Source organism: Tinamus guttatus, unplaced genomic scaffold (genome assembly GCF_059628265.1).
Source record: "Tinamus guttatus ecotype Peru unplaced genomic scaffold, ASM5962826v1 Tinamus_guttatus_pri_ptg000027l, whole genome shotgun sequence".
Lineage (NCBI taxonomy): Eukaryota > Metazoa > Chordata > Aves > Tinamiformes > Tinamidae > Tinamus > Tinamus guttatus.
In genome coordinates this window covers 1,264,164-1,336,252 of record NW_028288561.1, presented here as the reverse complement: position 1 = coordinate 1,336,252, position 72,089 = coordinate 1,264,164, and the positions used below count along the sequence as shown (strand labels likewise).

The 72,089-nt window shown below is 39.0% G+C and overlaps 2 protein-coding genes across 2 annotated transcripts; both read right to left on the bottom strand.

Moving 5' to 3' along the window:
- Window positions 1-23,251: 23,251 nt before the first annotated feature.
- Window positions 23,252-29,185, bottom strand: CBLN4 (cerebellin 4 precursor). Its single transcript, XM_088528227.1, has 3 exons — window positions 28,895-29,185; window positions 27,219-27,335; window positions 23,252-24,335 (listed from the first exon to the last, which is right to left on the bottom strand). Exons 1-3 carry the CDS (start codon window positions 29,183-29,185, stop codon window positions 24,138-24,140), a joined length of 606 nt encoding a protein of 201 aa, XP_088384353.1. The 3' UTR covers window positions 23,252-24,137.
- Window positions 29,186-40,350: 11,165 nt separating this feature from the next.
- On the bottom strand, window positions 40,351-71,665 carry LOC104569478 (uncharacterized). The gene is made up of 17 exons (XM_088527827.1): window positions 71,630-71,665; window positions 61,715-61,819; window positions 59,817-59,903; window positions 58,837-59,010; window positions 57,375-57,523; window positions 54,981-55,157; window positions 54,189-54,606; window positions 53,849-54,011; window positions 50,057-50,168; window positions 48,688-48,778; window positions 48,065-48,151; window positions 46,626-46,778; window positions 44,654-44,783; window positions 44,495-44,527; window positions 43,516-43,619; window positions 42,337-42,420; window positions 40,351-40,455 (listed from the first exon to the last, which is right to left on the bottom strand). The coding sequence occupies exons 1-17, from the start codon at window positions 71,663-71,665 to the stop codon at window positions 40,351-40,353; spliced, it is 2,208 nt and encodes a 735-aa protein (XP_088383953.1).
- Window positions 71,666-72,089: the final 424 nt, after the last annotated feature.

Sequence of the window (72,089 nt, the reverse complement as noted above, 5' to 3'; positions counted from 1 at the left end):
GTGGGTTAGCAGTTGAGTTCTGAGGTAACATATGGATAATTAATGACTAGTTCAGGAAAAAGGGGTAAAGCTGACAAAAAGTTCAGTAGAGAAGGAGGTTGTCAACAAACGAATGAAAAAACAGGAAAGTTTTTCCCATAGAATTTCCCACAGAACTACTCAATTTTTCTCACAAACTATACAGTTTTACTAGTACAGTGGTGAACAACAGCTAATCAGGTGAATTCTTCTCCTTTCAGCTATATTAATTAGAGTGAAGATTTACTTTAATACCCCTCAAGAAGCAGACAGTTTTATTATTTCATTTTACATTGAGATATTCCTGTTACCATCTTGAGTGAAAAATGGCCAACCCCTGCTTTAAATGCAGCACTGTGAAATCATAGAAGTTAGACAAGGAAAAGACCTAGAGGTTGGATCTCACGGTGTTAGGATGTAAAATAGTGTTCTTAATTTGCTTGGACTGTAACTGCACGTGCTGGTTCGATAAAAGGAAGTGCACAAATGGTTATTTAGGCCTATAATTACCTGATTGGGATGCGCAGACATGGCGATTGCTTAATCAGTTTAGGAAAGCAATTACACATGCAGTCTAGGTAATTCATGGCTAAACTTCATGGAGATCAGTCTCGTTATCTTATCCATGGATATGGAGTGATTGGTCTGCAGTATATGTAATATGGGTGCATACCTTTAAGATTCCTGTCCTTTTTTCCCTATATCTCTTATAATCTTTTATTCTCAAGCAGATTCCAGCTGTGCGCTTTTAGGAAAAGAAAAAAAAAAAAGCCATAAAATCATATTATTCTTGTCTTTATAAATTTGAATACCTGCTTGTAAAGTGGCTGAAGGAAAAGCCTTTTGGGGTCATGTATTGAGACAGTCAGAGCCAGGACACAGCTCCAGGAGGATCCAGGAGGAGGAGGAGCAGCAGATGTTCACCAGCCACAGACCAGCCATTCTCTCTAAATAGGCTATTTTGGTTCTCTGAGTTCAAATCCTGCTTTTTCTATGAGACTGGAGGGATCATGTGAACAGCACTGTTTACATTAATTCAGGTGATAGAATTTCATAATACACCGAAGTATTTATGTTAATAAATTATCAATACAGGGGCAGACCATTTCTCTTCACAGGACAGCATTTTTTTTTCTTTTTCCAGAAGCCTCCAAAGATGTAGGAGTTAAAGAAATTTCTCTTATGTTCCATTTTCAGATGTGACTCAAGTCAAGGACCCACCGACTCCTGCCTGCTTACATCCTGCCTATTTAAATTTCAGCTGGGAATATTTTATATGTGCTGCTAGAATGAGATTACTGTGTTTACTAATATGGCAGTGAGGAATATCTGGATGCTGCTGTGCCTTTCTGAATATTGATGCTATATAATAACTGCATATATTTTCCAGGTGTAAAAGGAATGTATTTCTGGTTACCAGCTGTTAATTACTCGGTAGCTGAGTTTTTGTAATGTTTTGCATTCAGTCAAAGTTGTTAATCACACACAGACCAAGCTGCAGGAGAAATTTCATCTCTTTATTTATAGTCTTTTGTTTTCAGAATATTTGCAAGATTGGATATACTATGTTTGAAAGTGTTGCCATTGAATCATTATGGTTATGAATTACTTAGTACTAATTAATGACTAAGTGTAAATATATATAAAAACTGGGTGGGAAGTTTTACTTCTCAGGTGTGTATATTGTTCACTGTGGCTGATCTTCCCCAGCTTAGTGTGTTCGTAAGTTCATTTCATCCCTATACAGGCAAATATATTCAATGTATAGCATTTAATTCAAAACTTAGAGATTTGTTCTGCTGTTTACCCTGGTGGAACTTGAGCAACTCCAGTTTCTGGTGGAATTCCCTGAATCACAGAATAGCTGAGGTGGGAAGGGATCTCTGGAGACCATCTAGTCCAAAGCCCTCCTCAAGCAGCATCACCTGGTACGCGTTGCCCCAGAACGTGTCCAGACACTTCTCAATATCTGCAAGGAAGGAGACTCCACAGTCTCTCTGGAGACCTGTCTCAGTGTTCACTTACACCCACAGTAAAGTTTTTCCCTCCCTTCGGACAGAACTTCCTGTGTCTCAGGTTGTATCTGCTGTCCTTCATCCTACCATTGGACAACATCAGTCCTCTTTGCATCCTCCCATCTTGCCCCAAACCAGACAGAGCAGGGGCAATCCCAGACCAGTCATAGGAAGTCAAAGGTTGTATTCTGTCTGGGTTCAGGAGAACCAGGCATTTCATTTCTTGAATTTCAGAAAATAATAGAACTGCGTATGTCACCATCACGATTAAATCTTGCCAAAGCAGAACTATGGTTCTATAAAAACACACTCTGAATTTTTTGCTGGTACTTCAGAAGATGAGCTCTCTGCTGCTCTCCAAAAATACCAGAATAGATCAACCACTGAGTTTTTGTAAGTTCATCTTCTCTGTGGACTCTAACAATTTAATAAGTTTTCTAGTGCTGGCCTGAACTCTCCTTCCAGCTATGACTGTTACAGCACTGAGCACTCTTATTTTTTTTTAATGGCTGAAGCAATTTCTTTTAGTCTTTGCAGTGCTGTTATATCACTCTGCATGACAGTTGAGAGCAGAAAAACTGAAGAGCACTGAGTCCCATGGAAACCCAATCCATCTTCGCTGCCGCTCTGCACTTGCAAATATAATTGATTTGGCAACAGTTGTGTTCACACATTAAGTGGGTCTTCCCACAGAAGTGAGGAAGTGCCTGGGAGTCCTGCCAGCATCACTGCGCATGCAAGCTCAAGGAAGCTTCTCCATAACCGAGTGCAGCCCAGGTTCCCTCCTGGAGGAATGTTATCCTGGCAGAGCCTCAAGCTCTGAAATGAAACGTGAAGACCTTTTCTACGCATTGTTTTGGTTACGTTCAATAGCAGAGCATCATCGGTAACGCTTCCCACAAAGCAACATCCATCTGCACATCCTGGAGGAGCAGGTGCTAAACTCGTGAGCTAGGTTGACTTTGTCCTCCCTGAGAGGTGGACATCTATTACCATTCCAGAAGTTAGGTGACAGATCCTCCAATAACATAGGTGGCCCTGGTTGCTCTGCACCACTTGGGACACGTATGAAATCAAGATTATTTATTCCATTTCTGCACTGCCCTTAATGGAGGGATTTCCCTCTGCTCATTTGGGTTAGGAATTTAAGTGAAAAGTAGGCCCACGGATGGGATCAATCCCTGGTGTATTTATATTTACTTCTTAAGTCAAATGATTAGTGGGGAAAAATAAACAGACAACTAAAATAACTAAAATTTTCCTGCTCATCTGTCTGCAGGCAACAAAGAAAAAGAGAAACTTTTCTGTCAATATTTATTTTGTCAAATATATAACCATGAATTCTTTGAAACTGGCATGTAAAACAGGAGTGTTTTATCTTAAATCAAAGTTTATATAATGCAAGTGAAATGTGCAAATTGCAAAAATATGATTAAATAACAGAAAAAAAATGTGTAGCAATTGCCATATAATGATGAAGTTCAATAGCAGATAGTTGCATATAAAGTACCTTAATGCTAACTGCCTGCTTTAAAAAAAAATCATTGCAAAAATTGGGTTTATAATTAAGTTATAATTATAAGCAAACGTGATACCGTGATTATTCCCAAAGAAGTCTGTGTGTTTTATTTTCAAAGTTCTGCAGCTTTTCTTCGCTTTGTGACTCTCTCTATTATGGTTACTCCTTCTTGTTTTGTATGAAGGATGCTTCCTCTTATACTCCTTTGTATTCTGTTCCTTGTATAAAATATTATACATTTCTACTGAGTGTGGGCATTTTAGCTGCACATAGTTTGTAAGCAAAAAAAGTCAATGATCTTTAATTAGTACAACTGGGTTTAGCTATTCCAGTGCTGCAAAGCTTCATGGCTATTGCAGGTGCTTAGCCTGGCAATGCAAACTGCTGCCTAGGTGCAATACTAATAGTCAGTCCTGGTGCGCCAATTCCAGAGATACAGAGAGCTGAGTGCTTTGCGTGGAGTAGAAAGGGGACAATACTGCCAAGATTTCAGCAGGAAAAGTCTGTTTCTTCCTTGGCTTTGTTCTCTTTGCTCACCTATAGAGCTAACAGGGCACGTCATTCCCAAAAAGGCGCAGAAGTCCAAGGCTCGTGTGAGAAGCTTTACATTTTCTTGCTTTATTTGTTTTCCTCCAATAGGCTCCAGCACTTTTACTGAGGGTAAATGAACCTCAGTTTCTGAGCCATGTTCAGCATAAATCAAAGCCATCATATTAATGTCCATAGGAGTTATTCGTGCCCATGAAGAGACAAATAACCCTTTCAGCTCCTTTCATGCACACAGAAATCCTGAAGTATTATTTTTAACACTGCAATTTAATGATATATCTCATTTAAATTGTCAGACCTGTTTCTCCTCCCTCCTTTTTCAGACTATACAAAAATGACCCTGTTTGTTTTTTGAAATAGCTGTATGACCAGCAATATGTTACTAGAACTAGATGGGTCCTTTTTCTTTTTCCTTCTCTCCTTTTTATTTTTATGAACAAATACAATGTCGCAGCAATTCCACCCACTGTGAAAATAGCACATTCCTCTTCTTAATATTATTTGGGGAGTAAGCTGTAATTTGGCTACCTTTGCTAACAGCTGCAGCTGCAGGACTGATGCCAAAAGGTACCAGACTTGGTTTTGGCAAGGCTGGCGGAGCAGAGAAGCTTTTCCTGGGGAATGGGGGAGACCAGATCTGCAATAAGGTACATGGGTCACGAGAAGAGGGGGTCAATCTGACCTCCTGGACTCTGCCTCTGCCCCCAAACTAGAGCAGAGGATTCAGCCTCATCGTTAATACTTGCACTTTACAGATGCCATGAGTCCTTCTGGCTTATGCAGCATCATGAATCATTTTAGGGCTCCAGATACCCCAGATACAGGGAAAGAGAGAGGCAACAGCCTAGAGGACACTCTGTCTTGTTGGGGAGAGGGTAAGTTCCCTGCACGGGAAGTCAGTGACTTTAAGCTGCTCTGCCCAAACTTTCTGATTTTGATGGTCAGAGATGTTGGCATTTTGCTATTGCAGCCCCTCAAAGCAGAACCGAGTTTATATAGCCAGCCGTGGTGTGAAAGCTCTCTCCCCTACAGCTCCTCATATATAGAAGATAATGCATGTAGCCTAACTCCAGTAACTAGAATTAATACCATCTTTCTCCTATTGAATGCAACTGGTATGCTTAGAGGAATGTGTTGGCACTATCTATTGCTTCGGAAAATCTTGGGTGCTTTGTGCAAACTCTGTCCATCAGTGTGCAGGATCCTTTATTGAGCCCTGCAAAACATTAGTTGTCGCCTGTGAAAATGCTGTTAAAAGTGCTCATTTCATTCTTGCAGCCCCTGATATTCTTGTAAAGGGTCCACTTCTGCCATAAAATTGGAAATAGTTAATAATCTGTTTTTAATTCAAAAATCTTAGTTTTATTTATAGATAATCTGTCTTATTTACATATTATCTGTGGTTTTGACACCTAGACAGCTCTTTTCTGTGAAAGAGAATGAACATATTCTCTTGTGAAAGGCACTACGCATAAAAACATGAGTCAGTGTGCAAGTAAAGCATCCTTTGGCTGGATGTTCTTTTATTTGCATCCTTGAGAGATGAATCTTTGTCTTTCTGCTGTGATGAAAAAAGCATTTCATCCTCTCTCACTCTCTTTCCCCTTTCCTCCTGCGTCACTCTCCATTAGCACCATCCAAATCCCTCACATTGTATTAGAGGCTTGTTTTATTTATAATTAAGCAGTGATGCAGTCATATCTATTGTTGCATTTGAAAAATGCTTTCAGCTATGTTGGAAAGCTGGAGATTCTGGGTAGGGTGCATTAAGGTTAATTACCTTATAATTTACAGTATAAAATGCAGCTGCAGGCACTTTGATTTTCACTAATTGTGGCACTCAACAAAGTAAATATGAGTTTGCTCATATTCCAGCACCATGATACTGTCAAAAAAATTCCTTTATGGGATTTGTGATGTCCTTTCTTTGTCCTTGACTTCAGTGGCACAGGAGCAGCCTTCAGCAGGGCATCAACTGGAGCACTGGAATCTCACCATATTCATTTTATAATGATTTTTTTTAATAAAATTCCCATGTCAAATGTGGACCAGCTGACTTTTATTGCATTACAAAATATCAAAGATGTTGTGCTACAGAAGCAATACTAATAGAGTTTGATGATGCTGAGAGAGAATTCTGAGGGACAAAGTGGAAAGATACAAATATGAGCATGAACTAAGAAAGAGCTGGAGATATTCCTGAGCTACAGCATTTTGCTTTATTTTCCCTAGGATTGTACCACGGCGTATGCTCCAGCTCTCCGGGCGGTATAAATCAGTGTAGCTTCACTGATCTCATTCAAACGGGCAGAACATTAATGTGAAAGGAGATATGCTTAATTGTGCTGGTACATATATGCCATTAGCCTGCAAGTCTGCTCTTATCACAGTTTATGATATGCAATAACTGCTGCTCTGTCGGGAAGACCTCAAGGGCCCCAACCTGCAGCCTTTGCTCGCAGCCACCCTCTTGGAGATGTCCTCAAACCAAGATGAGATGTCCTCAAACCAAGATGAGATGTCCTCAAACCAAGCGCTGGCATTTCCCCTCCCGAGTTCATCCCTTCCTGACAGCTCCCTAGCGAGTCTCCAAGGATGGAATCAGCTCCAGGGCCTCGAGGGCAAAACGGAGCAAAGGGATTGCAGGAAAATGTGAGAAGCGGAACCAGGAGCTCCATAGAGCGCACCCCCACTTTGCACAGCAGTGGGGGCCAGCCAAGAACTTTACCTTTTCAGCCTTTCTTACATCTTTTTGTCCTGGTGTTCTCTACGTAGAATGAAGAATTTAGGATACAAGATTTGGATACAATATATAAAAGCATTTCACACATTTTGGCAGATCTTTTCTATTAGGCGTAAACAGCATGCAAAAGCATTAATTGTATTTAATAAATATTAATGGCTTGAGGATTTTTTCCCCACCAGCTTCCCAGATGTCTGAAGTCAGGTGAAAGCAGCACAGAGGAAAGAGACAGTGAAGAGCAGACTGAGAAACACCCGTCCTTAAGAGACATCAGTCATTCTTTACAAGAAGGATAAAAGATCCAGCTGAAACATTTCACGCTAGAGCTGGTCACATGCTTCACTTTCTTTTTCCAATTACTGTTTCTAGTGTTCAAAGTCCATTCAAAAATTTCCCATTAAAATGTCTAAAAGTTTCTCAAAAGTTTAAATCATAATGAGACAGTGATTCTTCTCTCAGCTTGAGTCCAGTCTAATCTGAATTAAAAACTTAGAGTCATTTCAATTTCTTACATTGAAAAATGGGAGTTATTTGGGGATTGGATTCCCCTAGCACCAGCGCTGTCTACCTAATATTTCTTAAATCCTTTTGGAGAAAGTCATAACACAGTAAAACAGGAGGAGGGTAAAGACATTTTTCTGTTCTATTTTATTCTTTTACTGAAAAAAATGCTGAAAAGCAAATAAGAAGGATGAGGAACTGGAGATGCTAAGACTGTGTTTTTGCTTTTAAATATTTTTATACATTTCAAATGAAAACACTTGACACATAAGAGAATGGGGCTTTTGGTAGGATGTGCTTGCTTGCTTTTGACCTTTTCCTTCAGCATTTTTGATGGGAAAGACTTAAGAAAGTGAGACAAGAAGGACACTACTGCAACAGCTTCATGCTTCATGGTTCCTCCAGAAAAAGAGGGAAGGAGGAAATATTTAAGATAGGAATAGGAGAACAAATCCAGTTTGGTTCCCGAGCCCTCGGTCCCACTAAGCAGCTCTCGCACCCCATGCAGCCCCTGCTAGCGCTGGCACTGGTGCCACTCGGGACAAGGGCGAGGACAGAAAATCAAGCAGATGCAGCAGTGTTTTCCTGAAATAAAAGCTAATTAGGAAAAATAACACAGGATGTACATAGGGAGCCTTGAAAACTGATAAGCCCTTCCTTTTATCACCTAATAAAGCTTTCACTATTAAAAATCAAACCCCACTAATTTATGAGGATCCATTCGAAACAGTATTGCTGAACCACGAGTGATTTATTGAGGAGAAGACTTTAACAAACCAGGCAGTCACTTCATCTTTAAAATACTGTTGTTGCATCCAGTGTGGAACTGCGCAATCTTTATATTTAAAGGGAAATCAATATCATTGATTACACAAAATAAAAGCTGCCCTGTAAGAAGCTATTACTAAATCTGGCTGCTGGAAAAAAATATATTGTTTTTAAATCAAACTGATAAAAATCAGTTTGAGTGTCTTATAGCTAGACATGATAGCTAAAATGCACAATGAGAAGCAGAGAATTACACATTTTATCAAGAAAACATATGCCAAGAGTTTGAAAAAGCTTCTTATGCCCTTGCCTCTTTCTCATGCAAACATCTCTCTGCAGCAAGCAATTTGCTGGGGGCTTTTATTTAAGTGTAACATTTTAATGGATTTTTTTTTTTCTTCTTCCAGAGGATGCATACAGCAGTCAATAAAATTAGTGTCAAAATCCAAACCGCAATAAAGTAGCCAGCTTAGTATGGTTCTTGAAGGCACAGCCCTCAGATTTAGCTTTGTATATCTTCATAATATGGTCATGGGCTTCCATTCAGCAATACTTAAGCAGAACACCTTTTATATTGGAAGGAAATTTAGTAGTGCCAGTAATGCTGACAGAACTAAAGGTCTATTTTTCAATTTTAGGAGCACCATTCCACTCCAGCACTGAATTTCTGCTTTAATAGTTTTATCAGTCATACAGAAGCTGACACTGGATAATTAAAATAGCATCCAGATCACCAATGTAAATGTACAATGGTGTATTTAAAGGCACAGAATAAAGTAAATTATAACCGAGCCTACCATAAAACAAAATTTTCTATGCAAAATAGTTTCTCATAAATTTGTTTAAGGAGGTTCTTTTTTAAAGCAACACTTCCCTAGAAAAAAACAACCTGTCTGTCAAAGATACTTCAATTATCTTTATTTTACATTGTTTTTCTTCTATAAATCATAATAAAGAAGATGCTCTGAATGCTTTTATCCAAAGTAATAAGCCTTCAGCATATTCAAGCATAATTAATTGTGTTGCTTAAAAATAAGGGTTTCTAGTGGAATATATGGGCCTTGACATTTTTGTTATGGATAAATTCTGTTTGGCTTATCTCATAATTAAACATCAGGATTATTTTTTCATTACATTCCTAAAATTTTCATTAAGTCTAGAATAAGGAAAAATTACAACAAAAGCTAACGTTTGAATAAAAGTGATGACACATTCCAAGACTGAAGTGTGCAAGAACTGAGATGACAATTTTATAAATACATTTCTTTTATATTTGCAAAAAGAGCTATTAACTTGAATTTTTCAAGACAATAAACGCTTTTTTTAAAAAAAAAAAAAGGTAAGGTTTTGCACTTTGCAAAGAAATAACAGCAAAAACCTTCTTTTATACCATAGTTAAATCAACTCATTTTGCTTCTGATTTATAAAGCAATTAAATGGCGTTAGGCAGCTGCATAGATGGACTCAGTTATGGCCTAGTTTACAGCAGCCTGTGAGGCAAAAAAGGATCTTGTCAGGTTTCCACCTGAGATACTATGTGTTAACGAACTCACAGCGTGCAGAGGGGTGAAACTGCACCATGGAAAAAGCTGCTACCTAACACAGGCCTGGGTCTGCGGGATAAAAGCCACTGAGATGTGGTTTATTTTTACCAGAATCAAGAAAGGCTTGAACAGGGGCAAAAGCCTAACATGCACAGGTGCTGCTGAGGACAGGAAGAAAATGCATGAGAACTCTAGTGTTTACCTGAAGGAACATCTTCCAAATACCTCAGATTTCCGGGTTCTCACTACCTGGCATTTTCCAAACGTTGTCTTGAAGATTTCTCGAATTTGGATTTCACCAGCTTTTTATAGAAACCACCTACAACCTTGAGCTGTTCTTATTAATAAAAAGCTTTGGCTGCTTACCCTGAAATGTTCTTTTTCTGCTTTTAGTCTTTTATTTTGACCTTTCATCTTGCTGTTTAGATCCTGACTCCATGCCAGTTAAGATCCAACTTTGCAATTCCAGTCAGCAGTAGGGCTTTTTTTCCTAGTAATATTATACCACATTGTCACATGAGGTTTCTCACATTTCAGAGCTCTTACCAGCACTTACAAGGCACTCCCTCTCAAATACAGGAAAAAAATATCTATAGCCATAAGTAAATAGAGTCATTCCTAACTGACCTTAACCTCAGTTTTTAATGGGCGGACACGCAGTGGTTATTAGGGCTCCATTGCCTAAAATCAAATGTGTAGTAATGCAGTTACCTACGTTTTTGCATTGGCCAGTGAAGACACTGAGCTGTGTGCTCATGCAAATAGAGAAACGAGCAGGATTTTTAATTGGCCTGAATTCCCTTCTCCTGCTTCTCCCAGCTCCATCCCACTGAGTGGGAATCCCCAGGAGGGCATCCTCAGCGTAGGCTCTGGAGATCATTGCAGTGATCCGCTCTGCATTTAAGATAGGGTTTTCTGTGCATGTTCAGAACCTCAGACAGCGGCGAGTGGCGCTTTACGAAAGCAGCCAGCAGGATGCAATGGGAATGCGGAGCTCATCAGCGACTCAATATATCTTTGATAACAATCAGAACAAATTTGAAGCTACTGAACTTTTCTTCAAGCTGGAGACTGAAGAGTTACCAATGGATTTCCTCGAACCAAGCAGCTCTTCTAAGCTGTGGCCACTGGCTGAACACGAGAAGAATCCAGAAAACACAAGGCAACTCTCCACCCTAGATGGAAAATGCCAGGTTAAACTTCCTATGTCCTTGTTTTCAAGCTAGTTAATATCTGAGTTCTGTTGTGCAGGCTTTTCACTATCTATCAAGAAAGAATCTTATCCAAAAGACTGAAATGCCACCAAATCTAGGTTTGGAGAAAGGAAGCACAGTTCTGTTAGAGTTTAAGCTATGTGTCTATTGGAATATAGTAGACCCAAGCTGAATATAGCTCATACTCTTCTTGAGAAATTGCAGTCCTGGTAAAGATTTTAGCCATGTCAAATGGGAAGCAGCAATAAGCAGAGCTGGCCCAGTTCATAGATCAGCAGGTTGGATTGCAGTGAGTCAGCCTCTGTATTTGCAAGTGTTTCCTGCACTTTGGAGTGCAGAACAGCTAGCACAAGCACACAAACTGTTTGCCTGGAAAGCAGCCAAATCCCTGATTCGGTCGGAGTGTTCATGCTTTACTACATGGGCTGTTTTCCCTCTGCCCCAGTTGCTGCTCCCTGGATCTGCACATCTGGAGACAGGAGACCTTGCAAATGTCTGATGCAAATGGCACGCGGCTGTCCAAGGCATTGCTGCAGCTTGCTCATGGGTCTCTCCTGCATGGAAACTTTCTGAAAAGAGAATCAGCCATGGTATAAAGTGTATAAATTAGACTGGACTTACTTATAAAGTTTGAAAGCACTTGCTTGGGAGAAGAGTGCTTCAAGTATAGGACCGTGTAAACTCCCCTTGAGACTCCTCTGATATTCAGCTATGCTGATCTAAGATATTTTACCCCTAAACAGCATATTCGCAAGGAAGTTTTAACATGCTGCTATACAACAAAGCTCTGGGACACACAAGACAACATAGGAATAGCATAGGACATCCCCATCAATGTCTCAAATACAAACCGTTGTTGACAAATCGCACATATTTCCTGACAAATTATCCATCCCATCTTAAGAGCTTTAAGCAGTTGTACATATGCAGAGACTGAAATAAGAATGAATCAGATTGTAGTCCTAGCATGAAATATGCATGATTTTTTCTCTCAATTTCTTTAGAAGTAATCCCATTTTGACTTTGGATATGGCTTTTACTGAAACCACAGGGGTGAATTAGGACTCTGTGAGTTGAATCCAGCTCCCTTGCCTAGAAATTTGAAATTCAAGATTGAATCTTAGAGCATTTCCTCATGCTTTAGTCAGTAATATTGCTTCTCTTTCTGGGGAGCATTTCCTGGCTCAGGAATGAATGCTGTGTTTGGAGTGTCTGCACTGAGTAGGTCATCTAATCATTAGATCATCAGATCATCAACAGAGCATCTATCAAGTATATCAGCTCTGGCTAGACCACTGCAGTAAGGTGTAGGGCTGCCTGTCTTTTTTTTGTACTTCAGGTCATATTGTAAAAAACAACAGTGGAAGTTCCTGTCACCTCTCTTACACACTTCTTTAGCTTTCCTTACTTCCAATCCCAGACTCAGCAGTCAGTCTTGCTCCTTTCATAGCCCCCAGAACCTCAAGATCTGCAAATTAATGAAGCCAGGCAATCCTGGGTGCACCCTGTGGCCTGGGCACAGCTCTTGTACTGCCCCTTCTCTCGCCCCCTGCCTCCAAAGGCTGCTGTGGTCACGGTCACCGACCTGGGTGCTCATTTGGACTGAAGGAGACAACTACACCCCATCTCACACACTTTAATCTCTGACCCTCACTTCCTTCATTAATGTATTTATGTGGCTTACAGGCATTTCTGTAGCCTACAGAATCACGATAATGAGCACAGAACTGAGAAGAACTCTGCATTGGTGGATTCTGCCATATTCCTGTAAAAGAGTCGCTGGAAAGAAAGCTGGGAGCAAAGAATTACAGCGTCCCTGTCCTGCCTGGTTCTTGCGCTCTCTGTGACCCATTCCAAAATTCTACAGCTTCAACCGGAAAATGAAATGTTAGTATGCTGATATTGATGCTGGCTTGGAACACAAAACAACATGTAAAGGGCAGGCAGCATTTCATGACAACTTGCACAGGTAGAGATCTGAATTTAGAGTCTGTCATAAATTAAAATGATTTAATCTTGTTTGATATCAGGTCCTCATTTTCCTAAAGGCAGATTATAGTTAGACACTCTCCTTCTCACATCCATGAATGGCCACAGGGCAGTGCTTCTCCTTTCCCCTTCGTTGAGTTAAATTCACAAATTTGGGAATTTCTCCTGTTCGCCATAGCCACATAACTTCTAATTTTTACTTATGCAATTAGCCAGCCTCTTTCCATAGAAATCTCATATTACAAGTTCTTAAGTGCAGCCATACGACCAGTACTGAAAGTCATTCTTAATTATTGCTAAAGTGCTGCTCAAACTACATTTTGACCGCAGTGGTACGATCAAGACCAATGACCCAGCAGTTCATTGTCACATAAATTATTTTCCCTTACAAAACAGTTCCTAGCAGCACAGTCATATTCGGCATTTCTACAGCTTCGTCCAGATTTACATTTATAAGTCTAAACTGGAGCTCCTTATCTGTTGGTTACGAATAAGCATCTAGCAACCATGATGCATAAATACATAAATAATCCACTTCCTAACCATTTCAAAGATAAATGCCAACCACTTTCCTCAGTTCATATAGACAACATCAGACAGAATGCCAAAGGGAGTCTGTGTATTCCAAAAGCGAGTATGAATTTTGAGAAAGCCTTTTTAATACATTAAAGGACAATATATTTTGTAACCCATTCCATGCCAGTGCTTCTGCACTGGCAGAAATCTTGATTATCTGAGAGAGCAAAAAAAAAAAAAATCTGTGAAATGCATAGATATCAGAGAACAGGTACAAGTTTCCAAAATCCAGGTAGGGATTCAGAGGTAAAATTCTGGCCTGTCTCTATCTGAAATGCAGACTGTGCAAGAAGGATTGATGTACACAATCCCATGGCTTTGAAGTCCAGTCAACCTGGCTAATGCACTACCAGCAAAAGATCTTAAATTTCATCTGCAGGAATCTGCAGGAGGTTGGACACAACCGATCCCATGTAGCCTGTGCTCCTGTTTCTCTCGATACTTTTTGGCATGACCATATGTGATATTACATATGTTTCTTTTCAAGCTGTAACCCAGCTCAGCTCCCAGTTTCATCTTTGCACCTGTGTAACTGTTGATGTTTGTAGGTTTTCCATTCTTTAAGCCGAACATTGTGAGATCACAGTGTCATAAAATGTGTAATTACTAGATGAAGAAGAATTGGTTAGACCTGGAGAGCAGGTATCAGGAACCTGAATTCAGAGCCTCTCCCTTCCCTGGTGCCCAGGACAGCAGAGCTGGAGAGGTTGTGGCTACAGCACGGGGAGCAAAAAAACCACCTGCATTAAAGTTTTATAAAAAATTATATTTATAAATAAATTTCTTGTCATATCTTTTCCTTTGCTATAAGACTGCAAGTGCTGTGCGAATCTCGTTGTGGGTCGTCTTGACTATGGCCCTCTCCAAAGGTGGGGTCTGGTACCCAAATGCACCCAGGAGGGTCAGGGTTTAGTCAGAACTCCTGACACATGGGAGGAGATTTCACCTTGAGCAGTGCCCACTGTTTAGCACAGCCATAGGAAGTTGGTTGGTTGGTTGCACATCAAATTAATTTTTAAAGCACTAACTTTCCCTGTAAAATCTCGTCTGTTACTGCAACAAAGAATTAAGCAGACACATAACTTTAAACATGGAAATAGGTTAATTAAAGTCAATGAAGCAGCTTCAACTTTTAGCATTATACTTTTGCTTAACTGTCTGCTGCATCTTGGCCTGCTTGCATATTTAAAGATTATTAGAGATGACTCTTCAAAATCTGACTTACAATTATAAATAATTAGAGAGTCTTTTTTAGATTTTTATTTTTCCACCACTGAAGAGATTATGATACTCAGAAATTTCTCCAGTAGATTTGTTTGCCTTTCACAATTCAGAAGACATAAATAATGCTTATACTTTTCAAGTTAATTTAAGTTGGATTTGGTATGCCATCAGTTTAAATCTCACTCCCAAATTGAATCAATCTTTATTCAGCTTTAAAATGTGCTAAATTGTTCAGATATTCTAAAACTCTTCTTCCTGAAGACTTCTGAGTGAAATTCTACATTTATTTAATAAAGCAGCCAGGATTTACTACACCAGTAGTGGTAAGCACTTTTTGCTTTCCTCAAGATAGATTGGAGTTGACTGTATACTTTTTTTGCTACAACTGCACAAGTTTACAAGTCACAATTGAATTACCAAACTGAGGAAAAGAAAGATTATTCCTGTGGGTGCAATGCAGGTTGCAGACTTGTTTTCTTTTAAAGAAGGGTTTAAAGAATTAGCAATAAATGTTATCAACTGCAGCTAGAAAATGATGCTGACTTATTACTTTGTGTGGGCCCTAAGGGGCATCATGAAAACCAAATTCTTTAGCTGAGCTTTCCAGAATAGAACAGGAAAAACCTAACAAAGGCTTTTGGACCTCTCAAACTCAGATTTACAGTACAGAAAAGAAAGACTAGTCTTATAGATATCCCTAGCTTGGCCCTGGCATTATACAACATTTCAGTGTATAAATGGTTACTGATTTATTTACTTCTGAAGCATTGTATTTCCACTGTCACTAACAATGTGTTGGATGAGGACTTCTCCTTTCTATGAGCAATTATCCATAGCACTGGACAGAGGCAACTTTCACACTGTTAGTGGAAAACCTCACGTAACATCTCTGCCTCTAACAGCCATCAAGAGCAACTTGATTTTATACCACAGTGGGGTGAAAGCTGAGATGATCTAGATGGGAAATACCTCACTGCAGATTTTTCCCTTTTTCACCTTCCACCAAACAGCCGCGCTTTAAGGATGCCTTTGAGGTCTGGAAGACAAAAACCAAGGCAAAGTGGAAAGTATGACCTGAGTTTCCAAATTTTGGGTAGGTGGCCCTGGCTTTAGGCACTATCATGAATCTGCCAATAGGCAGAAGATTTTCTTTTGTTTGTTTGAAAGTTTTTTTGCAGGTGTTGCAAGTGCTGTTACAGATGAGGTGTTGTTCCTGTATCTGACAAAGAATCAATATTTTTGCTCCATAAAATGTACTTGCTACATTATGCCCAGCTCTAGTAAACAGCCTCTCATCTTAAAATCTTGAGACTCTACGTTCGGTAAAATTTATCCTATCAGACTGAGTTTTTGAGAAATCATTAATCCAAGGTTAAGATGCTTAGTACCTGACATGCCATCATCACTGGACACCCTTCTGAGCCCAACTCTATGTCTTAGCCAATAATAGAACTGATATGCACAAAATCCCAGTCTTCTGCACCAAATATATGTATGTAGTATTCGATACAATTTATATAAATTGAGGACTGACTTAGATTAGAGTTTGGAAATCAGTCTTCTAATCTCAACAGTCTATTTCTAACACTGCCATTCAGCCAAGTTATATGCCCTGAGCTATTTCCCAGGGACCTAAAGAAAAGCATCTTCCATACTCTTTCGGTTAAGTAATTCCTGTAGAGAAAGTACATGACAGCTGAATCATGCCAAGTGAATCACTGTTTGCAGCAGACTAAATCTAAACTATCTTACTTAACCTCTATTGAATTCAAGACAACTAAGATAGATGCTCTTGCACTTATTTTTCTTCAGAAGCTTTTATTATTTTAGTAGGAATCGATATGGAGAGCCCACAAAACAAAATGCATGATGCCATTCCAGAATTCATTTCTCTTATACAGCAGTGACTGCTCTAACATGCTTGTGTTTTAGGTAATCTTTCTTCAAGCCTTTTCATTATTTGAACCACAGTTCTGCTTTCTAGAAATGAAGCAAAGCTGATTTCTTCCAAAGAACCTGGAGAGGAGGTGTCCCTACCCATGTACATCAGGTTGTTTTGACTCTAGCTATAAATCTCCACTGCAGGCAGCAGCCCCAGCTGTGTGCTGAGCATGAGAAGAGCTACTGCAAACCGCTCCATTTTTGCAATTGCCAAGTAGAACCCAACCTGCCTGGTGCTGGATGACCTTTAGGACGGTTTATTACTTTCTTCATTGTTCTCAGTGCCACAAAGAGTGGAGGGAAACATAGAAGGAAGCAGTTGTGCTTTGGCTGCTAAAAATCATAAAAATAGTGCAGTTTGTGCTGAAATGCTCATGGTCATTAGCTCCCTCTATTCCATGGGCTGCTGCAGCAGCAGCAGAGCTGCAGGGAACACATCTCCAGGCCTACAGACCTGCGCTTTCCTGTAAGGAGAGGTTGCATTTCTGGATAAAACTCAGTGAGCATAATAGAAAAATATTTTTCAGCCTCAGCTATGCAGCTCTGTGCTCTAGAGTGAAACATCTGGGAATGCTGAGCTGTGCACAATTCTTATGCAAAACCATAGATCAGCCTGGACGCTCCAGAAATGAAGCCATTTTTGGCACAAATGCCAACCAACCTTTCAGCCATCATTTAGCATACCTCTGTAGCCATGGTCAAGCTGTAAATACTCCCTGGTAAAACTGTGATTGGCACAGATTGGGATGAAGGGGCAGCCTTGCTCATCGCTGTTCTCTGCAGAAAAGGTTTCTGTAGCCTTAGCATGGGACCATGGGCTAATAGGAACTGAGCACGAAGGTAGATCCGAGTTGTGGGTGCAAAGGAGACCAAAGAGTGTGAGACCCGGCCCCCATCCTGCTATGCCCAAGGTCCTCAGGAACTATTCCCTGTGCTTGAATACTAATTTGAGTCCCTAGGAAAACCCTTAAACCAGGTGCTCGTAACACGATGCAAGTTTTCTCAACAGAGAAAATGTGTGTGTTTGATCCGCTATGCCCCAAAGAGGAGAGCAGATAAAAGAGAAGGCATGTTCTGAAATCACAGCCACAGTCTGGAAAATCTTTGCAGACTTTTCAGGAGACTGTAATCAACCACTTCTGTATGCTTTAGTAAATCGATTAATGGCATGAAAAGAAAGATTGTTGGAAAACCTGTTGGAAAGCTTTCAGATTAAAAAAATAAAATTTTGGAAATAAACTCCTCCAAACCATACTCCAAAATTGCATCTTTTTTTTTAGCCAAATAGAATTCTGATGACAAAAATCATTTCTGACCAGTCAAAATGTCTTATTTCAAAAGTTCAGTTGCTTTACTTTGGTTCTAACTCTTTCCTACTTCTTCCCATCAATTTCCTAAAACATTTCTGCTTCTTGTAAATAATAATCAAAATCAAATGGCATTTCCTGATAGTAAATGGTTTCGAGTGAGTTTTGCAGCCTGCTGTGAGGGCATCACACGAGCTGGCCAAGGCTGTCGGGCTCCTCCAAAGGATCGGCACTGATCCCTGTGCTTCCCAAGAGTGCTCAGGCTCCGGAGCTCAGCTTCTCCTGCAGAAATGCTCCCCATCAGCAGGAGCCACCTCATCATTGTGCGAGGCTGCCCCGTGGCAGCTTCTCCTGCCGCACAGTGGGAATAACCCACCAACAGAGCTGCTGTTCTGTGCACAGAGCTCGGCAGGTCTATGGGACGGGCGCCTGAAGAGATTTTACTCCTTTATGTTTAGTTATATGGTAGAGCACAGATGTGTCCTTATTTTAATCTGCTTTTTCTACTTAATTGCATACCTTCAATTTAAGGGAAATTTAGCCTCCCTATATGCTTTGAAGACCTTTTTCTTAAATTTATTTTCAGACAGTGATCATTTTAAAGATTACCTTCATTTGAGAATCCCATATGGTCCTTGTAAATAGACCTTCATTTACAAAGAAAAGAGGTAAAATAAAACCCCTAGGACTGCTAAAGACGTGCCTGACTCCCAACTCTGATGCAAAAGCTCTAAAGAAACTCCAGTTGTGGGGTCAATATAGACTCTCCTTCTGTAGTCAGATCTCATGCGTTTCCCATAGCAGCTGCAAATTAGAAATACCCACACACTTGGCTTGTTTTCAAATGTGTGACTATTTGTACACATGTCCTTTACACCAAAAATGCCCCAGGAATGAGAGAGACCTGCTTTGTAGGAGTAAATCCAGGCACACGTGTAAATACAGAGATAAAGCTATTTTATTTGCCAAATTCCAGTGCTCTGCACTATGCTTCTACATCTAGTTTCCTCCAGTAGGAATAAAAACCATCAGATTACAGTATGGTGGCCTTAACAGAATGGGTATCATGCAGCATAGAAAAATGTTACGCACATAAGCAGAACACACTCAGGCAAATCCACTAGACTGGACAACAGGTCAAGAACATATTTAGGTTAAGTTGTATGGAAATGAACTCTGCCATTTTCCTCCCCTCTTGGTCCCCTGGCAGAATTGATGATTTTTTTTTTAAGCTAAGCTAAACCACAAAGCAAAAGGAAAAAAAAAAAGAAAAAAGACAAGAAAGAAAAGAATCTTTTAAAAATGATGCAGCTAGCTTTTTCTCCCTTCCCCCAAACTGTGAAGATTAAAATAGTGATTGCATCCATCAAATGCTTTAGATCACAGCTTTCACTAAACAGACTATTCAAGCCACATTTCCATTATTCTCATCATCACTTATATAACAGTGACTGATTTTATCGTTACTCTTTGTATGCATTCCCCTTAGTGCTCTAGAATAGGGATGACTTTTTTCCTCCATTGCTAACCAGCAACAGATAAATAACTTCTCAGCTCAGTGTCTAAGACAATGTATTTTCTCAAAGGAGCCTTTTCCGTCTGGACAATAATACAAAATATATGTTGTTGGGGCATGTGACAACCAATGAGTTCTGTCACTGGGGATCTTCATTTATTTACCCGGAGCCTTCTGGTTAATATTGTCTTTAAAAAACAAAAAGTCTGAATGTTATAAACTGATGTTACTATAAGAAGGGGAACTGAAGTGCTAAGGTAAAGCATGTTACTAACTCAGAAACACAGTGGGACAAATCTTCTCTGTTTCTCCACTTCAGCCCATATTTCATATTAGCAGTTCAGCTTCCTTGTTGTGATTGCAACATAGTGCTTCTTGCATTCATCTTCACTATCCTATATCCAGCTTGTGAAAATACTGCTTGCACTAAAGATGTGTTCTTTTGGGGTTTAAAAAAAGAGAGTTAATGACTAATTTTGAATTTCTCAAAGTGCTTAAAACTGGCCCATTTCACTGTACCTACATTTTTAGAAACAGAGATCTAAATAATACAGAAAAGGAAATAAAGCACCATGCCATCGTTCATCCTGAAAACATCCTTTCCCAGAAAATGCACCATATCAGAAAAAGGAGCAACCCAGCAAACTGAAGAGGGAAGAGCCCTGATAGGGGATGGATTTGCGTTCAGGTTACAGTAATTCCTGGGTTCCTTCCCCATTCACTCATTACTAGCAAAGAGGTTGTAACAATTGCTCTGGAAGGACATGGGAAAGGTAATTTAATTAACACTCAGCAAATGGTTTAATAGTATTGGAAAATGACCTACTGCTCGCAAATATAAAATTCTGTATGAGATAAACCAATTTGAAATGTTACTTTTTCCTTATCTGTACTTCAAAGTCAGTTTTTCCTTTTCTTAAAAGAAAACTGCTTGCGAAATTTTCAAAGGTACCTCAGTGTCTTTTCCCAAAAGGTTTAAGTTACCAAAGTCCTTTAACGAGATGTCATTTTCGCCTCCAGAATTATTTGACATGTCCTAAATTCTTCCTACTAAATAGGATACTACAAGAAAGAGTAGCTTAGTACACAGGATGTGTTTGGGATTCCACCACATTCCTGGCTTTACCAAAGACACTTCAATCACCTAAGCAGGGCAATATGGTTCTACTTTTTCCTCATTTGTATACTAAAATAGGGATAAACTAGAAATATAGATAAAATACAGGTTAAAATGCTGATTTCTTTTGTAAACAGACCTGCCTGTGATGCTGATATATGAGATGCTTATTCTCAGAAAGTAACCTTTCTTTTTCTGCTGCACACAGCCAAAAAGCTTTCTCGAGTGCTTGACTGTCCTGTCAAAGCTGTTGGCAATAAAGAGAATATATGTTGAAGGATATGGGCCGAGATTCTCATCACCTTCTGCAGCATGGCTACCCAGAGAGGGAGGGATTTTGCCCTCATCAAAATCAGTAGGGCTATCATCAAATTGGACAGGATCAGAAATTCAGCTCTAACCTTTACAGTGCTGTTCAGCACAGCAGCCACGAAGGAATTATCAGTGTTAACTTCTGCCAGAATTTAACATTTTCGTTTAATAATAATTAAAAAAAAAAAAAAATCAAAGCTATAAATACCCACTGACATTTTAGGTGTCTCTTGACCTACTGCTTCAGGACAAGAAAACTCTTGTAGCATTAACATGGGAGGAGAGAAGGAAAAGGAATGGGAAAAGAGAGGGAGAAGAACAGTCAGCTCCAACCACAGCTCCAGCTAACCCAGGCTCTGTTCCACCTGCTTTTTCCAGGAGAAACTCTACCAAAATAATGGACGTGTGAGACAATACCATGAAGATAAGCTTAGGATCTGGAAGATAGCCCAAGCTTTAGTCTGGAGACAAGAGTTCTTTCTTATTAAAATATTTAAATGTAGGTTAAGGGAGCCGGTGTCCACTTGCTCATCTCCAGATGCCACCTTTGAGTTGAGTCAGTTCCTAACATCAGCTAAAGACCAATCACAAGCTGTTACACTTATCTGCATATTTTTGTTCCTTTCATTAGCATGATAATTAGTAATTCTCAATTTAGAGGTATCTCCTTAATTGAATAACTTCCTAGACTCTCTAGTTCAAGTTTAAATAACTGTTAATGACTGATGCAATCAGTAATGTTTTGTCAAGGGGAAATCAACAGTATATCAAGATATTTTGGTATTCTTGCTGAATGCTAACTGCAGCTATAGGAGATTACATGTTTACAAACTGAAGAAATCAGATACATTTGGTCATTCTCAAAAGCACACTGACATTTTTAATAGCATTTTTCTTTCTTCTGTTTAGAAACAATATTTCTTTCACATTACGTGTGTCTGTGTATATATATATATCAATATATAGCTCAAAGGATAACATGAGCTTTCAGGTTTTAATGATTTTCTAGAAAAAAATAATATCCCCCTCTGAAATCAACTCCTATGACAAATAACCTTTCTTTCTTAATATTATACATAATACACTGCAGTTACTTTTATTATTATTATTAATAATAATAATTTATATATACATACACACTTTTTCAAGGGGGTATGTTGCTCAAATATAGATTAATTGTAATGGGAGACTTGTTTATATTTTTCCAAAATGTAGCTCATTCACCCTGGGGCCATGCCTTCCTTTCCAGTACTCCGCACAGCACAGCACCCTGTACAGAAATGATGCTCTGTCCAGCAATTGACCTTCTCTTCCCCTGGCTTCTTCTACCAGAGCACAAACACACACATATCAGCCTGAAATTCTTCTTCTTTTTTTTTTTTTAAATAACCCCACATGTTGGCTCTAGTTCTGAAAAAATAAGGCATTTGGGCGTAATTCTTGCCCTTGATTCCATGACGGTTTTATTGGGAGCATCAACTAGCTGTGTCCTCAGCTCTTTATGAGTGAAATATCAATTTACAGGAGTAGAGCAACCTAATACATTGCACCTGGCTAGCATGCAGTGAAGCTGGCAAGAGATTACCCAAAAGGGCAAATCCAAGCCTAATACTAATCAAGAAGAGATTTTATTTTTTAACAGGTTTTAGAGAAGGTTCTGGTTTGCTGAATATGCTGCCATCCAAAATTTCTCTCAAATATATATTTTCTAGTTTAGAAATGCATGCTTCACAATATGCAAAATAGATTTTCATCAAAGTCAGCGTCTGTTCTGGGCATGAGGAAAGCAGGTTTCATTAGCACTGCCTGTGAAAATCATTTTCAGTTGGCATTCAATTTGATTGCACCGGAGTTTAATGCTGATGGCAAAACCTAAAGCATAAAATCTCCTCCAAAATTCTTAGGAATCAATGTGATTCTTAACAGACTCCAGTGTATCCAGGATATCTGTCTAAATGTTTTCATATAAAATGCATAGATTATTTCTAGATCATGCAGATTACCTCTAGGATTCTGCCAGAGTGAATGATGACAGTTTGCCTGCCTCCCCGGAGTTTCCGTGAATCCCAAAAGCTTACACTTTGCATATAATAATTACATCCAATAGAAAAACAACATAAAGTGACTTCCAAATTCCAAAGGTCAAAAATTCAGCTAACATATATTCATCTTTATTATGTAATCATGACATAATAAATAAATTTATGAATTCATATGATCTGTACAAAAAGCCCAAAGATATTGCACCAAGTTAAGTACCGGCTATTTGGATTTAGTATTTATTAAACATATGATCTAAAATTATATACATTTGTGGAATTAAGGCAAAATCAGATGATAACTTTAATACAACAGAAGGTTTCAAAAATAGACGTAACTACAAACAAGGGGAATCTCATCTCCAGCTAATAAAATGTTGTGTCTAAGGAAGGAATCCCTAAAGTTTTTAATAGAGTGGTTATTATCAATCATGTTAATTAAAGCTGAAGAACAAGTGTGAGATTTCCTGCAGGGCAAAGCTGTTTTGCAAAGCTGTGCCTGAATGACCACCTTTAACCCTGGTAAGAGTGTTTCTTTTTTTAATGACTATAATCTGTTCTTGTTATTAGAAAACACCATGTGGAAAATAGGAATACCTTACGTAGCCAATTAAAATACAGCCATGACCCCTCAGCTTTACGTAGGCTAGACTTCTTTGTGACCAATGACAGAGCATAAATATATGAGTGAACCATCAGACAGACTACACACAAAGGAGAATTAAAGTCAATCACTTATCAATAATAATTACCTTTCTCAAGACAATGGAATAAATCATGTCAGTTAAGTCCCAGTGAACAAAAACATGTATAACCAATATATCAATATACAGTTCTTTGGCAGCAACACACTAACTCTTGATTGAAGTCTGAACTCAAACTCTTCTAAATTATAGACCTGGTTGCCAGTCTTTGCCGAATTAAAGAAAATCCATTTCTCCCACGAATCCAGTAAGTCCAATAAATGAAATCTGAATAAATCTTGCAGGCAGCTTTAGACTGTAACATTAAGCATAGATACTTATTGTCTGCTTTAGTCTTAATCCAAATATGTTGCATTTAAACACACAAGATTCTGTGAAACTTCTGAGTAGTTCAGATGGGGCCAAAATCCATAAAGAGAATCCAGATTCACCCATGAAAAACCAATAAAGAAACATCAATCCCATGATGACAAAAATGATCTTCATATAACAGAGGCAATGATCAGTCCACATCTGGATGGATGTCACAGGAAAATTGACTTTACAGGGGAAAGACCAGAAAGCCAGAAAATGTAGAATATTGCCATCCGCCGACCAGATTACCTTTCTCCAGTTTCAGGTAAACCTTATCCTCCTTGTCTAGATAGAGCAGGACTCCATTAGTGGCAGCTTCACGTGTGACGTCCTTGTCTCCAGCAAAAGCAGAAATGACCGGTTTTCCATTTAGCATCAAATTAACCTGCAAGAGAAAAAGACATTGAAAAGCTCTAATTATCTAAAAAGCATCATCTGGTATCACTGAACATTACCCACAGTGTAAGAGGTCTGATTAAAGTCCTATTATTTATCGCTTTTAAAAAACTAATAATTAAATTTATTAGGGATGGATAAGTACATTGTTGTTTTCATGGGCTTGATCTGCAGCTTTACGAAGTCCGTGGGACACTATCCATTGACTGCAGCTTTTTGGGCTCAGATGATGTGAAAAATAATGTTGTGCTTCCTTTCACAGATGTGTGTGTCTTTAATTGCTGATAAAACAGCCCTGTCCATGCTGACACTCGGGCAATACAGGGCAGGGAGTTACCTCCCTTGGCATTGCTTCGCTTTGCCTCCTTCACAGGTTGTTTAGACAGATATTAGCCAAAAAAAAACACGAATATATATATATATATTTAATAGAATAAAGTCTTATAGAACCCAAGTTTGCCAAATAGGCACTTAATGAGATTTCAGAGCTCCCCCAGCATGCTGGGAGCTTAAAAAATTTTGCTCATGGAGAGCAAAATATATGTCCCATCCTTAGTTTTAGTCTGTCACAGACCCTCATCTCCCTGAGCTCCTGCATTGTGCATCGTTACTGAATCCATTTTTCTGTAAGATACTTCTGGAAGGCAGCATAGCTCTGCTCTGAAAACAACCCCACACAGAGAGACACGGTGTAAATAAAGATGGGCAGGGACCGGGGGAATGGTCAGAACCAGGCATTTTCATTTCCCCAAAGACAAACTATTAGTTTCTTCTTTTCTTTCCTTTTTTAAGCAGCTGTAATGCAGTCACAGATAGGTGAATTATGAAATGCTTATTCATACTGAGTATTCTGGCCTTGCATATGCTCCCATTAATTTTAATGGGAGTTGCAGTGGAATAAATTACTGTTCAGCATAAGTCGGGGCAGCAGAATCTGGCCCTTATTTGGGATTCGCTTATCTGGGAAATCCACTTAATCAGCTGTCTCCAGGGAACCAATTTCAGTTTAATGATATGTAATGGCACTAACAGATGTTTCAGGGGCATGGTAATATCACTTATGTGGGAAGCCTACAGGTGATTTAGTGATGTTCAGGTGTGCGTGTGGCTGAGACTCAAGCTGGTTTGCTCTGTTTGCTCCCCTGCAAAGGGCTTTCAGCCCTCCCCTCCCCACACACACAAACACCTTAGCTATGACACATGCAAAAAAAGCCCAAAAAACAAAAAAAGGCAGGGAGGAGAGGGGAGGCATCACGCGGTTTCTCATTGCTTCTTTTGGTTTGTATCATTCTTTCTGTACCATCTCTCTAGGTCAGGTTTCCTTGCAGATCAGTTTATAACCTCATAGCTATTTTATTACAGCAGCAGCCACATCACAGGTATACCCTGGATGGTCTCAGGTTAACAATGCCAAAATGGAGCCAACCAAATCTCTTCATCACTTTTTAAAGCCTATGAAATATTCCAGGTTATGTCGCAGGTTGTCACATTCACTGTTTCAAGCCCCGAGTTCCCCTGTTTGAGTCCTGGTGCCTGAGCCACCAGCACCTCTATTGGGTTTCCATCCAAGCCTTGATGTGTTTCTTACAAATAGATATTTTAGATAGATATTAGATAGATTTAGATAGATATTAGATATACAATAGATATTGTATAGATAGATATTAGATATACAATTATTCTAGGCCATTTCAACCCTTGTCATGTAAGAGAGTGAAAGGAATCAAGCCTGAGCATATTAAGGTCAGTATTTCATCAGAGGCTTTTCTCTTTGACCTGAATGAAACCAAGATTTCTCACTGTAAGCTGAAGGTAAATTTCACCAGAGATATGAATATGTCTCACATCCACTCTCTCTACCACTTGTACTTCTCTCAGGAGCTTTACTGCCAACCAAAGGCACAGGGTTTGGGTTAGAGCCACTTAGAAATGACTGATCACTCCTCTTATAGCAACTGCTTTCATCTCAGCTCTGTACGCTGAAGGCTACACGCAGGAGCAAGATAGAACCACTTGTCCCACAGGTGGGTGCAGGGGGAGCGTTGATCCAGATCTAAAAAGCCAGTATGTCGTAGAGGATGTACAGACTAGTCTGATGTGAGACAAATATGAAGGAAATTACTTTAAGGAACTTACTGCTGGCTCAGGGGGGCAATGTTCAGGAACTTGGAGGTTTTCCTCTAATGTGGTACATACTGATATTTAATTAAGCAGTTCAGCTGCTATTAAACTGCAGAATGAAGCTCTGGATCACACATTTTCTGTGTATTAGATGTTTATGATGTGATGCAACAAGCTTGAACTACTAGAAGGCTTCCCCATAAGACAACTAAAGAGATGCACCATCTCCATGCTATTGCAGAGCAAATGGGCTGCCTTAGCTAATCTTGGACCATGGCAAAGAGGCTTCCTCAGCAGACACCTGGCATCAGGATTTGACAGCCAAGTCACCAAAAGACACCAAAGTAAGAAAATATGGCATGTGCCCCCAGAACTCTTACGCTCAAGACAGTGAGCTTACTCTGCAAGAAAACACAGTTTTTCAAAGGTATTTATAACTGAAATTTAGAAATGTGTTTTATCCTTTGATGATTCAATCTATGTAATACTTTACATTATCCAAAATATTCAGCTTTTATGGTATAGTGAAGTGATGCGTGACAGTTTATCTCAGGTGACGATCCTGCCTCTCTCTCTGTTCAGTTTAAATGGGTTCACTCTACTGATAAGGACTGTACACAAGCTGATCACAGTAAAGAGCTGAGCTATTTTTCCTTTGAAGTATGTTAAATAATATTGTGTTCAGGCAAAATTTTCTTCTATAAAAAAACCATTTCTTACGTAAAACATTTTTGATTCTTCATCAACGTACCTGGATTGTTTGACTCTGGTAGACTTTAATTACATGAAAGCTGAAACTGTAAATTCCTTTTCTTGGTGCTACAAAGACAGACTCCAACGTAAAAAAATTGCCCACATTTACTAGGATCTACAAACAAAAAAAATAGAGCATGGGAATTAGTACAGGTGTTCAATGCTAAATGTAAAATACACCATTAATTTTAGAAACCATTCACCCAAGTAATTTTTATCATCTATATCTATGCTTCTTGTTTATAGTTCTGTTCAATTAAGTTGTAATATTTCTCATAAATTGGGCATTTAGTTGTATTTATAATACAATTTTACTATAAATAAACTAGAATGAGGAGTCTTTCTTACACTGCTGCTACACTATGCCTCAAAGAATTTTCTAATATACACATTTAATGAATATCAAGAGAAAGCATGCTTGCTTATCATTCAAAATCTGAAATCTCATCAAGTCACTAAAAAAAAATCTGTGAGTGACATATAGATTTAGCTAAAAAGTAACAGTCAACTAAATGCTGTCTTCCTAAAAGTATCAAACTGTGAGGAAGGACGTACAAGAATGAGGTAATTTGCTCACCAGGTTATAGTAAGGCTGAGTTACTGAAATACCTAGAATATCTGAGCAAGAACTGGCTGTGTGTCTTGGTTGCTTTGTTTGTTTTAAAAAGCACTAATAGTGCTTTAGATCTGATTAAACAGAGACAAGTAACAGAGGTGAACATATTAACTGGGCACATCCTCTATATGTTAAATATCTTCTGTAATGACTATATTTTTCTTACTTCCCACTTAGTTGTGCCTCATTTTTTATTTACATTTTCAGGCTCCTTTATGCCACACACAACCTAGAAAAGCATAAGGAATATCCACAAAGTTAGGGAAACTGAGATTGCTGGCATTAAGCTCTGTGGCATATCTGGCTTCAGTTGTCATGACAATTTACCGTTCACTACAACATGACATAGGAAGCAAAATAACCATCAGTCTCAATTACTTTGGACCTGCTCTAGGACAGAAGCTAGTACGTGAAACGCACGCTGCCATCTGTGCTTTAGTGAAGGTGACGGGGCTGAGCAGCGACGTACCACGGAGCAGGGAATTTTGTGGAAAAGTTTCATTCCTCTTTTTTTTTCCCCTAAAATTATTTCCCTCCTCTCCAAGGCTGCTCGAGCCGCCGAGCGGCTGCGAGCCCCGGGAGCGGCGGTCCCCGCGGGCAGCCCGCGCCGCTCCGCTCCGCTCCGCTCCGCGCTGCGCTGCCCGGGCCGCCCGCGCGGAGCGGGGCGCGCGCGGAGCCGCTGGAGCGCGCGGGTCCCGCGGCGGCCGCTCCCCGACGGCGCCGCCCGCGCTCCGCGCTCCGCGCTCCGCTCCGCGCTCCGCTGCTCGCCCCAAGGCCGGGCTCGGGGGGCGCGGAGGAAACTACCCCTGGGGCGCGACGGGGGCTCCCGGGGCGCCCGAGCTGCTCCCCGCGGGGGGCACCGGGGGACACCGAGGACACGGAGGGTCCCGGCTCCCCGCGGGGGCTCCTCGGCCGCCCCCGCGCCCCAACTTTCGGGCGGCCCCGGGGCGCGGCGGGGGCGCCGGGACGGGCGGCAGCGCCGGGGACACCTGTGGCTCGCGCCGCGGGGGCGCCCCCAGCCCCGCCGCGACGGTGACGGCCCCCGCAGCGCCGCTCACCTGGTCGAAGTAGATGATGCGCGTCTTGTTGCTCATCTCGGAGGGCTCGTGGTTGGTGCTGCGCACGGCCGAGAAGGCGACCTTGGAGTTGGCCGCCCGCACGGAGATGCCCAGCGGCGAGGAGGACGAGCCCTTGGCGTCGGTGGCCGGGTTGGAGTCGCAGACCACCAGGCACTTGCCCTCCAGCACGATGGGCTCCGTGTCGTTCTGCGCCCGCGCCGCGGGGCCGCGCAGCGCCAGCGCCAGCAGCAGCGCGGGCAGCAGCGCGGCCGCCCGGCGCCGCGAGCCCATGGTCGGCAGCCGCGGCCGCCCGCGCAGCCGCTCCGCGCCCCGCTCCGGCCACCGCGCCGCCCGCGCCGCCGCCGCGCCCCCGCGCGCGCACACGCGCACGCCCCGCGCCGCTCCTACCCCCCGGCTCCTTCACCGCGCTCTCCCTTTCCTCTTATTCTATTTTTTTCCGGTTATTCTCTCTCCGCACTTTTTTTTTTTCTTTCTTTAGTCCTTTCACGAGGTCTTTAAAACATGCCGCAAAAAGCAACCCGGCAAAATAGATGCTTTCTGGTGCCCCCTCTTCTCCTCTCTCTCGACATCTGAAAAGAGAGAGAGGAGGAGGAGGAGGATGAGTGAAGAAAAAAAAAAAAAAAACCCTCAGGTGAATTATTGATGAGAGAGAGGAGACAAGAGAGGTCACGAAGAAATAAAACCGTTTGGTGTTGCCGTGATTGCCTCCACCAGCTCACTCTCCGCTTCTGGCCGGAGCCTCCAGGATGCTCCGAGTGGCGAGCGGAGAGGTGGGAGCCTATCCCAAAGCTGCCGAGATGCTGGCTCTGATATCACTGCCAGAGTGTGCAGATTGCAGACTGCTCTCCCCCCTCTCCCTCCTTCTCCCTCTCCTTCTTCCCAACAGTTATGGCACAACAAGCCTGCTCAGCTCTCACTGAGCTGGGCAGATGCAGGAACCTCACCTTGGATTTGCCCCCTGCGCTGACACATGCGCTTGTCCCAGCCAACTCTTTGAGCAGCTACAAAGCCAATGGGAAACCAAGAACCTGTTGTAACAGGGCTCTTGTTTTCCAAAGCGGGGAGGAATCTCAGGCTCTTTGAAAGAGAGCGTCCAAATCTGGAGGAGGGTGCACGCACACACACCTCTCCCTACAGCTGCGCGTGCATCTCCTGCGCGCGTTGCGGCACGGCACCCGGGTCTTGTGTGTGCTGCCATCCAGTCCCCATTGTGCAGCAAGGAGGGAAGCAGCCCTCCCAAAAGCCACTCGTTTAGACCCTTGAAAGGACTTTATGGAGTTCTGTTGAGGATCAGTGCTGCCTCATGGTGCTGCCAAACGGTTGCTCTTGGTAGTGTTTTGATTAAGCATCTCAAGCAACCTAGTAGTAGCTTCTCTTTTTGATGGGTGCCAAAAAGGGTTGGAAAAGTGAGCACGTAGCAATGCTTAGTAAGCTCACATATCTCCAGATGCTTAAAAGCATGGCTAGTTTGGCTCTGCTTCTAGAGCAGAGCTTTCCTGCATCACCATGAGCTGTTGAAATAGAATCTCCCTGCAAACCTATCCCCTCTCCTGGGACTGGGGAAAGACACAGTGCTCCCAGAAGCAGAATAACCTGAACAGACTTTCCCCCACAGCAGCGCACACTGTTCCTAAGAAATGGAGAGCTGTATTTTTTACAGATAATCTCAGTACAGTGAATTTCCCTGCACATAATGGCTTGGCAACAAATACGTCCCACATCAACTGTGAGTCACCAGCTCTTCTTGTCCATCTCTACCTGGCCTTCTCTCTCCCATCTTTCCAGCACAGCCAGGAAAGGTGCTGCTGTGTTCTGGAGCTGGAGCACATGCAGGGCTTGGTCGCTGCCTTCTGGAGGGGAAGAGGCTTGGGAAGCAGCTCACACAGTGTCTAACTTCATGTACTAACAAACACTGGCTGTAAATTTTGAGACTAACAGACCAAAGGAATTAAAGAAGCAACAGGAAAGTAAGAGCAGTAATAAAAAGCACTGAAGCTCGCTGTGTGCTGAATGCAAAAGCTTTCTGTGGGCAAATGTGAGCTGGGTTTGGTTTTCAGCTGCTCTGGAAAACAGAGTGGAGCACAAAGTTCTCAGAATTCAGCAAAGTCTCCGTGAAGTTATAACATAGCTAAAAAGTCCTCTTAGCTCACCACAACAAATACAATAGTCTATGAAATTCAGAAACTTATTGGTCAGGCAAGTGAGAATAAGAAATGTTACTATTTTCTAAGAGCGCATCGATATCCTCTTACCATAGCAATGCTAGCAAAGATGAATGAAAAAGTCACATTGAGAAGAAGCACTTGGTGTAAGCAAAGGGAGAGAAGGAGAAATGAAACCCAGCATCACAACACTGGTCCTTCCATAGGAACTGATCTGCAGATTTAAAAAATTGCAGCGATGTTGAGGAGCACCTGTCTAGAGGGCTCCTGAAAAACAAAGTGGTTATGACAGCAGGAAAGTATAGTTCTGCACTATTTTGTAAGTAAGTACAAATGTATAAATAATTCCTCACTGTTTCAACATCTCTCCCACCTCTCCTACTGCACTGCCTCTGAACATATCCACATGTGCGTGAATTTAGATTGAAATTTGAAATTGCTGCTTTCATGATTTATTAGAGACTTAGAATTTTATAATAATTTCATGCAATTGTAAAAATCTCATCATCAATTCTCTTTATAGTGCAAAAGCAAACAAACAAAAAACACACATCCTGCACCTATGTGCTTTTCTCCTAGAGCTGTGCATTTTTGTACCTGCAGGTTACTTTATGTATGTAACTGAGTTACTAATTAAGTATGCAGCTAATTAGAGTAATTTGTGAATACAACTATTTAATTTCAGAGCTCAGTCATGATAAAGTTAAGTGCAGGTTAGTTACAAATTTGCACACGCTTTTTGCGTGATTAGAACTGGAATGTGCTAAGTTCCAGTAAAGTATTCTTTATCCCTAACTGGCAATTAGTACTGAGATTTCAGATAACTTTAATTAACAATATGAATTCAAGAGTGAATAAGATTATTGAAACTTTAAAAAAAAAAAAAAAGCCATTTGCAGGATAGAGAGAAAGCAGCAGAATAAAAGGACAAGGACAATTCTACAGCAGCAATCACCTCAACAGCCCAGTCCTATAAGCAAGAAGGAAATTACAAGTCTAATAAATTTCTTCTGTTCCAGGAAAAGCAAGGAAAAATAGATGCCATCAACCAAAGTGTATTTTGAGGTAGAAATTGCTGAAATAAAAATTGGCACAAACTGCATCAATGCATTCAGCAATGTTGCAGATAAATTCTGTAAACATTCAGACATGGTACCAAATCACAGTTCAGAAGACAAAGGTGATCATTAAAACCTCTGTGCCTATGGATGAAGCCCTTACCTAGAAAACAGCCTGTTATTGACAATTCCCAGGTTTTTAAGGGGTCTCTCAGAGCTGATCCTGCAAAAAGTTCCCTGAAGAAGTCAGGGCCTGAGGGTTCGCGAGGGCTGCGCTCCAGGCTCCTGCACTGCTCCCCAAATCCACACCTAAGCAACTGGGATGCAGAGCACTGCCACCAAAACAGCTGCACTATATCACAAAATAATTCCCCCCCCTTTTTTTTTAATCCAGGAAATGGAAAGAAAGTTTAAAGGTTGCTGGCAATAGTATTTGTTTAGATGGCTAGTCTTCTTTTTCATTGCTGTATAAAATGAGGGAGGTTTGCTAGGGATGCTGTGGAAAGGACGAGTTGAAAAGTGAGATTTGTGTTTAATTTACAAGCAGCAAGGTTAAGAACTGCTCTTATTTTATTGGACAAAGAATTTCTTGGTATTGATCTGGCTCCCTTTAACAGGGATTTTTTTTTTCCTTTGAAAGAAAAATGAGTAAAATAAATAGCAATGTCCAAGAACAGAAGTTCAGTGAGACTAAACTCACTGCTTCTTTACCTTTCTGGATATATAATATGGAGGCCTAAAGGCATCCTCAGCCGATAACGTTTTGCCCTCCTCAAGAAAACAAGGTGTCCTAGACATTTCTTGGAGAAAGGGAAGAGCCAAGGGAAGAGTAAAGAGACAACACCACACTTATATTTATATTTTCTTTTATGTCTTAGCTTGCAAACTTGCATTAAATATGGTTTCCCTGTCAATATTGCGTAATACTTTTCAAGTCCCTGGGAAAAAAGAAGCATGTTGCTTCATATAATTACTTATTTGCCTTACAAGAGGGAGAAATAACATCCACCAGTCTTCCTCTCCTGCTTTTTGAGCTGCTGCTTTGTGTTTAGAGGCCTCAAGAACCCTCCTAACCTCTTGGCAGCAGGAGCTCTATTCCCTCTCCTTCCCTTTTTTCTGTATCCCAATGATATTTCCCTGCTGTCGAGCAGAGCTTCCCGGTAGCCGAACGTGCTACGGGGTTCGTGTGGAGCTGGTTGAGGGCCATCAGGATGCTCCTAGTTCTGCTGGCCCCGCTCCTTCGCTCAAGGATGTCCAAGATGCTGCAGAGAGCAGGGGGACAGCGCAGGAAGCTCCAACAAGAGGCCAAATGCAGATGCTGCTGCCCAAACCCCGCGCTCTTCGGTGCATCTGGTCACACTTTTTACCATCTTGGGACCTTCTTTCAGGCTAAACCTTGTACTTCCCAACTGGGCTGTGCTTCTGTCTGCTTCTGCCCTTAATCTTTGACAGATGCCCAGAAATACTTCAGACCTATATTGAGCCCAAAATAGCCAGGATTTATATCCATGCAAAGCTTAGAGCAAAATTTGACCCAGTAGGTTCTTTTTACTCCTTACTTCTTCTAAGTAGGTTCTAGGTAGTAGTAAAGTGTTTACAGCATCAATAAGTTAGTGAATTTCATAATTAACTTTTGTTTGGGACTATCTGCAAGCAGGTTAACATTGCTTGTGTTAAGAGATTTTTTTAAAATATTTTGAATAAATCTCTTACCAATTTACATGCTTACCCCAATTGTAAGAACGTGACTTTGGTAGACAAAGACCATAAAACCCACTTACATTGACTGCCTTTATAAGAGGTACTTGTTCTTGTTATGAAGTAAAATCTAATTCTTGTCTCACTATAGCAGCTGAGTTCATACCTAGAAAAAAAGCTCCCATTCTTTTAGTGTTGGTATCTGGTAGGTTTTTGTAGTTTCATGAAATAAATAATTTCATGAAGTGCTACCCTGTATAACCTATGCAATGGTTTTATAGGACTTTCAGTTGCATTTTAATGAAGCAAAAAATGTGACTTTTACTCAAATGGAATAAAATCAGATGGTAAGGTCAGAAAAACACAAAAATAGACTAGCAGGAAAATCCTTCCCTTTTAGCAAGAGAGTATGAAAGAAACTTGTTTTTTCCTTGCACTGGTTTTAGCAGCTGATTTCACTGAGCAACATTTTTACAATACACTTAGAATGGAGTTTCCAAGAGCTTCAGAAATCTGTTGGCAATCAGTTTAGCTTAAACTGTTGAATATACTTTGTGGATAGCGTTCACTAATTTGATGTCAAGGAAACCACATAAAAATTGGGCCCTGAAGTGGCATGATTTAGCACACCTCCTTTGACATCAATAGAGATACACAGATTGCCTCCTCTCAAGAGGATTTGTCCCAGATAAATTTCTCATTGAGCGTTTCTCATAGTCAGGCCCAGTGAAAAATTAAAAATAACATTGCTGTGCGAAAAAGTGATGTTAAAAGAAATGTCTAAGCTAGTGAATTAAGAGCCATTCCTTTGTTAGCATTGCTTGTTTTATATTTAAAAGGGAGGAAAAATATTTGAAGTTTTGTGATGACATTCAGAAATGAAGCCATAGGGAATAGCTTTGCTATAGATTTTTTAGTGACATTTATAGAGATATGTCAACCTAAATAGAAGGAAAAAACCTCTGCTTTTCATATAGACTTCATCTTTTAGTTACCAGCTTTTGTTGCATCCGTTCACTGTTCTGATTAGTCTCTACTCTCCATTTAGCATGAATCATACCAGGTTGTCCTCCTCCATTTACACACTCTTAAGAAACCCCAGTTCTAGTACGTCCTAGTATCTGTACATCCAAGTCAGGTGCTTTCTCACTTCTTGTTCTGGAATAAATGCCTCACAGTTTTGCTCTGCTTTTTGTTTGTCTAAGTACAAGAGACAGCCATAAATAAACAGTCATTCCCCAGTATGTTAATACTAGGCTCCTCTGACTGTCCCTGCTAAAATATAAGATGTGGATCAGGACAAAAAAAAATACTGAAATATTAAGAAAATTGTGCTAGGTTCCTTCTTCTTTCTCAGCACTCTCAACTCTCTCTAAGGCTTGACAGCACACGGGCAGTGCAGCAGTACTAAATGAATTTTTCCCTCTTCAGTGCTACATCTGTTTTTAATCTGAAAAGTGTGCCAGCAGCATGGAAGGCAAAACACATTCCCTATGTGTCTTGTAAAGCTTGTCTGTTAATCCAAAAGGTAAATTCCTGCAATTGTTTATGATTAGCTCTTTTCATTATTATTATTGAGAGCCTCTTGTAAGAGTATGTGCTGCTCTACAAATCATGCTGACTGAAAGCATCCTCAGAGCAACCTGCGTACAACCCAACACCAGCCAGGACACCACCGTGGAAGCTGCTCAGTGTGGAGACACCTGCAGCACTGCAAGAGTTGAGTTAAAGATGTCCTTCATACCTCCTCTAAACTTCCTAAGGAAGACAAGTTCATCCCACAGGACCTCCCAGCCTTGTATAATTAACTATACATAGTCTAGGATCCCTCATGGCTGAACCTCAGCCACCTCAGGGATAGAAAAATATCAAGTCTTTAATAGCATTTTTCCATTAAGTTTGAATAATTTCCTGAACATATCACTGAGCAATTTTACCCAGACCTTTCTGGCTCAGTCCAAGCAAAGCTGTCAAGAACAATAAATATCTATTATCCATCTTTGTAGTAAATGCCTAAAAATATGTAAGGAATAAAACCAGTACATTTATTTCACATTGAATTAATATGACATTTCCATTGATTCACTCTTCATCAAAACCACTAATTTCTATCCTTCAGCTGGTAGGCGTCTTCCTCAGGTAACATTCCGCAGTCATTTTTTAACTCACTTAGGAAAATGAGGGCTGTGAGTTCACATTGTCTTATGCCTGTCCTAAACTAATAACTTCTGGAAATGTTAAACTCGATCACAAATTTTAACCAAAGGTAACAGCACAGTGTCTCAAATTTTCTACAAGTTTCATGATTGGGTAGCAAAGAGATCCTGCAAGATGCTGTCTGGAAGGAAAGGTGATAGCACAAGCCAACTTACTTTATGATGGCAGAGAATCCAAAAAGGAATGAGCCCAGGTTATGAGAAATACTTGATATTAACCATGACATTCAAAACCACAGGTAATCCCCTTCATTATTTTCACGCTAGTTAATATTTTGTTAATGTCTATGGGGCTACGGAATCCTCTGTTCAGCACCAGTAAGGCCATACCTGAAGTGCTATGTCCAGTGCTGGGCTTCCCAGTACATAAAAAACACATGTCCTTTCTGAAGCCAGCGCAGAAAAGGGCCAAATAGATCATTATAGACTAGAGCATCTGTCACGCAACAGGAGGCTGAGAAACCTGCGGCTGTTCAGCCAGGTCAAGACAAAGCTTGGTAGGATCTTACCAGCATGTACACTGAATACTGCTAAAGGGAGAGAGAAAGAAGATGGAGCCAGACTCTTCTCAGTAGTATCCAATGAAGGACAACACACAATGGGCACAAAAAGAAACACAAGAAATTCCATTTAAATAAGAAAATCAATTTTCATGTGAGGAGGACACACACTGACACACTGTCCATTGAAAGTATTCCAAACCCTGCTTGTTGCAGCCCTGAGCTGCTACTCTGAGCAGGAGGGTTGGACTAGACAATCTCCAGAGGTCCCTTCTAACCTCAGTCATTCTGTGATTCTGTATGAAACACCTCTGTCTGAAAGGCTTTTTCACATTATTTTTATGAGACTATGTAAGTAAATACAGGGCAAGACAGAAAAAGACTGAAACAGAGGTCGAAACACTAAGTACTTTTGAAGAGGTGATAGCATTCGGCAATCACTGAGTTCAAAATACTCAGAGATGTCCTTCTCTGAGACTCCCATTCCCAAAGTCTTTTCTTAATCAAACTTACACACATGCAGCGTTCTGCTTCCCAGCTCTGTCCTTGGGAAGCTGGCACTCTCACTGCTGCAGCATCAGAAGCTTTGAGGTTTTCAGCTTGAAACTTTGACACTCTTTAACCAAAGAGCAAAATCTCATTGACTACACTGTGCTGAGCTTTATCTCAATGGGTGTTCTGATCTTTCCTATTAGATGACTTGATCAAGATGAACACTAACAAGCAATTATTTTACTCCAAAAGAATTCAGATTTTTAAAAAAAAATCAAAATAGAAGCCATTTTTTGCGCACACTCAAGAACTTTAGGAAGTGTGTCAGGAGTAGCCTTCACAGTAACCATCGGAGTGCCTCTGAAGTCAGCTTGCACATTGCAGGAAGGGAAAGACAAGTAGATAGGAGATCTGCATAGCTTTTAGGCATTTTCTTCCCAGAACGGGATGTAAAAAGCCAAGTCAAATCAGCACATTCATTGAGACCAGGATCTGGTAGAAGCTTCCATCTCCCCACAGTCTCTAGCCTTGACCTTGTCCTGAGGAAAGGCAGATCTGAGTCCTGGCCTCTGTAGCAATGATTGGTCTTTGTTTTAGCCAATGCATTTTCAACATACAGCTCTATGAGCTGTCAGCTTGTTAGATGTATCATGTTAGCTGCACTAATATGCCGTGAAGTAAAATATTGAAGTTCAGTGCTAAGAAATTCCTACTTGTATGGAATATTCATACCTGTAGGAGTCTGAGCTAGAGTTTTCCTAAAAGAGGCTGTTCCCAGAATGAAACTGCTCAGCTTTCAGAATATTCTAGTTGGATAGCAATCGGTAATACTGAAAAAAAAAAATGGATATCTTAAATTTACTTTGGTGAGACAGTTTAGTAGTTGAGCATTTCAGTTGAACATTTCTTTAGAACCAGGAAATGAAATCTTGGTTCTATCAATACCCACAGGAAAACTTCCAGGGAAGGACGCAGGGCAGGGTATCACCACGGTCTGAGTCAGAGCCCCTCAGCACCCCATCAAAGCTGACCACAGCCTGAATTTTTTAATACATTCTTCTTTAAGCTGAGCAGTTGGAATTTTTTTTTTTTGTGGTTCTTCTGAGTCATAATTAGCAGCAACTTCTTCAGCACAGAAGTATTTCTACAAACACTTTCAGGCTTTAGTTTTCTACAGTGAGGGTCCAACAAGTTCCCTTTTAGAGAAGCCATGTTTTTTTTTTTCTTTGTCTAATATAATTTTTACCTTCTCTAAAAAACAATATTTTCCTTTGAATGGTGTTACATCAACCTGAAAGACTAGCATATGTACTAACAAGACACAGAACTACATTATATAACATTATCATTATATTTTCATATGTAGGTTGTTACTTGTAGAAGTGCTGAAAATTGTGTTATTTCTGCAGACAGGATACTTGCCTGACACTTTGATCACAGGTCTGCAGGATGTGCCCGTCATCCTCTAAGGGAGGATTCTATAGATATGGTCTACAGGGAGACTTGGAACTTAAAATAGCTGGAAATCCTTGCCTATAAAGCAATAAACCCTAACAAATGTTGAGGTGTGGCAATTATCTTTCTTAACCAGTAAATACTATTAAAACTTAGTAATATGTTTAAAAGACTTGAAAGCCCAGTCTACTCTAAAACAACATTTTAAAAAGAGGGGGGAAAAAAAAAAAAGAATGAGAAGGGTAGAAGGTCTCTCTCTCTACTTTTACAGATAAATCAGGAGGCCACAGAAACTCACAGGCATTGAAGAAATGGTTTGAGAAAACTGAAACTTGTCTCCTCAGCAAGCTTCCACTCCACAGGAAATCTTCCAGCTCCCAGAAGGGGCTAGGACTTCTTGCCAAAAAAGTATTTAGACATTCATTTTTTTTAATTAATGATCCAGGATATTCACACAAAGATGCAGATATCGACTACTGTGTGGAATATATTTTTAATTGCAAGAGGCCATTCTAGCTGAGCTATAAAACAAGTACAAGCTGTTAGATATAAAAGAAAAAAGACTAGAAGGAAAACACTTTTAACTAAAAGAGACTCCCCAGGACTCCTGAGCTAAGGTAACGGTAGGAAAACATGAAGCTTATCATGACCATCACGGATGTTGTTCAGGGATGCAGGGACCTCGATACCATGGAAATGGCACTTGTATTCAGGATTATCTTACCTGATTCACATATAAATGAAGATGTCGCAGATTGTGGAAAGGCTATGATGCACACCAGAAAACTGTAAGTATTGTTTACGGTGCTTTTAGTATTTAAGTCAGAGGGAGTGATGAGTATTTTTAAAGGCCAAAACTTCCGGAAAAGTGGCCAGTCAGATCTAAAATCAGTCAAGTAATACACTTTGCCTCAAAAAAACTGCTTTCAACACCAGTAAAGAAAATGCCAAATTTTAACAACGGCCTTGCAGACCTATTTTCTGCTTTCAAGATTAAATACACACTTTTCTGTCTCTGCATTTACAGACTTCCTTTTCCTTACACACTTTTGAACTTCAAATAATTATTCTAATTAAAGCCATGGAAAAGACAACAAATGCAACCAAGGTATTTTCTCTTCGGAAAACTACGGATAATTATCTCCAACATACAACACTTAAATGTATTGTGACAAGTTTTTATTTTACCTCTGATATTGCTCTCTTCCTGCTAATGCAAATCTCATATATTGATGGATTTTTATAGCATTCTACCTGAATCCATGACATCAGCTATAAAAAAGCATTGCTTTATTGTATTATTTCAGAGAAAAAACTACCCAGACACATACCTTCTCGATTACATATTAAAGCTGCAATGCTCTAAGAACTGAAGACAAACATGAATTTTTGTTCAATATTCTCCTTTGTGCACTACAGCTCTCCATTACATTATAAAATTTATGAAAATTTATCCAAAATATCACAGTAAAAATAGTGAAAAATCAGATCACTATGCAAAGATTTAGTCATTTAAAGTAATAACACAGCTCAAACAGAAGCCTGGGTATCAAAGCAAAAAACTGAAGGAGAATTCATAAAACATCAAGAATATCTCCTTTCTAAATACACAAGCATCTCAAGACACAAAAGCACAAACATCAAAAAAGACAACAAAGCTTAGTTATCTGTGATTCTACAGTTCAAATACAAAACTATACAGTATCAACTGAGTATCTCTTAAAATCAAGATAGACTGATGTAAAGATGATATACTACATGCTACTTCACCCTATTAAAGCTTTTAAAACCATTAACCTAAGTGTTGTTTCTTGTACTTTGCTTTCCTTTCTCTTTGTAACAGTTGTGTTGTCTTTATGGCATGACATCAATACACGCCTTCCTAAACTCACGAATAAACGAAGATATCCATCCAAACAGTTCCTGAGAGTCTAGATCTTGTGGTTCCCCAAACTTTACCTGTAAATTTGAAAGAAAAAAAATGTTTAGCATTTTCCATTCTATTTCTATTCTTACTTTAAGTAGCCAACCAGGAAAACTTAAAGCTAAAACCTTCAGCAACCTGAGAATCAAAATGTCCCAAGCAACGGTGGCCCAAGGAGTTGGCATTAAGGGCCTTGAACTATGTCTTTCCTAGTTTTCTCTATAGCTTAGTCTCTCTGAGTTTCCTGGCTATGAAGTTTGTTATAGAAGCCCTTTCATAAAAGAAAATCAGTACATTAGAGAAAGGGTTTATATTCCCTGGTATGCATGGTAGCAGCATATCCAAACCAAAATAGTTTTTCACACTCTAGCATTTTGTTTTGCAAATTATATATACATATATATATATATATATATATATATATGTTCACAGGAAAGCAGATGTTTTTGGAGAAAAAAGAATCTAATCAAAAAGCCATATCCCCTATTTGCTCCCTCTCTTCATCTGAAAAAGATGAATGGATGAAAAGATTTCAAAATATCTAAATGGTATTGGCATCAGACACACTCTACTATAAAACAGCATGTAGAAGGCAATCATACTACAAAGTACTAGTACAGGGATTCCTGCCTTAGCTAAAATTATTTCCAAAGAATTCTTCAGTTCTAGGCCAAAAGAGGATTTCTATTACTAAATTTGTTGATGGGGTTTATTTCAAGAATTTTGTCAGCATTTCAAAGGATTTTTCCTTAATGAGATTAACGACCTCAAGAACTGGAGGTGCCTGAAATAATTTCTAATCAACCGGTAAAATCTAGAGAACAAGCTCCAAAGCCTTCAACAAAAACTTTCAAAAGGCATCTTGTGTTGCTACAAGTTCTTATCTTGCCAGTAATTGAGAGCTATATTGTAATTGGAAGATGCAGCTCTCCCAAGGTGAGCAGCCATATACTAGTATTTCAGTGTTTCAGATTGCAAATGAAATATATAGATAAGAAGTTATTACTCATTCAGTTGATTAACATTTTCTAGCACCCATCATTATCTAAACACAATCATCTGGACATGATCTAAAAGGTTCTTATGAGCAAATCCTCTGTCTGCAACTCAAAAACACAGTAAAAAACTTTTAACCTTCTAACAGCACAAAACCTTAACCTTATCCAGTGATACTGATTAATAGTTTTACATGTTGTCTTCCTAATTGCACCTCTTGGGTGCTACAAGTCCTTGATCTTTGGCACACCTCACCACTAGCTCCCCATGTACCATCAGTTAAAACAGTAACGAGAGGGGCATTTCCTAGAGCTAATGACCATCTGTGGGAAGCTGATTGCCCATAGCCATCCCACAGGGGGTTATCCCCAATTTATTGTTAACTCCATAGAAGTATCACATGCCAAGGTCACTATTGATTTTCTAGCAGAATGTAAAAATCATAAAGGCAGGCCCTTTTTTTTTTTTTTTTTTAATGAGCAAGATGTTTTCCTACATGGAAGATGGTGGCTACCTACAACACATTTTTTCCAGATCAGATATCCAGCCCCTAGGGAAGCTGGTCTATTACTTTCTAGCACTCTTCAGATGATAGTCTGGCTTTTGATCACTCATCCTATTATATATTTGCTTCACTTTTTGCTGCTTTATAAATATGCAAATAAATCTATTTGTGACTACCATTATTCAGAAGAGAAAAAAAAAAAAGAACCTTCCTAAACAAGAAAAATGAATCAAAACCTGAGGGAAAAGAATTGAAAGTCCCCATAGCGTTAGAGAAGGGTTTGGGGAAGAGGAAGAGGTAAGGGAGAGGGAGCAACTGAGTTAAAAGTTGGGACAAATACTTCTGGTAGCATGGAAAATGAAATCATATTCAGATGTAAAATAGGGTGCAATCAGAATTTTAATATAATATGTACCAGTATGTCACTATAAAGCTTCTTCATTTCATCACATCTTTTTGTCAGCATGGTAAGGTCCCCTTCATATTTCTGAATTAAATCCTGTATAAAAATAAAGCTCCTTAATTTAAAGTTAAAGCAGGTGTTAAACAATGAGAACAAGAAAATTCAAGTCAAAATTTCCAAGCCGCACAAATTTCACATTTTACAAAACAGAAGCACAGATCAAGAACACACATTTCCTTGCTAGTATAAAGTCATCAAATACCAAAAGGAAGATAAACATTAGAGAACCTTTTTACAGTATTGTCCAATAACACTACCTCAACCTACTAAAAAATTACACAATTAGAAGCATGATAAAGTCTTTATCTCCACAGCAGTACACATGTCCACATTTGGCATGATCTAATCCCCTTGCATGTAGTATAGTTCTCAGTTGCTAATTCTTAAGAAAGAGTCAGAAACAAGACCATAGAAGCTTTAAAATAATATTTCTTAATCATGATTCCTTTGTAAAATATTCATTTTAAAAACTTAATATTTATTGAAGAACTCTACTGCTGAGCTGCTCCAGGGCAGCAGGGTCTACGCCACCCAATGAAGCACAGCACAAAGATATCCAGAAATACAGAGGTGAACACACAGAGAGGAATGCACTCACTGGAAGCAGCTCTGTCCACAAGCAGCATAACATTTTTGATGAGAGCACAGTCCTGACTTCGGCTCTTGCTAATTTCTGACCAAAACTGGCTTGCTAACAGCCTGTTTCACTATTTTTTTTCCCATTGTGTCCATCTGCTTCTGTCATTAGCACAGGCAGAATCATCTCAGGTTGACCTATACTCATAATTTAGGCATGTTCTTTGATTGTCTTTTGCTATGCTATTTACCCTATGGTCTGGGCACAGAAGAAGTTATTAAAATTATTTGCTCTAAAATTGCTGTTGTTCCAGACTGTTTATTGTGGATAACTGTTCTCCCTCCTTTCCAGCCTATTTACCTATGAAGAAAAAGGAGGAGATGCAGAAGCTCTGCAAGGCCCTTCTCATGCTGCATTATGTGGTATAAGACACTATCAGAGGCTCATTTCCATCTGAGATGATCCTGAATCCCTTGTTAGGGCCAGATTCAGTACAAATCATGTAGATTGACTCATCTTTTATCTCCAACCTACACTAAGGCTGTGAACATTACCTTCAGCTCCTTGCAGAACTGTGATTCCTCAGGTGTTGCCTTGATCATCTTGGGTTTGATAAGCCGCCTGCACTGAGTAATATTTTCCAATTCCTTTTTTAAAACTAACAACAAAAGGGAAAGTTATGAATTTAACCAGCATGCAGTTGTGTGAAGGACTGCAGATGCCTAATGGAAAAATTAGAGGAATATGTGTTTTTAGTATATTTATCTAGGACCATTAACTTGCCTTTTTAAAGCATGCAGCAATTATGGTGCAAAGACTTTTCACACTAAATGCCGAGACTGTCACTCTGATATGGTATCAAATGCTGGAATGGACATTAGTTCATAGTGGCAGTCAATGACTATGCTGCATTCTCAAAAAATAATTTTTATAAACTTTTAATACAATATAACACATTTTTATCCACTTATATGCCTTTTCTGTGAGCTCACAAAAGGCTCTGCTGTCTAAAATCCATTGATTTCACATGGTACAGCTCAATGGTGAATTCTAAATGTCTCCCAAAGTTCACCTTACATTTTTGAACAACCTTATTCTAATTCTCTCCTATTGACAACACTACTCTTGCATTCCTTTTTAGAGATGTATATCAGTTTGGTTCAAAGAAGTTCTTGAACTTTACTACTTAACTGTACTAAGTTTTCTCCTGCTGTATTTTCTGCACCTGATTACTCTGTTCCAGTAGTAACTTTGCCAGTAACTTTGTATCACATATCTTTAAGAAAAATTCTATTTTTCATGGGCAGTATATTTTTTGATATTTCTATACCACCTGGAAGCACTTTAATATTTGTTTTCAAAAACTCCTCACAGTAACATGGCAGGTTAAATATCACCATAGCAACACTTTACCTCAATATTTTGCACCTTTACTTCTCTTTGTAAACTGCAGAAGCGCAGTGAAAACCTGTTCCAAATGACTGCACAACATATGACAATCTTTTCCCGAATTTAGAAACCATATTTACATACCATCAACTTCAGCACTAAGTCCTTTCATGGAAGCTGGAAAGGAATGGAGAGGGAAGATGATAATAAATATCACTCACACAACGTGAATGATGGAAGTTTCCATAAAAGGGTTGAGGGATTTATTTTTCATTTGTTGATATTTTCCCTCCATCATCTTACCGTCAGGAACAGCTTCAAATTCTGTCAGCTCTTGGGAAAATTTAGCCAAATCAGGCTCATGTAAGAAGATCTGCTCCACAAGGGCATGAAGCAAGGTGAATGTCCTCTCCTTACCCCGCAACAGAGACAACTACAAATAGAGTACAGCAGTAATTGACAGACTGAGCTATTATACTTTATATATATATATATATATATATAAAGTGTATATATATATATATATATATATATATTAAAAAAAAAAAAAAAAAAAAAAAAAGGAAAGCAGGGATGCTGAGTACTCCTAGGTAAATTTGACAAGAATAAAATAACACAATGGAATGAAACTTATCCTTTTCAATTTGCCATTTTTCAGACATTCTAGATTAAGATCACCTTTACACCTTCATATCTGTTCACTTTTTCTTTTGTGTCTTCTTATTCACAAGGATCTTTTTTATCTTAAGGTGTCCTAGTTGATTGTGACTGATTTTGGATCTCTAAACACAGTCACGCACCCCTTTCTACTTAAAGCACTATGCTGTACTCATATAGATAGTAAGGTTCCTTAATTGAATCTGGGAAGATGCTCTGTAGCAGAAAATGATTTTGTAGACATTTTTCATTATGATAGATGTGATACCACAGCCATTTTAAAAAATGGAAGCTGTGTCTTGAATTGTCACTACTATTATAAATCACTCATATATTAAAGTCTCCAGATGGAAAAGATATCTTAAAAACAAAACAAACCAAGAACTTCTCTATCCTATTTACAGATCAAGCATAGTTTTATAGTAACCTTAGAAGTTCAAGACAGCTTATGAAATTTGTATTCATTTCTTATTTTACTAGCATAAGATGATCATGCTTTGTCACTGCTGCGTAGAGGAGGGGAAAAAAAACCCGGTGCTCAGATGCACATATTCTAGTGGCAACTAACAGAAAACTCAGCCTGCAGTCGTGCAAGGGGTAGGTCAGCATAGATACAAGCAAAGAACTAAGATGAAAGATGGGTTTTGAAGGGCAGATCTCTGGCAGGAAAGAAGAGCTCAGAACAAGCATTCTCCTTCCCTGCTCCAGCACCCACCAGAGAACTACTGGAGCTCGTGGGACCACTGCGAATGGCCGGCAGATTTTAACAGTTCTGCACATAATCCTGCTGCTTTTTGACATCAGTTCATATCTCAAAGAACTGCACTGAGAAAAATGGAGAAGGGAACAGCATATTTATCTCTAAAGTGTATAGTGGGTATCCTGATTCCCAGAGGTATTTTTAGGGCTACAAAGTCCATAGTTTGAACCTCCCAACACCACGCTTCCAGTCTCCTCTTCCACAACTCACCAAGGCTCTGGCATTTTCTCTAGAAGTTTCACATAAATTTTGCTGGTTAAAACCACCACAGAAAAGCCTAACTCTTTGAATTTCTTCATTTATTTGTATTCTGTGAAACTTTACCCTAAATAGAGTATATAGTACCACTTGTTGTAAAAGGCCTCTGCACTGAAGAGCTGAAGTGCTAAGAAGGAATTGCTTCCATGCTGGAGAAGCACAACCCTCGCAAGAGAAAGGCTGTAGTCACAGCCTCTGCCCCAGGACATGACACCAGGTCCTTATAACCTTCAAACTCCACTTCACTTGACCCAGACTCAAGGCTGGCCAGCAGCCCACAGCTCATGTCTTTTCTAGCTGTGGTATCTAACAGCATTTTGGTGTTTTACCTCATTAGAGAAGCAATGTGAACACCACAGTGCCCCCACACACCCAGCGCTGCTGTCTAAAATGGGGAAATGCATCTTTTTATGATACACATTAAAGAACACATTGTTAAACTGGACATTGTTTCTAGTGTAAGCAAGAGCAGATGTTACAATGTTAGCTATTCATTAAAAATGATTGGTTTTCTCCATATTCAGGACAAAATTTAATGTTAATGGCCAACATACAATATAATATATGACAATTTTAATGACAAGCAAAATGTTTACTCACTTTCATCAAAGATGACAATCGAAATCCTCTAGCCTTCTCTTTTCCTGCCTTTTCATTTAAAAGGTTCCCAATGGCTAAAATGTACTCCAAGACAGCGATAAATTTCTGGCTGGACTGCAGCTGCTTACTTGCTTGGATTTTCTGGTTTATTAACTGAAATACACACATATTTCTTCAGTTTAGGATAAAAATATGAGGAAAACATTGACATCTTTATCTTCCCTTTGCCAGGGCCTCATTGTTCTTAGCTCCAACTTGCTTTGGAGAACGGGCCAGAGGAAAGACCTGGCCAAATTCTGCCACCAAGATAAAGCTGGCATTGGCATGGCCTCTCTGCCTCAGTTAGAGGTCACATCCTTTCTGGCTGCCAGATGAGCCTTGCCAAAAGAACTTCAACCTCAGCTCAAAAATGCTCACGAATAAAAAATATTTTGCTGTTTAAATGCACCAGATTGCACCAAATGTCAGGCATCAAGGGAAGAGGATAGCCTGAAGCTCAGTGAAAGGTTCTCCATCCTTCCCCTCTCTCCCATCTGTTTATATACCAACTAGGAGACGGCTACCTTATCAAAATTCTTGGCACAATTTCCCCACGAGGAAGAATAGTAATTCCCTGTAATCACACATTAATTTTCCTGAGGGAAGCCACCTTCCTTCTAGGTCTATAGATACAAAAGGTGTTTTTGTTTTAAATTAGGAAATGTATATTTTTCTACTGCCACACCTATCTCAATCAATCAGCAACATAAAAAATGTAAAAACACAGAAGAAAACTTGTGAGAGCTTTGAAAGCCCTTATCAAAATATTCACAGCACATGAGAGGTCCAAAAAATACTGAAAGCTAATATTCAAATCGTCCAATAAATTTTAGGTGTCCAGTCTACACTTGATTTAGATGTGTAAGGAGGTACTTAGAGAACTAATCAGCTGTTCAAGGAGCAATAAATATTCCTCAAAGTAATCACTATACTACAGCTTCCAAGTTTTCAAATATTTGCTTTCAGCAGAGGATAGCAAAGGTGTCACATTATCACAGGCAGGGCCAGAAATCTGTGCATCTCCCCAGTGTTCTCCATCTGTTCCTCTTCTGAGTTTTGTTCGCTGTTACTATGGTTTTAATCACAGCCAAACAAGGGGTAACAACACTGACTTCCAGCAACTTTCCAAATGTGCTTTCATTCCCGTGCAGAAAGCAAGCAAAATCTTCTACTGAAGCAGAATTGTGTTGAAATAATTTGTTTTGAACTGAAGCGTAGGTAAAGCCTGATATGTAAAGGCAGCAGTTTGGAACACAGACATCCATCTCCATAAGATTCAAAAAACTCCTCCTTTGTACCCAAACACACAGCTTGAAATCTGCATTCAGGCCATTTGGCCCTCTGCTATCCAATCAGTAGATTTTATTACAAGCAAACTATGAAACAGGCACGTTACTTACAGGCTCCAAGTCTCTTATGTTCACAGGGAGCTCACGTATGGTAAGCAGGAGATCCAGCCTCTGGCCTAAATGCGAGATTTTACACATCTGCAAAAACAGGCAGAAAGGGAATCCAATCCCATGTTTCTACTCACACACACGTATCTCAAAATATTGAGTAATTCAATTATAGCAGTTTTCCTAGTTTCTGTACTCATTTATTAATCTTATTCCAGGTCTTAAGACAATAGATCTACGATGGCAAATATAGAAATCACATGTCATATGAATGTATATATGGAAACAAGTATGTAAGAACTCACTGCGCATGCACAAACAGAACCCTTATTTCCTGTGAACAAGAATAGTTAAAGGCACACAATTTTACACTTGAAATTTTTGGAAATCTAGCTCAGAATAAATTCATTCCTATTTTCAAGGAAGGGGAAGAAGCATTACATGGAACTGCAAAGAGGTAAAAATTCTTTAATTTCTATGTATTCCATCAGATAAACACTCTTACCCTGCTTCTGGCTGTGACTGGAAACTTAAGTTCCAAACCATCTCCCTTGTAGCAGTGTTATCTAGAAGAGAGTGTCCCAGAAATTGGGTGATGTCTTTTAATGTCTGCTGTGTTTTCTTACCTCTAACATAAACTGATCAACTATATGCAGCTCCGAAGGGGACCCCCTGAAGGACTGGTACCTTTCCACATCTTTTGGTGTTGGCATATACCTGTAAAACAGAAAATGAAAGTTAGATGTCCCCTTTCTTGAATGTTGTTTCACACCTTTCACTATTTTACACACCAAGCAGTTCGGATTGATTTCGGTGGGAGCACCCGGCACTGTTCTCCTTCAAATGGAGAGGTGAGCAGTGACTGCTGTCACCATAGGGGTTGACCATTTGTCCCAGGCACTATCCCGAGCTACAGGACTCAGGATGCCCCTCACTTCTGCCAGATCTACCTCTTTTTTCCCCAGAGACCGTCACTGCTTGATAGACACTCAAGCAAGCTCTCTACAAGCCATCTCACATAATACCATTAACTCTACATGTTACTCAACTCTTTTTCCTGTTCTCATCACCTTCAAAGTGCAGACATAAAAATTAATGGTGATGTAGAGATTAGAATTAGGATTTCAAAGTCAGGATCAATTTCATACAGAGATTAGAATTTTGAAGACAGGATTAATTTAATGTCTACTACAAGTAGACATGTCTGTAGCAGAATACATTACTTCCTCACTCTTCACCAGCATCATCTTTTTCCAGACTCCATTTAGCCAAACACTCGTATTTTCTCATTTTGAAGCAAAAGGCAGTTTCACATTAACTTTTCACATGAATGTATTTCATAAAAAGGCACACTTGCCTTGACTGGAGAGTTGGCTGCATAAAGGATACTAATCTAGGACCTGCTGTCTTCCTAGGCTGTAAACTATTCAAAGAGATACAATCTATTTCATACAAACTTTACATGCCAATAGTTTGCTTACACTCTTGAAATCTATTTCTCTGAATATAATTCATTTATTTTTAAAGATACAAAAAATTGCATTCTGCTTTGAGGCCCAAATCTCTGCCACTAGGAAACACTGATATCTTTAATATCTTTTCCCTTTCCAAAGCAATTTGTTTTCCTCTTTATAAATGAATACTTAAATAGGAAACAGAATTTCTTATGTTTCTTTGATTTGATAGAAGGTAAAGCTGTGAAGTGTTCCCATTAAGTTACAGCTGCTCCCTACCACGATCGATTCTTCCATTAACTCTGCTCCTTGTAACCTGTTCAAAACCATGTCTGGCTTGCTGTCATTCCCCAAGGAACACAGGGAAGAGCAACATTTTGGGGAGCACTGTACAATCTTAGTTATAAGGACCGAGATTCAGGCAGGAGAGATTCAAAGCCACAGTAGTATCTTTCCTGAATTTCCCATTATTTGCAGAAAATTAGGCTTTTTGCAAAAGGTACCATTTATCATAAATAAACAACTGAACCCCAAAGATTACCTTCTTAGTGCTGTAATCTGTTCATCTGTAAGTCCACCACTCTCTTCATGTATAATGTATAATTTTTCTTTCAGCTGACTTGGTTTTATTCTGAAACTTTTAAGAAAAATGTCTGGGGGAAAATGATTCTTAGATTACTTGGAGGAAAAAGCTCAAGGGAAGGAAAACACCAAAACATTTCACATTTGCCTCCCAGATAAAATTTGTTTTTCACTTAGTAACTGCTAATGCTAAGATGAAAATTCAATCTTTCTTTTAAATATACACAGAAGTAGTCAAGCAAAAATATTTTTCTGTCAAAATATAGTCAATACAATAGAACTACCAAGACACTGTTATAGGAAAACTTTCAAGTATTTACTATTATATATTTATCTGCACTCAGAAAGGAAATTCTATTTTTTTCTGAATAAAAATGTGATGTATTTGTTTATTACAATACTGAAGGTTAAAAGAATTAAATATTCTATTTGTTTTGATTTTGTTTACTTTTTTATTGCATTTCCAGTGTTCAAAAGTAGCTAGAGTTCTGGCAACAAAAATTAATCACAAATTAAGGCAACCTGGGAGACAGAAATGCTCATTTCTCCCACACTGCCCAAAGAGTATGTTTTAATACTGTCTGTGGCAGATCTCATTGACAGATACTCCTTGTCATTCTAAAAAATGACAAACAATTTTTGCAATGTTTTAAGACTTTTGTGCAGACACAGGCTTGGCTCATTTTGCACAGTATGAAAGGGAAATAGAAATGAAGCCTCTCCCCTAAGCAGAGGAAGATCCATTAGGAAGGCTGCTGTTCCAAAAAAGCCCACTTTGTCATGCCAGTTATTCTTTAACCTCTCTACCAACATTACAGAGGACAAAGGAGTGAGAAAGAAAACACAAGGAAGAGAACACAAGGGATCAACAGAGAAAGCGAGAAAATTTGACATGCCAATAGTGTTGCCATTAAATGGTCCTAGAGTCTGCACTGGCAGAACCCTTGTGAGCAGCACACAGGGATTGCAAAGGAGACCTCAGGAAGGATTTCTATCATTTACCTTTTCTTTCTCCAATTCTAAAACAGTTCAGAGTTTTTCAGATAATAGAAACTTACTGTGGCCTAAATCATGTCATAATGACTCTTGGGAGATTGTTGGCCAATGGAGTGTTTTCCATTTATTCTTCCTCTTACAGATTTTCCACCCCTTTAATTCTGTTATAGGATCCAGGTTTAGTGCTGAGCCTGATGGAATCATTTTCCCACTTATGCCTTATACCCTTATGCCTCCCTATGCCCTTTAAATCATGTATTTCTTGAGGTAGGAAGATGCCTGTATAATGTTGATTTTAAAATTTATCTGCTTCACTTTCACAAAGAAGCCACAAAGCACTTAAGATTTTCTTGATCATTTTCTGAATTTGAAATTCAGAAACAATTTCTGATCTTCAGATTTTATAATAGTAACCAGCTACAAATATTTAACAAATGAAATTCAAAATGTTCTGTGTGGTTAGACAAAGGTCACAGAGTTGCTTCAGTTCCTTACCTTAGTTATACACATTCTGAGAACCAGATTGCTGATAAAAATACTTCTTGTACAGATTCAGAATTAGTTTTCCAACCTCCCCTAAAAACTCATAATTCACCTAATCTGTTGAACTCATTTTACAGAATTCTCATGGAAAAACTGGGCAACTACAGGGACATGTCCTTAACTCAAATAAAAGCCCACTGCTCTTCTACAGTGGTCACCCATATGTAGAAAAAGGTGAGTTTAGGTCTCCTTTTTAAGCTTTCCTTCCTTCTCTCATTCATAAAAAAAAAAAAAAAAAAAAAAAAAAAAAAAAAAAAAAAACACACACACACACACACACCTGTCAGCATTTTCTTCTTCAAAAGTAAAATATATTTAATATATTTACCCTCCACTCAGTTACTAACAGTTTCTAGAATTTTTCTCAGCAATACCATAATGTCGATCTTCAAAGTACTTTCTAAGCAAAATAAGGATTTTATATGCAGAAAACTAACTTACTGGCATTTTGTTTCTTCAATTTTTTATTCATTAGTTTAAGGACTATGATTTGCAGCACTTGTGGGAAGATTAATCAAAATTCTCAGGCTGAAATTACCTTTTGATCTAAGTAATGTCCATTACAAGTACATGTCAAAACTTTCATTGATGGGACTTGAAGGATAGGATTAAGAAATAGATGTAGAAAGTCTCAATGAGAAAAGTTGTAAGTGAAAAAGGATCAAAAGGCAGAATGGTGCAATTTGCAAACCAAAAGAAAGAAATTTCCTAAAAGAATGTGCAACAATGTAGCAGATAAAAGTGCTATTACAGGATTCTTTTCATCTACAACAGCACTTTTGTAACAATCACTTCCTTTTAACCCCTCCAACTCTTGGTCAATAGATGCAGTAATTCCAGCAAGTTATTTCCATTTACAGTTGCCAATTAAAACTTTACAAGATCTCCAAAGTGTATTCTTTCTTATTAATATTCATAAAGATGAAATTATTACAGCTTCAAAAATTTAACTGTCCCAAATTCTTCACACAGGTAATTCTAAATCAGCGCTAAGTTACAGATTTTTCTTGGTAAGACATCTCTGCTTGTAAGAGAAAGTGGAGTAGCCTTTGAAGAACAATTACTCCTTCTCCTTTAATATCTATCGCTTCTCATTAGGGTAATTGAAGGACTTTTTCATCAATTTAGTAGTAAGATTAGGACTGTATGTTGGACTGTTTCATTAGCTGTGAAAGACTAGGTTAGCCTTTTGGCAGAATCATGTCTGCTATGAGGATCTGAGAAAGAAGGATCTGGTTTGTGATCATTCAAGACAGAAATTCACGATCTGATCTATTAAAGCAGGTCTAGAAACGGGCCAGCAGAGCTCCTGGAACTTGGCTTCTAGGCACCTCGGTGGCTTCTTATGCCAAGGTGCCTCCATCTAAAAAAATATCCTTAAACTCAGTGTAGGAGAGGGACCAACCAGAGCATTCAAAGTGCTAGTTCCTCGCAAAGTTTTCTTTTACTTATTTTACCTAGTCAAGCCCAAAGGCACAAAAGCCTTACAAGTGGAGTCTTAACAGTTTCACAGGCTTCACGTAAGAGCTTACATCAGCATCACTGTTTGATAACATAATCATGCATTTTGTAGGAGATGAGAACTTCGCAGTGTAACAGGCTATCTTACAGGAAGCCATATCAATGGTCTGAAAACGGCTGAGATTAGTTTTAAAAATGATAAAACAAAGTTTACGGTCTTCACGAAATGAGGTACACCTCATGAAGTAGGGACACAGGAGGTCCCTGATTAATGATCAAGGACAGAGAACTTGTCTTGCAGTCTGGTCAACTTTATTTTGAAGAAAAAACAATAGCACACAGCTCACCTTGTCTAGATTTCACATCCAAAGCATTGTTTAAAGCAATTGTTTTTGAGACTATTTTCTCTAGCCTACTGGACTACGTTTTTGTGAAACTCTTTCTTAATATTCAGCTTACATTTTTTTCTTCCTTTTTTTATTTCATCCTGCTAATATTGATTATAACTTGCTATTGTAAAAATACTGCTCTCACCTTGATGCTTCTATTCTTTACATTATTAACAACTATATTTAAAGCAACTGAGTTTTTTTGTATATATATAAACAAGTCATCAGGTATTGAAATTACAAGATCATTTAGACATGAGCTTGCTTCCTTTGCAAAGAAACAGCAGAAATTGCAAACACAAAGTGCATGCAGCGCACACACAGCTTCCAGATAGGAGCATGCAATTCTTTTACTAACTTACTGAAGTTGTGTGCCACTTTTTGATCCAATATGATATGCTGATTCCCTGAAGGTTCACTGCTGGAAAACACTGCCATGTCCTGGATCTGGAACTGATCACAGAGTCTAGATTCATCTAGCTTTTTCTTGTGTGGATCGCATGCTCCCCAGATGGATTTTTGAATCTAAAAATACAGACACGACGGGGTAAACAAGAGGCCAAAAGAAGAGAGCCAGTTTTTTTTTCATCATAACACACAGAAGAGCATCCGCTTTGTTTTGTGACACAACTGTACTTTTATGATAACTGTATATGTAAGGTAGGATTTTCTTTTATCATCTACCAGGAGTTTCATCCTCACCTTATCCGAAGGAACAACATCCCAGTGAAAGGCCTTGGTTCTCTTTGCCAGAGAGAGGCTGCAGGACTGTGGGAAAGCAGGGGCTGGTGGCACCTCTGCCTTGCTGGTGGGCAGAGGAGATGGCGATGCTGGTGCTGCTTCCTCCTCTGCAGGCCTTGCCTGGGGGGCAGAGGACGTTTTTGCGCTGGCTGCTGCCGAGCTGGCACCGACACGGAGGGCATCCTCTGTGTGCTCATCCACAGGCTCAATAACCTCCTCGTAATCAGCCTCGGAGGAGATGCATTCCTGAGACCCTTCCCGAGGCAGGGAGACGCCCTTCCACAGCTGACTGTACTTGTCTATAAGGGATACCCATTCATTCTGGAGCTTGCTAATATCCTCTGTCCCGATGTTTTGGACAGTGAAGGGTATCCGAAATCTGAAATTGAAGAATGTCATACGTAAACACAAGGAAGTCTAAATAACATGCTGACTAATACAGCCATCGTATTTCTTATTTAAGCAGAATGATGTTCCAAAGCTTTGGCTGTCATGATCACCTCGTGCTGCTGACTCTGACCTTTCCAGACACGAGTTTATTGTTTAGGTGTCTAATGTTAGAGAGCTGAAGCTTTGTGGCACTTTTGCTTCTACCTTAAAATACTCAGTAAGCTGTAACACTGCCATAGGAGGGGTTATCTTTATAATTTTGATGGCCTAGTTTGTCCACTGCTGACATTGGGATGCTCTATTTCTTGAGCTTGCTTTCAATTGTTCTGCTTTAACAAATTATTAATTACCAGCTATACTTACAAATAGTTGCGTTCTTTGGTCTGGACTGAAAAGGTACCACATTCATTCTCCTTGCTGACACTCACATTCCCACCTGACAAATTAATCGTATTTGTTACGGGATCTGCATTCTTGTTCTCTCCTCCCAGACCTATGCAATATAAAGTCAATTCTCCTTCACATAGTTGCACCAAGTACCTGGAGGACAAGGAATAGGGATACAGTTCATTGTTGACCACTTATTTACAGAAGCTTTCTTGCCTTTGTTAAAGCACATTGTTTCATGTCAGTAAGTCTCCATGTTCCTATAACATTTCCTAATATTATTTCCTAAAGTAACATTTCAAAACCTTCAATCTAAAGCATAAAGCCTTTGAGATAAGGACTCAGTCTCATCTGACACTAACATAAAACAGGCACTTCCTACCTGCTGTTCCTGTGATCTAATGAGAGCGCTAGGATTAAGAACAGGATCTGATTACCGACAGAAAATCACATATATCCTGTAAATTCTCATCAACACCCCATCCTTCCCACTATTACCCTCGTTTGCTCGTTGCTTGTTTTGGATGCTCTTTTGGACTGTGAACCTTTAAGGGAATTTTCTGTGTGATTCTGTAGCACGTAACAGCACAAGGCTTTAGAGTTTCTGTGTTTTCCAGCTTTTACTGACACCAAGCTAAAAATGAGCCACCCTAATATAACCTGATGCACATTCTTAAGGCCCAGTAACTCTCCCCCTTGGAAATGCTTCCACACAGGTATCCTGAATGGCCCCGGGCCCTTCGTTCCCAAGAGCCACCTGGCAGAATGTGTCACAGTATCCTGGGGGTTTAATTAGAAGTCACTTGGCTCATACCGCCCCAAAGTGTATGTATTACTCTTCAGAAAATAAACCATTCTGGGCACAAATTAGCTGACCATATGCAGTGGTCATACACTACAGCAGAATCTTATGCCCGAGTCTCACCTTTAAAATTCTGCTCTGTTCTTTATAATCCATATAAAGGCTCCATATTCAACAACAACTTTGGGGGTAAACTCTGTGTGGCTTGTATTCTTATTTAAGTATTTGCATTCTCATTTCTTTTGAGGGTTACTGCATTTCTTTATCATTCTGACAGTTCTATCAGACCTTTCTTTCCCTCTTCTTTCTCTTCAAGGTGGGGCTAGTTGATTAAGGGGTTATATGAGGAATTTAAATAAGCCCAGCTGCACCAAAAGAATTAAGCATAAAATATAAATTGCAACTATTCCCACATAAACAGTCAAAGTGATAAGAATTGTTTAATGGAGCTGGCAGTTATATTGATCTCCTCTTTCTTTAAAGCAGGGACTTACAGTTTAATCGTATCTTCAGATGTTTCCACCATTATTTACTTTGCAAAAAAAAAAAAAGAAGGGATTAATATCAAGTGGAAAGCAACCAGGGCTTTACTTCACAAGATAAATAAAAATCAATTTTTGTTTTGTTAACAAACTTGTTAGATGTTGCAAGGTAACGAATCCTGGGACACACTTGAGGATTATGTTTACAAGACATACAGCAGTAGCTTTTTAAAAACAATTAAAATCATTTTCTGTGAACTGTGAAGTCTTTTGAGATAATTACCCTGTGCAGATAATTGCCGTGTTAATTTTTTTCATTAGTTTTTGCTAGGGAGATTTTCTTTCTCTCACTTCTTTGGCAGTACAAGCATTGTCTCACCATGATAAAACCAGGAGTGCTCTAGAAGCCATCTCAAGGGAAGAGCAGGGTATTTATAGGATGGGTAGCAACCTATGTAAAACCATTGTGGCTAGTTCACTACTTCAGTAACAGACTAAGATGAAGCAAAGTCTTTCTTATTTGTTTCAGCTTAGGGGCTGCAAGAAGTGGTGATGACAGCCTACTTCTGATTGAATGATTCCTTTTTTCTAAAACTACCAACTGTTAGGCCACCTAAGAGTCATGACTGGTCATCTCCAAAGGAGATGAAAATTAGAATATGAAAATAATGAATTATGAGTTACAAGACACCATTTGGGCAGTATGAGTCAAGGAATTACAGCACTCCTACACTCATTTTTTGCTTTGCTAGTATTTTTTTTTTTAGTTTTTCATTTGTCTGAAAATGGAGTAAAAACGTTAAACAAAAAAGCCTCATCATTAAAATCTTTGAGCACCATTAGGATTATATATTTATATTGGGAAAGTATATGGAGTCTCTGGCACACTCCAGCAGCTCATTGTAGTGCATACTGCTATGACACTAATGATTAACTTTCATATTTTCATCTCATACATTTAAGCATCTAAGTTTTAACTAAAAAATAATCAACTAATTATCAAAAAAACGAGTCCTAATTTAAAGCATTTATCAGAAATTTTATTAAAATGCACAGCCCAGAGGTCCACAAAGATAAAGTTCGTACTTCACCCATTCAATGGACGTAAAGCTGTTTTGCTGCAAATCCAGCAGTCCTTCGTGAATCACATCATATTCTGGAGGTCTTCCAGCACAGGACTCTGCTGGTCTCTTGTACGAATTACTCTGTATAACTCTGCTCAGAAGGTACATTATCTATGCAAGAAGTGACAATAAAGACCATATTTCACATAGCAATTCCCTTGAAACAGACATTAAAAGATAGATTTTTTCTTTAGGGATAAAAACTATAGACAACATTATAAGAAGCATCCAAATAGGTAGAATAATTTAATGTAATAATGCCTTCTATGATGCTAAGATACCTAATTGCAATTTATTATACTCCAAGTTCAACTAGTAATTGACTTATCTTGATATCTCAGATGAACATAATAGAAGAAAAGGCCTACAGTTAAAAATAACAGAGATTAAGTCAGGTGTGAATTCAAACCATTATACAGAGCCATGTTTGAGTGTTTTACAGACAAAAGTACCTTTTGAGTACTGCTGAATATAATCTATTTTAAAATTTAACCTAATCAAGCACAAGCTGCTGTTCATCTGGGAAAAATATCCTCTATATGATGTAAACTAAAAAGTTTCATCAGGAATGACTCTACCTGCAAAAAGCCTTTTACCCATGGGCTACATTGAAACTTTGCAAATGAACTCTTCCCTGCTTTCTTAGGGGTTGCATCTCAACCTAAATTGCACAGCTTTCTTCAGCACTTCACCAATGGGACAAAAATTCCAGGCGTTGTGCGCCCCTGAATGTTAACACCTATATTTGCACTCAGGTGGAAAGCTGGCTTTTACACTTGAATTTCTCAAATTTCAGTGTAAAGACTAATTATAATATTTGGAATATTTAACTGAACCTGGAATGTAAAAAGAACTCCTCAAAAGCAAGCAATATCTTGCAAAATTTAACTGCACAAAGATTTGGTAATTGTACATATGCTGTCTTCCTCTGATAATTCTATAATTTCAGTAGTTTGATGGTAATAGATGAATTTCTAGTTATTTTTCACAGTATCATGATCTCATTCTTTTTTTCTTAAATGCATCTATTTTTATAAATATTTAACTCATATAGACTGGAAAGAGCTATCTGGAAAAAATCAATTAAATTTCAGTTGTGCATGTCATCATCAGTTTTGCTTGCCTTTTTTAATACAGTCTCAGAACAACTACATTCAAGGTATAGTTGAAGAAATGCATCCATTTCCTCTTTATCAGTCCTTAGCAGGCCACGCATCTTCAATCACAGAGTGAAAATTAGCAAAGTCCTAAGGCCAAACTTTATCCTGACCTCACATTCCCTTTGCTCCATGAACAAACACATGTGGAATAAAGATATACACACTTCCATGTTAGCACAGCATGCAGCATAACAATGCTTATTTATGGTTGGGGCCTACCGGATATTACAGAAATATTGTTTGCTATCTATAATAATCTATTACCTTCCTTTTATCGTCAAGAGATACTGCTTCCAACTCATAATCTTGGCGCCCATGAAATACAATGCTGAAGCGCCTCCTTTCAGCATCTTCACAGGCTTTGACTTGTGAGAAGGGAAACTGTTTCTTAATAATTCCTTTTTCAATGTTAAAAATGGTCTTTGTGTTGAAATCAATCTGGAATAAAAAAATTCATCATTACCTTATTCCATCTTTTCTGTTCATTGAACAGGAGAGTATCTCCAATAACAAGTGCAAAGGTATTTAGATAAAGTACCAGCACAGAATATGTATCTATTTTGCCAATAAAAGATGACATTCCATCATCAAGATACTGTACTATATTTATTTTAGCTACAAAACAAATATATATTCATTGTTATTGTTTCTCTATATCTTTTGATAAATACACATCAATTTATCACTCTGAAGTATTATTATTATTTCTTTCATCTTACACACCCCAGGGTAAATTCTTCCCTTTCAGCAGTAGTGGCAGCACAAACTATTGGCATGACCAACTCAGCAGAGATTCAATTATATCGGATTCAACCTATGCCCCAGCACTAAAATGAAGTGAAGCTGGTTGCTCTTATCCAGCAGCTTCTGCGTCAGGAAAAAAAAAGGAATTCTATTGGGAGCTACTTTCTCACATAAACATTGTGGTGTTTTGCTTTAGACCTGACTGACACAGATTATTTCTTGTGTGTGTGTATTATATATTATATATATATGTATCTTTGTGTGTGTATATATACACATACGCCCATATACACACACGTATGTGTAGGGAGACTCAGTAGAGGAAGTGTCACTACTCCCAACATACTTTTAGTCTAAAAGGTAGAGAGCTGGTTCAGTATCTTGTACTGCTGTGATAGATTTTAATTATGGACATATACTGAACCACGGAATATACTAAACTAGTTTCATCACTCATTGAGTATGATGTATTTCTTCAAAAGTGAGAATTTTAAAATTACCTGCAAAATTCGTTTCTGCCACCGATAGTGTTTGTACTTGTAGATACTGAAGTTAAATTGTGAGCCAGTTAGCAAATCATGTGAATCCTGAAAACAAACAAACAAAAAAAATCAGCAGTACGTCCACTCTGCATTACCTTTTATCCACTAGATTCAATAGTGCTCTTAGGCTAAATCCCACTCTGCAAACCATGTTCAAGCAAAGCTGGAGGCTTTGCAGAGGAGCTGTGAAGATGCATGGCAATGCCTTTTTGCTCTGATTTTTACAAGTCCAAATACCCACAACTTCTGCTGAGTTAATAAAGGGATAAAAGATTGGGATGGAAGGCAAAAGTAGAGCTGAAAACAGGAGGGGAGGGTTTGCAGGGAGACGTGAGCAGAGTCCCTAGGACTGTACATTTCAAAACATATGTGTATAAGCAGTTTATTAAACAGACTGGCAAAAAAAGACCATATCTGACTTTAAAGAAAAATGTGTACAAATCCTTGAACAGGGTACAGTAAAAAGGCAAATACTTGTTCACACTGTACAAGCATATACATCTGCCATCTGGCCTCAGTGCTAGCTCTGCCACATGCACGATAACCTTTGAAAAAATATACTCAGTGTTGGTGCAGTGAAGGGATGGTCATGATAAAGCTATATTAAATTTGATTTTGTTCTAATAATTAGTCATCTCAATGGCTTTAGTAGAGCAGTAGTGCAGAAGGGACCTCTTCTGGCATGTTACTCTAACAGTCACTCTATAAAAAAGTGTCTTGCTAATTAGGGGATTTCCTCTGCAACAAAGGCATATCCTTTCAATTTGCATGCAGTGACAGGGCCTCTTTGGTGTAAAAAAATAAGAGGAAAGCTGAAATCTAACTTACAGTTATTCTTCCATCTCTCCTGCTTCATTTACCAGTATTGTAAGTTCTTAAACCAACAGTTATCTCCCAAAGTCTTGCTGTTAACTTATTTTTTCCTCCTGCACTAAAGAGGCTCTGAGATTCAGAATTGAGAATTTTTATTTTTTTAAGGGTTTTGTTTTGGGTTTTTTTTTGACTTGAAACATGCAGTAGGACTCATGATTGCTGGACATGTCTGCATATGGCTAAGAGCAAAATGGCCAAGAGCAAAAAAATGATAGCAATGGTAGTTTTTAGCTAATTTTAGATGTTTTTAAAGGATTTTAAATGAACAAAGAAAAGCTTTAATAGTAGAAAAAATGAAATATTTGTGTTTGATCTTTAAGAAATCTCTGGACTAGACCCTTTGGTCTTGCTGCCTATGCTCAGCAAAGGTTTGTTTTTGCAGGGTCAGAAAAAAAAAAAATAGTTCTTAGCCTTGTGACACTGATTCCGCTCTTGGCTGATGGAGGGTGACAGCCAACCAGAGGCTGAATTAGAATTCAGGTCCCAGTGCCCTAAACTTGGCATTTTGTGGCCATCCTGTGGAATGCATAACTGAGACACCCCAGACCCTGTGCTGAAGGCCCAAGGACAACACAACACCAGGAAGCCCCTCAGATCCACTGTTTTTCTGAGATTCTTTGGTGAATAACCAAGGATTTTGCTGTACCTACTTTTATTGGTACATACTTTTATCACCGCATTCAGAGACTAGGAAATATGTGAACACATTTAATCTACATTTAAACTAGATTTAACCTACTTAACATCGCTGTAGCCTCACCACTTACATGGGAATGTCACTTAAGATACAGGCAGCACAAGTGTGACAGAGGAGTCCAACCATGATTACCTGATCTGTTTGATTATAAGTGGGGTTTATAGGCTTGCATATTGGGACGATCTTTAAAAGAAGCACAGATATGCTCCTAATACACAAATAGGCCTTCCAGAATACACTCTTACACTTGAATGTCTTGCAAAACAGGTCAAAGCAGTGACCTTACCTTTTCAGCATACACCTCTTTCTGTGCCAAATGCAAAGCTCCCTCAATGCTCACTTCTTTATTTTTCACCATGTTCATAATTTTGAGGATTTTTTCTTGATTTAGCTGTAAAAAAAAGCCAATCAAATATTTTAAGGACTGATTTTTTAATCTGGCTAGTGAGGATACACAGTACTTGTGACACTTAGAGCTCCAATACCTGCCATAAAATTATAATTTCATTCATATTTTATGTTCTAACCTACCTAGCAAATACAATCTCTCTTTGAAACAGGGTGAGAGCCTACAAGATATCAAATATACAGGTACTTCTACAATTGTAAAAGATGGGGTGGTAACATCTGGAGGTAGAACCGCCAGGAGGAAATCTTTTTTACCTAGAAAATGTAGTAAGAAGTGAAAACATCAATTTTGCATGCTCACCTGTGTCTTACCCATAGTGTAAAATAGCGCATACAAATACCATGAAAGCTACATCAGGATCTTTGGAGATTTTCGGGGTGCAGACGCTGCAGCCGCTTTGCCAGGAGCACCAGCACTGCAGGGCACAGCCCCACAAGGAGCCCCACGGCCACCAGGTCCCAGAGCCAACATATCAATAACCCCTCATGTGACAGTGACCACAGACCGTTAAATCCACAAGTTACATTTTTTTTTCCAAGCCCCACTGTGTTAAACATGCTTAAGCTTAGGGAATTTCCAACATATGAATCTGCTCCTGATCAACAAATGCGCTATATTTTTTCACAGCCTACAAATAAAACTAGAGTAAAAGAAGAAATATTTTGTTTTCAAAGCCTCAGGATTTTCATTGCTAATATAAAGGTAACTTACGGCACAGCTCCCAGCTGCAAATAGCAATGCAAACATTGAGGAAAATAAAAGCAGTTTGGTAATTCATTTGTACCTGCTAAGGCGCATAAGGTTCCTACAGTGCCCTCCACGTCCTGGTTTTGAATTTTAAATGGCCATATATTTACACCACACATACACTGCATACGATTAGGTTTTAAGAAGAAAATTCCCCACTGAACAGTCCCTGCGTAAGCAAACAAGAATATGGATATAACTGAATTGGAAAAATAGGATATAACTGAATTGGAAAAATAGGATATAACTGAATTGGAAAAATAGGATATAACTGAATTGGAAAAATAGGATATAACTGAATTGGAAAAATAGGATATAACTGAATTGGAAAAATAGGATATAACTGAATTGGAAAAATAGGATATAACTGAATTGGAAAAATAGGATATAACTGAATTGGAAAAATAGGATATAACTGAATTGGAAAAATAGGATATAACTGAATTGGAAAAATAGAGCTTCCTTAGGCCTAAACTCTGCCAACTTTAACATGCAAAGTCCTATTTATACAGGACAGCTTTCCTGGTAAGTTTGTTGGTATGGTCACAACAGTTAGATCCTTTTGCACAGTAAAGGGTTGAAAAATTTGGCACCAGGATGAAAATGGTAACATAAAGCTTCATGTCATAGCACAGTCTGATTCATACAAACAAAAAACAATTTATCTCTTTCGCTTTAGTGCGCAATACAATGCTTTTACTTAATTTTCCTTTGACTTTGATTGCATTGTTTGACAGCACAATATATTGTGCATATTTGTAAGGATGTTTCCTAAGAGGGGCCAAAAAGCAAGAGTTGTAACTTGCAAAATGTGAAGTTTGGAACTTTTTTCTAGGCTATAGGTGACTCAGGTTACCATCCCTGTTCTCCTTCCTGCTAGCAGAGTCCACACTCTGCACTGCTTGAAGCCCTGGGCACATTAGGATTTGCATTTCCAACTAAATACTCCATCTTGGACCAAGAAACATTGCCACAATGTGCCTAACAAAATCGAAATTTTCGTGTAATTCACCACTGACAAAAAACAGATAGACTTCTCTTCTGCATTACTGAAAATTTTCCCAATCTCTTTTGTTTTGTTTTGACATACTATATGTAGAGTAAATGCATTATGGGTTCCACAAAAAATATATATATTCTTTTGCTTATTATCACCAGTCTCCTTTACTCTAGAATGAAGCTCTAAAACCCAAAAAAAACCTTCTAATTTTCTTAATAATGTATCAAGCAAGTGGTCGCATAAGCTAAGTGAATCATGTTATATATTGCAAATTGGGGCAGGTTAGTAAGTTACGCTGCTGACAGTTAATGCATTCCCCAGAGAGCACAGAAAAGACAGCCCTTGGTTCAGGTTATTTTTAACGGCACCCTGTTGTTCTAACGTCTCTGGTAACTCCCTCTCTCTGCACATCTGTAAGCAGGACAGAAACATTTCAAAAGATGAAAGAGGCAAAAAAGGCACTTTTCAGCTTATGAGATCTGTCAAAATTATTTGTCAGAAGTCTGTCTGGCTTGCTCAGGTTTGACAGCCGTGCGTTAGCATGGTATTTTTACTTGCAAGCAAGACTTGAGTAACAGATCCTGACCTTTATGGTTTTGTAACTGTGGGGTTTTTCTCCCAGCACATCACAATTTTTGTAATGCTCATTTTAATGTTTGTTTTGGTTGCATTTTTTTCTCAAAAAGAAATGATTTTTGTCAAATTATCCACTGAAATGCCACTAAGTCACATCGTGTTATATTGTCTGATGGAAAGTGACTGGTGCAACCAAATAGAACATTTTTATACAAGGTTGGATAACAAAATTGTTAAAAAAGAAAACAATGAATATTTCCATTTTGAAAAGTGCACATAAGGGAAAAACGTGAGTTTCCATTAATAATGTATTCCCTTATCTGCCAGGTTAAAGAAGTTGTTTAGTACAGATTAAAATTTTACTACCCACCCAAAACTCAGAATAAGTATATATCTGATTTGAGAGAAAAAATGAGCCTTCACAATTGAAGGAAAAGTGTGGGGCTCCAGGAAATCTCCCTATATCCATTATTCTGCAGATTTTTGGCCTGGACACGGTGTAAGGTGTGATTAATGGAGGGCTATGAGCTCTGTGGCTTGTTCTTGGCCCACAGCCGGGTCGCAGCCGCCTCGAGCCCCTTTGGAACCTCCTGCCCTTCCCCGGTTCCCCAGCCCATCTCACCAGGGGCTCTGCGGGCAGTGGGAGGTTGCACATATAGTCACCAGGATGGGATGAATACAACCCTAATGACTCCTCCTAGGCCTTCTGAGCACTGACCAAGCAGAAAGGGTTAAAGCCACTTTATCTGAACCTTTTAAAGCAGCCTGAACAAAGCAGCAGAAGGTAAGAAGGACTATGAGAAAGTTCATAGGAAAGGCTAACGCCTCCTTTATCTGCTTGCCTTACCATTGATCCCACAACACGCACCAGTGCAGGTCCCACCAAGCTCTTCCCTGCCCTCAGAGATACCAAGGCATGTCCACATGCAGGAGCTTTTGCTCAGCTCATTCCTATTCTGTGGACCATCACACCTGAATCATAATATGATAGCAATCTAATATAAAAAAAAAGATTATTTGCATGTGTGCACATCCGCCTCGGAGATGTAGAAATCTGGCTGTCAGTCAGCCCTACATATAATCTCTATTATTACAAATACTGGCACAACTCATGAGACCTTTTCTCGGGTGACAATCATATCTAAAATGCACTCAGCTCTATCATTTCCTGTGGCAACAAAGCCAAGTCAAGTAGAAATCCTGCTCCTTGTGCAAAAGGGGTGACATTTTCATTCTAAGCTAGTGAAGCCAGCCATTGCTAAGCATTTCTTACCTTGCTCCTCGCTACATATTAACAGTTAAACTTGCTCCTCTGCTCCAAGAGGCAAGACATAAAAGAGTTTCTGGCTGCTGTGGGACCCAGAATATGTTCTTCACCCTTCACACCACACAGAAGAATATTCTTTTTAGCACTGCAAAGGACCAGTTCTCCAAAAGACAGAGGGGCTCAGGCCAAGAAGGAAGATGCAAGCAGCAGCTGTGTCTGGCCTTACAGACATATCCTGAATTTCTGGGCGTAAATCAGACTGAATGCAAGTATTGCCACACAACATGAGACAGGCTGCTTTAACATGCATGCCTGAATTTTTTATATCTAGCAAAGGGTCATATTTTCATTTTACAGCCCAGCTTTTCAAAAATGTCTCTTACTAGCGGAAGATTCTGTATTCTATGCAGCAAAGCAGGATAAAGTGACTTTGAGGTGAAGCTTCTGGGTATTTTGTCTTGACTCCCTGCTTTCCAGCTACAGAACGCAACACTTTCTGCAAAGCAAATACAATAGAAAGACTTAAAAATAGGCGTTAGGATACAACGCAGTGATTAACTTATGATGAAATTTCAAGTAGCAACTTCTTTGCCTCAAACTGTTTTTAATCAAAAGCGCTGGCGGGGTTTATTATGAATATTTGCCTTGAATTCCATTCCGCCTGCATGTTGAAGATGCCATTTAGTTACTTCAAACACAATGGACACAATGGGGATTACTGTAAAAGTTCCAGTCTAATGTCCTCAACTTTTGTCTCTTGCTGCATTCACTGACACCAGCTGCAAATGTGCCCAAAGTTGACTGAACTGCCGCTTGCAGAAGAGCTGCTGTTTTCTAGGATAGGGTATCAGAAAAGCATACACTTGTAATTTACATGAAATAGCAGTACAGATGACTGATGTGATATTTTTATGTGACAAAACCATCTTTTGTAGCCAGTCATAAAGATTATTTGTCAAATAGTGCTGCTATTCATCAAATAAATTATCCATCTGTAATAATGTTTTGCATTATTTGTTCAGATCTATATCTGGCTGAATAATATCTGTCAAGATTTATTCAAAGAAGAAGATATTCATCAAAGAATAGCTTGATTTCCTTGAAAACCCTGAAAACTCTGCCAATTTCAATAGCAGCTGGAGGAGGCCAAAGATATTTTATTGTAATTTATTATTTTACTGGTATAACTCTACCTTGTTCCATTTTTGAATATTACTCCATATTGAGAAGTCTCAATAACTACACATTTCACAAAGTTCTCCCTGAAAAACTGATGATTTACAGCTCAAAATATGAAGCAATTATTTTGGTGTTTCCCTGGATCACCATTTAACAGACCTGGATATTCACAGCAGAATCCTGCTGTACTGACAGATTTGGAACCTGTTAGAAAACGATATTCACAAAGTAATTACCAGAGTTTCACTGTCAAAAATCAAAGGATGTGCTGAACAGTGTTGCACAGGAGGCTGACTTGGTTTTGTACTATTCCATGTTTTCATTAATGACCTGAGTGATAGACTAGAGGTTTTGTTTATTAAATTTGCAGAATTTGACATGAAAGCGGAGAGAACTGCAAGTTGCAAAGAGGAGTGAAATTCAAAACCAGCTTGACAAATTAGAGAAACAACAGCATGCAGCTCAACGAGTGAAAAAGTCTATACTTTGGCAGGCATTACCGGCTGTACAAAGACTGGCCGGAAAACAGATATTCTTCCGAAAAACGTCTACAAAATGTAGCTTAAATTAACATTATGGTTTTGTAACAAAAGGTGAGGAGGCCCCAGGGAGGTTATAAGCAGCAGTATAACTTGCAAAGCACAAAGGGATCTTCCCCATAGTCAGCAATAGCAAAGGGTCTTGATGGAATATTGTGTGAAGTTCATATCCTCAAAAAAGATATGGACGTGTTGGAGGAAGTTGAGATCAGGACAATGAGAATAGTTAGAGAAAGAAGAAACATTCCTTACAGGGAAAGAGTAAAAACACTGGGATTTCACAGCCTAGAGAAGACCGGAGGAAGTCAGTATATTCAAATACATAAACAACTGCTGCAGAAAAGCAAAGCAGGTTGTTCACTGCATGAAAGAGCAAGAATAAACAGATGTTAACTTAGAGCAAAAGGGGTTCAGCTTAGGTGTTTCCAGAAAGAGCAAGATAACAATAAGCAAAGACTAAAATCTCATCAGTAGCAATCAGTAAGACAAAAAAATCTTATGGACATTGGGGAATGCAAAAGTCTTAGATTGTGTTTTGAAAGGTCTCTTATTAAGCTTGTCTCATGCCTAATCGCATACTCATCTTAGCCATACTCTTCCACATTTGGTGTGCATATTAAGTCCAAGCCCAAATGCAAGGAACAGATGGTTTCATTGCTATTTTCAAGCATCATTTTTGGGAAAAACGGTGGTCAGAGATTTAAGAGATTTTAAAAACCTCCATTCAGCCTATGATGAGAGCTTACTTTCAATGCAGAGAGAGATGCTCCCTGAAAACCCATCCTTTCAAGAGAGCATATGCTACTTTATCAGAACTGACAGTCCTTGGCTGGGTATTACGCAGCCTCAGCATTACTGTTGTGATGAAGTACCAAGGAGCAAGACCTGTAAAGAAACCTTTTTCAGCAAGCTTTAGCTCATAAGAAATACAACGAGATTTTCCAAATTCTAACTCACATGGCCTGGATCCCATTTCAGCCAGGCTTGTACAAATGGCCAGGGCAGGATGAGGCAGGAAAGGGGATGCCCTCGGCTATGCGGAGAGCCCAAGCAGCAGCGCTTTGCACAGCAGGATTGAAGCAGCTCCCTTTAACAGTCCTCTCATCTCAAAAAGTGCAGAAAAGAGAACAGGGCACATTGTGCAGAAGGGATAGAGCTCAAACACGATTGCCACGGCAGCAGCCAGTCTGCTTCCCCCTTCACACCCTGCGGGTGCTAATCCTCTCTTGAGTTTACCTAGCACTGATAACTGCAGCCCAGGTGGATGTTTCCCACAGGCAATCTGGGAGAATGAAGAGACAGTTTTATACTTTTAAGCCTTCAAGTGAAAATTCACTACAGTCTCTCAATATTATGAGTTTTCCTCTCATTTTTTTTTATACACAATTCATTCCCATTGCTTTCATAGAAGAAATATAAATAAGAACCATTTTCTATCTAAAGGTATGCTCATCACTAAAATCCTTGAATTTATGATCTGCTGCCTCACCTGCATCATGTTAAAGAGCAGCAAGATTACATGAAACAATCTTACCATTATGTTTTGTTTTAATTACCTGCTAGTTTTTTTTTTCTCCTCACATAGCTACCAAAATAGGCCTCAAAATAGAAATTTAAACTGCAGAATGTTTAGGTATGACAGCAAGGCTTCTCTTTCTGAAAGTACATCCGAATAGCTGGTATGAATACTGTCATACAGGGGCACACAAGGAAATTGTTCCATGTATATGTGTGTGTATATGCATGTGTGTGCAGAGAGGCACCATACAATGAACAGTGAAACTGTTCATTTTTTTCTTACAGATTGCAATGATTAAGACATTAACTGTACCAGTTATTTCATGTTAAAAGTATCTCTGATCAAAATGCTACTATGAATGGCTGGAGAAATCTTTTATGGAAAGCCTCACATTACAATTGGTGTTACAAAGGCTGGAGGCAGAAATCTCAATAAAAATGCAGGCGTTCCCAGGGTGAACTAGTTCCCAGCTTACTCAAACAACCGTTTGCATGATGAATGGCCAAAGTGCTTAGCATAAATTCACTCCGTTTTCATTTTTCACTTCATACTTAAACCATTATTAAATCAGGTTTACACCCTCTTCCCCTGTCGGTTTGTTTTCCTTCAAAATGTTAAAGTTCACAGAACCAAGCTACATCAACAAATACAAAGTGAAATCTTTTTTTGAAAAAAAAGAAAGATTGTTATGTAATAAGAAACTTCTATATCTTGATAAATATTCTAGCTGGAATGAATTGAATGGGAGCAATCTGAATTAACTAAGTAGATGCAGATTGCCTTTGAAATAGCTACTACAGAAAGATCTATACTAGATACGCCAAATACAAGAGTAAAACTCCCATTGATTTTGGTGCCCTGCCACCAAACTAACATGAAGTAAATGTCCTGAATTTATTAAGCAATCCTTTCTGGTTTCAAAAGAGAACCTGATAACCAGATAACAGAACCTGATTCATTGCCTATTTTCTTGTTATATCCTGATAAAACTTCAGTGTTATACTACCTAACACACCGTAACAGAATAGCGAAGGCAATTGACAGAAGTATTTCGGTTTGTAACTAAAATAATAATGTTCTGTGCTTTTAGTTACGGTAATTAAAATTACCCACAGTGATAAGAACTGCTGAGGATTACCATATTTGTTTATTAACACAATAGTCCAATTAGTTCTGTGATGATTACCAGACTATTAAATAGTAACATCTAATTACTTTGCAGAAAAGCATGCATATTTCAATTCACAGGCTTACAATCTCATCATGCAACATAATGTCTTGTAAAGTAAAGATATATATCATGCAAGAATTTGGCTGCTAAAATTCTTAAAAGTTGATCATGACTGCATTAATTATGCATAATATAGATCACATTGGTTAATACATACTAAGTGATGAGGATGAAGTGCAGTAGAGTTCAGCACCTATTCTGTGCATCTTTATGTCACTATTTTTGAGTGTCTGTGAATCCTATATTAATTAGTAGAAAAAATAATCAAGAAATTGTTCTTCAAGTTCTATTAGATCTTAGAAGATTTATGTTCTAGTGAGCATCTATCCGCTGACATATTTTGGTATATTGTAGCCTGGGCTTTGGAGATTTTTCCTCATTAAAGCTGTTGTGCAAAGATGCAGCTTACGGTCAGTTTGACCCCAGATCCTGCCTGTGGGTTGACAAAGCAAAGACCAGAATTGACATTCGAAACTCCAGACAAGGTTATATTTTTCAGGATCTTTTGTTATTTTACCCGTGTGAAGGTTATTTAAAAGAAAGACTGACAAGAATTTTTGACTGGTTACCATTTCCTACTTTCTAATTCTCATTCATGTAAACCCTCTTTGGTAGCAAACATTTGGTTGTTCCCACATATGTTGTTCCAGACACTGTCAGTAATATATGGTATATGAAATGAGAGCAATGATTCACAAGATGAACCTCAAGCCTGTGAGCCACTGCTAAGCAGTAAACACAGACTGTGGACAGTAAAGAAAAAAATCTGTGAGCTTTCACCACCACCATCGTCAAAAGTTCTCCGAAGGGATCTCAGTGCCCCAGCATGTTACTGGGCTGAATAGTGCTGGATGCAACCTGCAATTTAACTAGACTTTGGAGTTGTTAATTCATGTGAAGCAATTAATATCTGTCAGGCTACATGACTCATCTTAGGTGACCTGTTATAGTGCCCTCAGCAAAATATTTGAAGGCATGGATGTTGTACGGAGGTAGCCCAAGGCAGAATTTTGGCCTGTGCCCATCTTTCCCTCAGCTAGAGAGCAGTAAAGAGGTTTCATGCTCTATATGTAATTGCTCTGGGTTTGTCTAGAGCCTTATCTAGTAAATCTGCTCAACGAGCATCTCATGCTTCTCAATGAGAAAGTGAGACCATGCAAACAGGGCTGGATTCTCCCCAGCTCTCCGGTTCTGCTCCGTATGCACAATACCGAATGCAGGCTTGGCTAGCAAGTATCTGCAGACACTCCCAGACAAATTCAATAGTGCTGCCAAGTGATGTATTTTCAATTTTGGCATATCAGTCACATCATATTTGAGTATAAATATCAAAAGACTATTTTTGGTTGTAATATAAAATATTTTTCCCCTTCAATTACCATATGATTTTTTTAGTGCTGATAATACATAGTATCAATAGTTCCTCTCAGATATAATAATAGAAAGACTGATTTTCTCTCCTTCTCCCTTTCTTTATATCAGGAAAACCTTACACATTTCAACTTTAAGAACACACAGCTCAAAAATGTTGTTTTATGACCACGCTCTGCAAACACTTTCTGATATTAAGCTAGTCTGAGCTTGTTTCATACAATAATCAATTACATTAAACAATCCACTGCAAAATCCTTGCCAATAAAACATAAAGCCATTTTCAGTTTCTGATATGCAGTGTCTTCAGTTATACACAACAAATAGAACTTTCACATAAGGCATAACCATTTCTGCCTTTACCTGTGAAAAAGTGTCTTGTGTCCTTGTGTTGTCCATGTCTGAAAATTCCACGTGTTTCATCAGGATCCCAGAGCTACAAACTATAGTTTATTCATGAATTGCACCTGCTTTTCCACAGCAGGGTTCTCTCCCCGCTTCTCTCATGAAATCTTGCAGCCAATGGGTTTCATCAAATCTTATTTCCTTTTATAGTGAGAACTGAAAGAAACAATAACGATGCTTGGCTTCCTCATGGCAACTCTGTGAAAAGAGAAAGAAATAGAAGTTCCTTGTTTGCTTTTTCTTGAACTGATATTTATCATTTAGGTACTTCCTGAAATCAATGACTCATGAATGCTAACACTATGATGTATTAATACACATTGATTCTAGTTGAACTCCCAACATGTTAGCAAAACAAATTTCATACTAAACAAACCCTGCCTGAGGAACTGTAAATATAACGCTCATTTTTCACAGC

Excerpts from the sequence above, each read along its gene's own strand:
- CBLN4 (XM_088528227.1), bottom strand. The coding sequence starts at position 29,185 with ATGGGCTCGCGGCGCCGGGCGGCCGCGCTGCTGCCCGCGCTGCTGCTG. Across the intron at positions 27,336-28,894 it reads GCATCATCTACTTCGACCAG|ATCCTAGTAAATGTGGGCAA; the intron begins GTGAGCGGCGCT and ends TTTTGTTTGTAG. Across the intron at positions 24,336-27,218 it reads ACCAGAGTCAAACAATCCAG|GTTAATTTGATGCTAAATGG; the intron begins GTACGTTGATGA and ends TTTCTCTTGCAG.
- LOC104569478 (XM_088527827.1), bottom strand. The coding sequence starts at position 71,665 with ATGGACAACACAAGGACACAAGACACTTTTTCACAG. Across the intron at positions 59,011-59,816 it reads GGCAGAAACGAATTTTGCAG|ATTGATTTCAACACAAAGAC; the intron begins GTAATTTTAAAA and ends TTTTTATTCCAG. Across the intron at positions 46,779-48,064 it reads ACATAAGAGACTTGGAGCCT|TTAATAAACCAGAAAATCCA; the intron begins GTAAGTAACGTG and ends TGTGTATTTCAG.